The sequence below is a fragment of the Hordeum vulgare genome, chromosome 1H, assembly GCF_904849725.1.
Source record: "Hordeum vulgare subsp. vulgare chromosome 1H, MorexV3_pseudomolecules_assembly, whole genome shotgun sequence".
In the NCBI taxonomy this organism is placed as follows: domain Eukaryota; kingdom Viridiplantae; phylum Streptophyta; class Magnoliopsida; order Poales; family Poaceae; genus Hordeum; species Hordeum vulgare.
Window position 1 is genome coordinate 458,336,283 of NC_058518.1, and position 72,089 is coordinate 458,408,371.

Here is a 72,089-nt window from a genome sequence, read left to right on the forward strand (position 1 = left end):
CTTGTATTCAGTGACCGTATTGAACGTATTGTAAAGTCCAACGTCCGTATTGTGCTTCGGCCTTAACTTCAGTGCATGTTAGTGTATTTATCTCTTATTCAAGCCCACTCCTTTGTTATAGGGCAGTGCTCTACGCCGGCGGGCCGCCGGATCCGTCAGCTGCATGCGGGCTGCACCGTTAGATCTTCATGGAGCAAAATTTCTCGATGCAACAAATTTTGTCCACAATGCAGCAATTTTCGTCCACGGTTGCAATAAAAATATAGTTGTAGCAAAGAAATATCAACGTGGTCGTAACAAAAAAAAAAGTTGATGATGCGTGATAGCAAAACAAAATAAGGGTTGTAGCAAAACAATCCGGTGAACTGGGATTGCAACTCTGACGAACGTGCATGCAACTTTTATAGTGAACGGTTGCAGCAAAAAATGATACCGGTTGTAGCAAAAAAACACCGGTTGTAGCAAAAAAAATCGGTTGTAGCAAAAAATCCGACAAACTGAGGTTGCAACCAAACGTATATGCAACTTTTTTAGTGCACAAATGTAGCAAATTTGGACACCGGTTGTAGCAAATTTAAACGATCGCCATAAGGGAAAATGTTGCATGGCCATACGCGCGGGTCACGTGCGAGACGCCCGTGCAGCGAGCGACCGGCGCGTTGCTTCCGTTGGCGCGCCAAAGGGAAACGTTTCCCTTTGTCATAAGAGTAACTTCATCCGTTTGGCCCTCAGCTCATCCGATGAAAGTCTTTTGTCGTTTGCGTCGGTGTTTTTTTTTGTCGTGGGGCAAATGAGTTTTCAGCCGCGCTTTTAGGTTTGGGCTTCCATATGCCAATAAATTCAAACTTGTCTTTCCCATTGTAAAAAAACACTAGTTCAGAGATCATCATTGCTACAAGTCGGCGATGAGCATGCCACAGTTCGTCGATCAAACACATCCAATAGTTCGATGATCAAAAGGAAGGAATCATAGACATGGAACGAATCAAATGGTCGGCTCCTCTGTCACGGGATTGGTCGGGGTCGGCGTGGACGTGGGCGTAGTGGGGTTCGGGCTCGGCATCGGCGTAGTCGGGTTCTGTGTCGGCGTGGTTTCCGTGCTCGGGTTCGGCGTCATCGTTGGTGTTGCCGTCGTGGTCGAAGTCGGCATACACATCTAATTTAAGATGAGGTCGCGCTTTGGTCATACTCAGGTTCTCCCTCTTACTTGGTACGTACATACGACCCTTAAAATACAAGGTGCCATCATCACCAACAGTGAAGCAAGAGGGTTTACCTTCTGCAAGCTAACATTTAATTCTTTCGACATCATCGTCATGTAGTTGAATAGTTTTAATGCGCCTCACGAGATCTGGTTCAGCAACCAGGTTACTAAGGGAACCCTGATTAACAACACGGAGGTTCATCTTGCGGAACACTTTTGGAGGGGAAACAAGATAACCCTGAGGAACAATATGGAGGTTCAGCTTATTGAATTCTTCTTGAAGACGGACGTGAACCTTATGAACATGGAGGTGGTTGCAGTATGACTTGCAGCTCAAGGCATCAACCATTACATTAGCTTGTCAGGTGTATAAGAAATACCCAAAATGAAATCTTCTATGCGCTCCATCCATCTCTATTGACGGAGGTTCATATCCGGCTGAGTAAATAGGTACTTCGGACTTTGGTGATCGGTGAATATCTCGCAACGGTTACCAAGAAGGTAATGTCGCCACTCTTTCAGTGAATGTACTACTACGGCAAGTTTGAGGTCATGAACTGGATAGTTCTCTTCATGAGCTCACACCTGATGAAAGGCATAAGCAATCACTTTGCGCTCTTTGCATTAGGACACAACCTATTCCTTGACGAGAAGCGTCATAATATATGACGAAATCCTTTTTAGTATCCGGAGGAGCAAGTACTGGAGCAGATGTCAGTTTGTCCTTGAGCGCCCAAAAACTTTCCTGATATTTTTCTGTCCACTCATACTTAACACCTTTGTGAAGCAGATTGGTTAAGGGCTTTGCAATCTTGGAGAAGTTTTCGACAAATCAACGGCGATAGCTGACGAGTCCAAGAAAACTTCTGACTTGTTTGAAATTCTTCGGGGGAGTGCAATCAAGAATAGCTTGAACTCGTTTGGGGTTGACCGCAATACCATCCTTGGAGATCACGTGACCAAGGTGAGTCACTTCGTCCAGCCAGAATTCACACCTGGAATACTTTGCATAAATTTGATGCTCCTGAAGGTTTTCCAACACAAGACGAAGATGTTCGACATGTTCTTCTTTATTCTTGGAGTATACCAAGATATCATCCAGATAAACCACGACGAATTTGTCGAGGTAGTCCATGAAGATATAATTCATCAACCGAGAGAAAGTTGTCGGGGCATTGGTTAAGCAAAAGGACATGATGGTGTACTCGTATGATCCATATCGAGTAACGAAGGCGGTTTTTGGGATATCCTCTTCGCAAACACGGATCTGGTGGTATCCCAACATCAAGTCAAGCTTAAAGAATACTGAGGAACCAGCAAGTTGATCATACATATCATTTATTCGAGGAAGAGGATACTTGTTCTGACTAGTGGCCTGATTGATAGGACGGTAATCTTGAACCAAACGATTGTTCCATCCTTCTTCTTAACAAAGAGAGAAGGTGCTCCCTAAGCAGAGGAACTTGGACGAATGAAACCCAAGCGAAGCGAATTGTCAATTTCTTGCTTAAGCTCAAGGAGTTCACGTGGTGGCATCTTATAAGGACGCTTGACGATAGGAGTGGTACCGGGTGTCAAGTCGATGACAAACTTGACACCTCTAGCATGGGGAATCCCTGGAAGTTCTTCTAAAAAGACATCTTGAAAATTCCAGACAATTGAAACTCGAAAGACATCTTGGAAATCCCAGACAATTGGAATGTTTTCGATCCCCTCAAGAGATGACGCATTTAACGTGTTCAAGGCATATAGCCACGCTTCAGCATCTCGAACGAGATGAGCATGGTAGCTTATTATTTCATTTGAAGGATGTAGGAGATGGCCTCTTCTGCTAGGTAAGGCTCATGTAGTTTCTTTCCCTTTTTCTTCATTTCTGTTTTTGTTTTATTTTTTTTCTTTTGCCACTGTTTTAAATTCAAATGAACTTTAAAACAGAGCCAACCTTTTCTGTAAATTCTTATTTTACTCAATGGACTTTTCCAAAAGCACATAAATTATTTTCAAAATTTTGAGTTTATATTTTTATTTATAGCAATACAAACTCAATTCAAATAGAATATGATTTAAATTCATAGTACAAAAATAATCCTTTTAAATTGTCAAAAAAAATATTAATCATCCCCAAAACTCTCAAAACTTAAAATAGGGGCATTTTGGAATCATTGAATGCATTTCCACGGGGTTTGCTCTTTATTTAATTCTGAGGCTTTTAATTTCTCCCAATTCAAATTTATTTCCATTTAACATGATGCATGGATGCTCTCTAATAACTATTTACACAAAAATATTCTAGGGTTGTGACAAAGTCGCTTTGTCCTACAAGGCCTCTCTCACATCACCCACGAGGAGGGTGAGGACCTCAAAAAGTCCATAGAGTTATCCGAGTTCACCAGCTCTCCGAATGGGAGGCCCTGGCGATGCAGATGGCCTTATCGGCCACATGCGATGTCCGCATTCCCGAGACGGACGAGTGAAGGTGGAGGAGGAAGAGGAGCCAACCATGTCATTTACAGCATTGGTGGGGCAATCGTTGGCGTGCACACGAATGGTACCCTGCATGCTGGAGTTGGTGTCGGCCCCCGCCAGTTGGGTGGGCATGGAGTCGTGCTCACTGCAACAACAACCAGTGGTGCACACGTAACCGAAGCCGCCCACTGGACAAACACACGCGTCGGCGGCACTTCGTGGTCGTTCTCATGGCAGCCTCCACCCTTCACTAACCTTAGTGTGGACGACGGCGAGGGTGGGGGTTCTATTTAATTGAAGTTATTTATGTATTTTTTTAGTTCATGTTAGGGGGGTGGCAACTTAAAATAATTTAAATTTTAAAGTGTTTAAATGGGTCCGTCGCGTTGGTGTCCGTTTGACCGATCCAAATAAACAATTTGGATATGTGGTCAAGTTGGCCTAAGAACCTGCATGATATCAGTGAAGTACTTCACGATGTTCTGGCTGTCCAAAACAAAATCTTGACCGCACACACTCCTTAGGTTTCAACGGCGACCAGCGCAGCTGGTAGAACAGTGCGAGAACCCCCATCGGGCCCATCCAGAATCCAGTGTAGTTCTTGAGAACAACAACGTTCCAAAGTATAACTAAATAGTGGACACAGCTTAGAATACAAAAGTTATTCGATGGATTATACTCCCTCCATTCCTAAATATAAGACATTTTAGAGATTTTACTATAAACTACTCCCACCGTAAACTAATATAAAAGTGTTTAGATAATTATTTTAGTTATCTAAATATTTTTATATTAGTTTACAGAGAGAGTACATACTGAGCAAAATGAATGAACCTACATACTAAATTATGTTTATATACATTCATATGTACTCCCTCCGTTCCTAAATATAAGACCTTTTAGAGATTCCATATGAACTACATACGGATGTATGTAGTCATATTTTAGAATGTAGATTCACTCATTTTGCTCCGTATCTAGTCTATAGTAAAATTTCTAAAAGGTCTTATATTTAGGAACGGAGGGAGTAATTCATAGTGTAATCTTTAAAAGGTCTTATATTGAGGAACGAAAAGAGTACATTAATAGGTTCGGAAAGCAAATTCTAGTAGGAATGATGGCCTAAACTCTGGTCAATAGCATCATACTAACATTTAGATCAGGAAAAATCGCCCATGTTCCAGTGGAAAGAGTATTTTCCAGGTCATTGCATTTTGCATTAAAAAGAGCGCACCAAAACAATCCGATCAAACACATCCTCTGAACTCAGAGATGAGTAAAGCGAACCTATCGATGAAAACTAAACACTTCGGTGCAAATAACATTCTGCAGAGAAGATAAGCATCGTGTCTTGCAAGTAACAGTGCATTTGTTAGAGTGTTTCATCTAAATTGGCCATGGAATGCAGCCATCCTATTTAACTGGTGCGCCAACAACATGGTTCAAAGAGCGCGTCGACAAACAGAACACGCCAAGATTGTCCCAGAATTTCCCTAAAATGAGAGTTCATGTCTTCCAGTACCACCATCAGCTCAGTTGTCGGTCCATCGTAAGGAATCTGCAAGGCAAATGAGTAAGCAGTAAAACAGAAAAAACAGGAAAAAAAATGGATACTTTTCTCCAAAAAACATGATATATTCATACCAGAATATAACACCGTATGCCTGTTTTTGCAAATCTCAAACACAGCAAGGTTACTTCGTAAGAGATACTAGCAGGCAACATACTTCAGTTCAGTATTGATTTGGTAATAACTTATCAGGATTAGTGACTAGTAAATGAATAAGGATGATCAAGGTGGAAGGCAGGACAACTTGTAGCCTTTTCCTCATATTAGTTATGTCTGGGATATTGGGTTAAGTCAGAGGCCGATGGACTTTCCCCTCTTTTCAATAAAAAGTAGGTCAAGTCAGACCAGCCTGGTATTACGTAGTTCAGAAAATATGCATACCAAAATGAACTAGAGTTGGTGTTGCTAGAGTGCATGTTCATACCAAAATATTGGCAATAATCCAACCAAGAGCCAAAATTTTAGCTATGACGGTTACCATCCAAACATACCCTCGGAAACATGATCAAACTACTTGCTTCTTTTTTTAGAAAAGGAGGCATAGCCCCGGCCTCTGCATCGAGAGATGCATGCAGCCCTTTATTAATTAAAAAGAAACCAAATCCGGAACGAGTACAACAATGTTGAGACTAAAGAACAAAAAACTACTTGCTTCTGCAAGTAACACATTGCAAGTATAGGAGATACGCAGAATGAACACGAGAAAGGAAAATATATGACTAAACATCGAACGAAAATAAGAAGGGGTGCCCAAACAAGAAAGAATTATTTATGATGAGTTACCAAAGATAAGTTAGCTGGCTTACTTCAATTTCTCTGGTCCTTGTCAACACGAACCAGCGTGTCTGCCAAAGTCTTCCTTGTGCAATTGGTTGTCTTGGTGGAATTTGTTCCTTCAGTTATATCCATAGATACAAGAACTTAAACACAAATGTATATGTTTCTTCATCACAGCAAGAATTGGATCAGAAAATACTGCTTAGGCATTTAACATGACAGTTGCACAGATATATGTTAGACATTAAATAGAGAAGAAAATACACTAGATTCTCTACTAATACATAATTCCACCTGCGGCATTTAAGTTCAGGATAGACCACTTCTAGTCATGGCCAGTTTAGTTCTGAAACGTATGAGCCTATATGCAATGATTAAGTTTACACAACATTTAAGATATCAGACACCAAATCACCCCCTTCAGAAACTTCAATACAGATACAATTCAGGCCAACTAACAAATATATCCATGCTGTGCACAAAGGTTCCATGCACATGAATTGTAAAATATGTTCAACTAAACCACCCTGTGCACCCTAACAATTAAAGTGCAGTAAACTTCAAAGTTTCACTATCCAAATGAATCAAACATGCATGTCAAAGAAGCACATTTAGATACCTGCGCAAGGGATGTTGTACGATTGAAGCCACGCTGGTAGCATTACAGGCACAAAGCCGTAGCACGGAGATTTGATGCTGTCTGGAAAATAACTCCTCCCAATCCTTCCCCCCTCAGCCATGTCGAAGGCACCAGTAATTCGACCATCTTGGAAGTACAATATGTTGGCATTGAATGGATCAATTGCAGAAATCCACGGCATTTGGTCCGACCGTGGTGTAGACTTGTCAGGCAACACTAGGTTGAGTCTCAACTCATGCGTTAGCTTCCAGCAGGATCCCTCATCGTCGAGCGAGAAGGAGTAGAGCATAAACGGCTCCTTGGTGGTGAGTTGGACGTAGCGCAGCTTCCCCTCGCTGACACCCAAGAGACTGTACAGTTCCGGATGCACATCCATGTCAAAGTTGGGCAGCGGGCGCGGCAGCACGACGAAGCCATGCTCCGGCCGGTCACTGAATGGGTCGACAGAGAAGACGCCAAAGTAATGGTCGAGCCACCACAGCCGGTCGCCGAACGCCACCACCTTGTGCCTTGGCAGCATGGGCAGTGCGCACCAGCCCGGGGCCGCGACCGGGACGAACAGCGGCGGCTCGTCCCACTCCCCTGTCTCGGACAGAAAGCGGCGCACGACCCTCTCGCCGTCCCTTTCCCGGAGGCAGAGTTGAGCGACGACGAACCTGTCAGGCGGGCCGTGGGAGGCGTCGGACTGGGTGAGCAGGCCGAAGGGCAGGGTCGTCTTCTCCGCGTCCATGCTTGGGACCGGGACGCGGAAGACCTGGCCGCTGACGGGGTTGCAGACGAAGCGCCTGACCCCCGGTTCGTAGGCGGCGACAAAAGCGGCCACTTCGGGCAGGCTGTCGCCGAAGTCGTGGTCGTGGCCACCGCGGGGGGTGCCGGCGAAGTCGAGGAGGAGGAGGCCGTCGCAGCTCGCGGCCTGGATGCTTACGGCGGCCAAGTCCATGACGTCAGCCAAGTGGGCGGGGACGGAGAGCTGGGAAACGCAGGGCGGCTCGTGGAGGTCCAAGGACGGGCGCGCGCCCGGCGACGGCGCGCCCAGCGGCGCCATCCTGTAGGTCAGGGCCCAGGGAGGGCGCGAGGACGCAGTGCAAAGGGAGCGTCGGAGGGGCGCCGCGACGGCGACGGCGAGGCGTCGGAGCATTTTGCTTCCGGGGGTGAAGATGGTTAGATCGGGGGGGGGGGGGGGGGGGGTTGCGCAGCCTTGTCCTGGCCGTGACGCGAGAGGTCTGTGGCGCCGTGGTGGGCGGATGCAGATGGTACGGGGAAGGGAAAAGTAGGGGGGCGGTGCATATGGACTCGGTCCATGCATCTCTGACAGAAGGGTGGTCCCACGTAGCCCATGGTCTCGCAGGTAAGGCAACAAAAGAAGGTGAGTTCGAACTTCCGAGTCCAATCTTTCATGAACTCCTGTTTCAGATCGGGAAATGTTTCCCGACTAGGCCGGTCCCCTCGTTCGCCTCTCTACGTGGAAACGATTGGGGCAGGGGGGCAGATGCGTTGCGCCTCAAAGGTTGCGTTGCGTGGACCGGTTATGTTTGCATTTTTTGCTTTATTATTACACAAATCAGCATTGGAAATTTTTGCTATAATTGATGTCACGACGTGTTACAACCAGTCTTTTCGAATTGCTGCATAGGTTAGGATGATGTTGGGCAGGGCCGGTCCTGAGATTTTAGGGGCCCGGGACGAAACTAGAATACTAGGCCCTCATTTTTTTTATATAAACTTAATAATGTTGGTGCTAATAAAAATAATTAAAAATATACTTCTCTGAACGGTGTGGTCTCCTCTCGACGTGGTTGTGCGGAGGGAGGTGAGGGAGTGTTTCGAGTAAAGATGCACAAATAACAAACAGTGAGCACATACATCCAGTTAAGGTTGTGATCCATAGACAAACCTATCTGTGATTGAATGATGAGGAGGACAGTGGTATCCATCAGGGTTCAAGTTCGAAACTTACGCTTGCATTTTCCTAAACTAAGTAAATCTTAAGATGATGTGCCGGCTCAATCTTTTAAAGGTGCTCATAGAAATAGGGTGTGTGCTTGTGCATTTATAAGAATGAGTGTGTGCTCGTGTATGTAAGCAACTTTGATTGTACTCTGATAAAAAAAAGGTGTGATCCATAGAATATCAAGCCAGATTGTCTTTATTATCTAGTGAATCCAATGTGATCGGGCCTTATAGTGAAAGACAAAATAAAAAAATTACACGCGAAACTGATAGCAAGAAGTGAAATCTATGTGACATAAAATATATAATCAAAGATTCAAAAAACATATAATCAGCATAACTAGTAGAATACTATTGATTTATTTTTTGAGTCAAAACATATACTATAAATTGATAGTGTACAAAGTAGCAAAGTCAAGTGTATTCACTGGGTCTTCTCTGCTTCATTATAGCCAAATGAAAATTAACCTTTCAGACATAATTAGAGATTCAAAAAACGCATTGAAGTCATCAACTAGTTACAGGCCGTGCATGCCCCTCCTCACGCCACCACACTACGCGCGTTGGTACAACAGTTTAGCCCAACAACCACTTAACCATCGATAAGGAAAAAAGGCCCACGGCCCAGTTCGCTAAACAGAGAAAAACGGCTCGGCTTTCATCTTCCTTGTGTAGATGCAGAAAAGCTTCAGGTCTTCTAATGGTTACTCCAGCGGTTCCTCACACATACCTGGGAGTCTGGGACTGGGATGGGGGCCCCTTAGATTTCGAGGGCCCGGGGCGGCCGCCATGCTCGCCCCCCCCCCCCCCTCAGGGCCGGGCCTGGTGTTGGAAGGAGAGCGGATGGCGGACGGCGGTTGTCATGTGTTTTGCTGCATTGGTTTTTTTGCTGAAACCAGCAATTATTCTTTCTACAACCGTGTTATTTTTGTTGTAATCATGCTAGCTTTTGCTACAACCGAGGTAACAATTTACTGGAACTGACGTTTTGTTCTGTTACAAGACATAGCCGGCATCAATTGTTTGCTACAACCATGCTAGCTTTTGCTACAATCGGCACTTCATTTTGCTACAACGCACCACGGACGTCGACAGTTCGAGGACGACGACGCTGCTCGAACCCACACTTCCCTACTACAAACACCGTTTATTGCTACAATCTGCATCTCATTTCGCTACAACCACGTTAAGTTTTTGTTACAACACATCGCCGGTGTCGATTTCTTGCTACAACGACGCCCGCTTTTTGCTACAACTCATATTTTATTTTGCTACCACACATCATCAGCATCGTTATTTTGCTACAACCACGCTTTTGCTGCATTTATGACCGAATTTTGCTACAACCGCAGCTTGTTTTTGCTACCATCGATGATTTTTTGCTACATGGTTCGATCTGACGGCTCGTGCATGACCAGCGCCCAGCACTCCCCTTACAGATTTCTTCCCCACAGAACTCCAGTTTCAAAATATTGTGCACCTGGGCCATCTACGAGTTCAAAGAAGCCCATGTGCTGTACACGCTGCCTATATGCCAATTCTGCAACGCATCGGACAGTGGGCCCCGTCAGATAGAGTGACACGATGCATGCAAGATGCAACATGCCAACATATACAGGACTCATTGAGAGAATAAGTTCTCACAAAAAAAAGGACTTAAACTTCCGCGCGAAGATTCTGGAGATTTTACCAGTAGCATAGCAGTATCAGGCAATCACGACCATACAGGTGTGAGGTGTTCATACAGCAGCGTCACGCTGTCGGTCACTGTCTCGTGCCAAGTTATTTTTTAGGACCTTTACAAACCACACACATATTCGGAAGCTAGTGTTTAAAGGCAAGCTGTGGAGTTCGATAGGATCAACATCAGATAGCTAACCGTAAAATAGGACAAGGCGTTTAGTAGAGATACGTTGGCGCTGATCGACTAAGACAAGGCGTTTCCCATGTTTTTCCCGAATGGAGAAGATGGCAGTCTGCTGCCGATGAGATCACGCAGCTCAAACTCGCTAGGGAACCTCTGTTCGGCTAACTTCGAGAAAACCTGGGAAGGTGGAAGCAAGTTTCAGTCAGCAAGAAATGCATACGTGTATTACTGCTCAAGTCATGATGGTAAAGCAAGCCTTATCCATGTACCAGTTTTTCTAGGAAGAGAAACAGAACGTCATGAGAAAAAAAAACATCTCTGTGATAACACAGCAAGGCAAAAGGGTGATTTTTGTTTGTGGAAGCAATCTTTTAATATGATGAACTTGTAGTCAAAATAAGTGGGTGGAAAGGTAATTTATGTGTTAACAAAAGTGAAAGAGAAAGGGCGCACACTAGAATCACATGAATCCTAATTTATGATGGTAACATGCAGGAAAGCAATTGATGTGTTAAGAAATGAAAGAGAAGGGGGTGTCTGATATAGGAAACATACCAAATCTCCATTGCAGTAAACTTCAAAGGCACCAGAACTTTGTAGGAAAGACTGGGCAAAATTGCCAAATAGCCAAATTGTCGCCATCGTTCCAAATCTATTGGCACGTAGCGAGTAAAACAATGGAGGTGGAGTAATGCCAAGTCTGGGGAAAATCTGGTCACCAGCCATTATTGTTGCAATGGCTCCAACTTGAATAACTGGCATGATTTTGCTCAGTACCCGCTTGGGGAAGGCTGGCGGATAATTATGCAAGAAAACATTAATGCCAGGAAATGATGTTTCCAGCATGCGCTTCATGGTCATTGCATTTCCCCTGCAAAATGGAACTCAACGTTTTCAGTCTAACCTGTAGGTGCAAAGCAAAACATATACTCCCTCCGTCCCATAATATAAGACATTTTTGCAAGCTAACATAGCTTGCAAAAAAGTCTTATATTATGGGACGGGGGGAGTAATTTAGATGATATAGGATGAAATATGCTGGCATCGCATACTAACTTTAGCCCTGTGTCATTCGATGCGATTTTCAAGTAAGGTCGGGAACTCAAGATAAGGAAACAAGTTCAAGCAAAGCACAGAGATTGAATAGGTAAATAAAATATACAGTTGCTATTGTTTCTTTCTGTTAACTCAATTGCAATAAAAACAAAATAGTTAACTGATACTAGGAATTACTCAAGATTCATGTTTAGAAGTCTTAGATCCATACCACGATTTAGTAATTGCTAACTAGAGCTAGTTATTTCATATTTCACTTCACCGCATGATGTAAGGAAGAAAAGAAAAGAAAAGAAACTCTTTCCCATTTTATACTCGTCGTGTTGTAGTGGTGCTCACAACTGCAGGTCATATAATGAAGGCCAAAAGAGTGTAAAATAGCAGAGCTAGCTCAGTTGTTCCAACAATGCTCTGGTACACTGACACAGGAGTGCTAATGGAGAGCCAGCTCAGTTGTGTCAAAATTCAAGTTCAGACAGTGGTAGACACATCGTATGTTAAGAGTTGCTAGTGGTAAACGCCTTACTCTGAATGTGAATAAAGTTTATATAACCCAGCTACCCAGTGCACAGCGCAAATATTCAATATTCACTATTAGCTAAATAGGTGTCTTCCATAAAGGAAGGTCGCACATATCATGCCTGCTGTTGCTGGTGTGGCCATACGAATCCACCAACTAGGCCATCCCAGACCCTCCAAACCCTCCATGAACCTCTAAGTAACGGGGGGCCTTCCAGCATCGACACGTCATTTGCAAGAGAGTGGGCACTTACGACAGTTGAAACACGCTACAACATGTGTCTCCTCATTCCTACAACCTCGTAGTGGGGTAGCCAAGGAGTCAAGGACAGTGTAACTAGATGAAAGAAAATGTGGTAATAGGCTGATAGATAGAATTTGGGAAGGGTGGGTTGCTGTAAACGAAATGAAGCAAAAATAAAATATATAAGTGAACTGAATAAAGGGAAACAAGGGGAACATGGCACAGCAACCATCATGGCATTGTTCTCTTAAATAAAGTTGGTAAACCCTTTCTGAGTTTCCTTGGGCACACATGCCAAAGAAAATAAGCTAAAGTAAGAATGACATTTTTAGAACGTCTTAGTACTTTGTAACAGAATGACACTAGCGTAGAATTTTTGGAGTGCTATTGATGTACTTTTCAAACTCTGCAGTAGCATGGGCCCAATCTTCCTAGAAACTAAATATGATCTGTGTACCTACCATTCTAATTGTGTATTCCTAACGTTATAATTAATGAATGGCAGCATACAAAATCAGTAAGGGTGTTGGAACTTGAAAAATCGATAGTCTAAAGAACATGCTTTTTTTTGTGAAAGAAGTCTACAGAACATGCTGTCACAGCAATTTTCAAGATGTGCCATGTAGTTTACATAAAGCGTGTTTAACACCAAGGTAAAGGGGTAAGAACAATACAGCAAATCCTACCGACCTACGACTGGAGAAGATGTCGTGTCGTTCATTATCACTTGCTAGAGACAAGAGAAGCTAGAACAGGAACTGCTCGAGACGGATAGTATCCAACAATCATCAAGTTAAATCTCAGCTGACCTGAAGCTACAAACATTTTAAGCAAATGCATATGCTTACTGTCAGCTTATATTAAATGAATAATGTGTGCTCTCAACATTGCCACCCATAGCTGAACTCAACCTTCACTGTGCAAACCAGATGAAGGCAAGGATATGGCATCATGCTTACAATGTTATCATCATTAATAGTCTAGACTAAACAAAGAGTTGAAGACTAAAGTAGAACTCAAACAAGTGTGAATATCAATTTTCCTTTGGCACGTTATATGAAACAGATAGCCAGCTGGTGTGGGGCAGATTAAGAAGTGGAAGGGTCCAGCAAAATGCAGCTCATGTGGTTTGGAAGAGGAAGTGAACCACATCTTGTTTAGCCTTTTGCTTGCCGACTAAGTCTGGATCAGCACCAAAGTTGATTACGTATTTTCTTCTTTTCAAGACTCTAGCCGTGTCAGTTCTTTTGTGGGTCAGTTCTGGGCCTTTTTGTGTTAGCTGTAAAATCAGAGCTGGTCACCCCAGAACATCTTCCCTATCCCTGTACACTGTTAGCTTTATAACCAAGCCAGCGAAACCAAATAGAACAAATATGATAGTTTGGAATAAACTGTGTAATTACATGTAGGAGATTGGGGACTAGAGCATAGGTTGGGACTCAGGAGGATAACCCAGGGAGATGAGAGATTGATAAAATATAAACTCACAAGAACCATCACATTGTTGTTTACGAGTTTTCCCTTGTTTTACTTCTTGACATCAGAAAGACATACAATTATCTCCTCACCAGTAACCTACATATCGGTCTGCTCAAACCACATCCGGAATATAGTTCCTATTCCACCATTATCTATGTACTCTAGAAGCAAGATTGGGAGGCATCCCTACAACACAGTTTTGAGGTCCTCATGGCTTTCGTTGTCGAAGAGTGAAAAGGATCTCACGAGTACTCCAATACTCCATACGTCAAACTATATTCTTAAATCAGCCCTTATATAGGAGCACTTGCTTGATCCCTGAGTAATGACCAAAGGATACTAATTCGACCTCTAATTCTAATCCAATCTCTTTCATATTTAAATAAAATTCCATATTTATTCCAATAGAAGCTCTTACTTGATCCATGTACTACATAACAGTGTCTGACTTTAAATGTTCAACAAAGCAGTAACACTGTCACCAGAGCATTAACGTTTCCATTGACAATAACTGCACCAGTTCCCCACTACTAGTTTATTACAACTGTATTAAGCATTCGGCATTAACAATTGCTAGTACTCCTACTATTTAACAACCACCAATGACACTGGTCGGTTTTACTGGAGTACCAAATAAACCACCTCCTAAACCATTTTACATGGTAAATCGGTCCGTCTATTGGTGTATGGTCAACTAAGGCAAGCACACAACAATTCCAAAAACTCAGTATCCGCTATTCTACGCATATGTCCAGTTGATCCACACACGCAAACTAACAACACCAATTGAGCGAGCAAGCAAGCAACCAACCAACCACCGGTCCGCGTAGACTCACTTGTACGAGCAGGAGGCGCAGAATTGCAGCTCCACAGTCGTGCCGAATCCAGCTCCTCCGTCCAGATTGGGCTTCTGGGGTATCACCAAAACAACACGTCAGCTCTGCGGCCCAGATCGGAGCGACAGAATTCCGGGCTAGGGTCTTACGACAAGGGGAAAAGGAAATCCGGGCTAGGGTTTACGACCTACCAGTATGGCAGCGGCAGCGGGGTCCGGGTGATGGTGGTGCGGCGGGTGGGGGTGGTGGGGCGGATGCGGGTGGGGGTGATGGGGCGGATGAGGGTGGGGGTGGTGCGGGGGTTGGCCATGAGGGTGGCGGAGGTGGGGAGGCGGCGGCGCGAAGATGTGGGAGAGGTCGGAGATGAAGAGCAGCGCGGGGAGGCCGACGAGGAGGAGCTGCACGCGGTCCATCGCCATCGCTTCCTTCCGGTCACCCACTCTCCTCCGTTCCTTTTCTTTTTCGTGAGACGAAAAGAGGCGGAGCCGGTGCTGAGGACGACGGCGACGAACCACCTTTCTTCGTCACGCTGCCAGGTGGGCTCCGGCGATGCGGGCCAGTGGTGTCAGTAGAGTTCTAACATCCTGCGTGGAAAAGGCCGCGATTCTTTGGGCTTTCCTTTTTCTCTCTCTCAGGCAGGCCTCGAATCTTTGGGGGTGGCGGAGGGTGTGGGCTCGGGGGCTAGATGGATTGGATGCCGTCGGCCTTCTGGGTTTCGCTAGCCCGTGACAGCCCACGTACGTTCTATTTTTTTTTTTTTGCGGGGAATTGTTTTTCCCCCTACACGAAACGTGCTGCGTTGGGAGTTTGGGACCATCGGTCCGATCCGTCCAACTCTGCGACACTCGAGAGCTACTCGAGTTGAGCTGCAGCTCACTCTCGCCGGAAAACAAAACAGAAAAAATCTTGTGGACCTCTCTACGGAAAGAGACACCGTCATCAGCTAGTACTAAGCAGCCTTGCAGCGTAAGGGAAACGTCCCATGATGAGCAGGCAGGCAGACAGGCTGAGCTTTCTCGGGGTCAATGTCTGTCGATCAAAGTTTGGCCCGGATCGGTTTGGTAAACCACCTCTGGAATCTTGGGTTGGAAGCTCACCAAAGTCTTTACCGGCAGGGCAAGAGTTGTAGGAGTACTACTCACAAGGCTCCAGCCTCCAAGCTGTGTGTTCGCCTAACAAACTGCGGAATCGCGACAGTCAGGCTTAGGAAACCGAGCTCTCGCCTTGGTGTTTTTTACTTTACGTGATGATGATATATATAGTATGCTCGAATTGCTCCGAAGTTGTCCACGCCACAGGTTTTACGTGGGTATATAGGTAGCTAGCAGCGGTTCGACGGGTTAGCGCGCGTCACTTGAACAGCAGCAAAAATGGCGCGCGTGCCTGCCTGCCTTGTTCTCTGCCGAAACAACGTGTACGGGCGGGCATACGACGAATGCACCAGCCCGCTCCGGTCGAGCAATGACAGGCGAGGCCCGTGTTCAGCTAGCTCAGCGGTCCTCTGTAGCTCTGGTTCAAACCCGGCCCGTAGAGCTTGCAGAGGTTTTGAATGGTTGAGTGCACCAGGGCACACCACACCGCACGTAAGTTTAGAGGGCTGCTCGATGTGCGGGCCGTCCATGAGCAGCTGGGCACGTCAGGTGCAGCTCTTTCTTTCTTTCTTTTTTGGAAAAAAAGGCAAAAGCTTTGCCACGTTTCATTAATTAAGAGAGAGTTTATGCTTCTTACAAACCCTAAGGCCATCACATCGAAGACAAAGAACCTACTCTCCCGACATCAAGTTACTCAAACGTCTATCATCCGTCTTAACCCAAACACGAGCCTCTCGACGAATCCGATTAAAGATAAATCCCCTAGTCGCGAATTTGTTGTTGAAGACCCCGTGTTCCGTCTATTTCAAATCTTTCAAATGACTAACATTGCTACGGACGGTTGTTATGGTTTTTGACCATAAAATGCTTTCACCCAATCGAAGACATTGTTAATGCCCGTCCAAAGGTAGCATGAAGGTGTAGCTTAGAGCAAGTACAATGGTATAGCGAGCTGACTCAGCTCTATTGTACTTGCTCTTACGTGGTACCTGTGGTGCATGGGCGCGCGTCTCGTCGGGCCAGCATTTCGGCCGTTCCGCCGTCTCGTCTCGTCGTCCGCGCGCTCCCCGTGAAATGATTGTCGTGTTGTCTTTTTTGCTTTCGCCGATCGTGTCGCTCGCAAGGAAGGAGCACGCATGATGGCGTGCAACCGCTCGCAAAAGAGGAGGCGCGAGCCGGGGCCGGCAGGTGGCTCCATCCATGACCGTGCGTGCTCGGTGCATCCTACACGCACGCACTGAACGTCCATCGCCGAGAGAGAGGGAGAGGGAGGCTGGCATACTGAATGGGACGCGGACGCGTACTACGTGGTCTGATCTCGCCACGGTCCCCGCGGTTTTCACGAGAATTACGATTGATCCTGCATGAAATACGCGGCAAAAGAAAAAAAGGGTCCGGACGCGTGGACGTTTTATTCGGCTCGGCCAGCACGGAATCGTCCGTTTTCGGAGGAATATTGTAGGTGCAGGCGGGCAAGCCAGAACCGGCCGCGACCGCACTGCAGTGCTAGGCTTGGCGTTGGTCTTGTCACCTTTGTCTTCTTGTCCTCTTGCTGTACAATGAACCCGTTTACAGATAACATTTCATATTTGAGACGCGTACTTCTCAAGGAGGTGGGGTCAGATAAAAGCATTCATGAAGAATTCTACAGTCTCACCACCCGAAATGCCTGCTGCAGCTCGACCTACATGAAACTCAGTTTTTTTAAGGGGAAAAAATGAAAAGTCATTTATTTATTCTTGAAAAAATACACATGAACCTAACTATGTATGCTACATCTCTGCAATCTTTCATGACGAAATACATGAAAGCTAAAAAAATACATTTCTAGCAGATGCACTATTCACTATATAAAGTACATAATTTCTTTTTGTGCGGCCCATACCAAAGTGCATTTCATAATGAAATTTTACATAAATGAAGTATACAACTATATGTTCATGTCTATTTTTTCCACACTTTTTTTAAACTTCAATTTTTTTTTCAGAAAATGAACTCCAAAAGCCCACTATTGATTGATTTATTTTTGGAAATGGCAAATATGCACAATAAACACAAGGACGCAAGTCGCCGATACTTAAGTGCACCTTTCGCGGTTAGGCCCAACCAAGAAAGCAAAGTCTAGTTAATGCTTTGACAAATTCTGGTAGCAGCTGATGGACATTGAAAATCAAGATTGAAGATCCTTTGCACATGGTCATGACAAGGTGTGAATGTACAAAAATGTCTCTATTTCTAATTAGGCAGTTTGTAGCCGATGTTTACCGGTCTTTTTTCGTCTCTCCTCTCATCATCAATTGTTTTTTTGTCTCATCTCTCACCACCCTGTCCCACTGGTTTATTTCCCTCTCACCTCCCACCATCATCCCACACTTGATTTGTTCCCTTCCACTAAAAGTCAAATCAATTTGTATGATTCTCCTTCCATTTTTGTGTTCTTGCTTTGGCAGGTGTCCATTCAATTAAATCATGTAAGATAATTGAGAATTTAAAAACCGCCCATATACGTGAGATCACCTTCCTAAAATATAGACCGAATTCTTTTCTTAATAACCATTCAAAATAAATCAAATAGTTAACAATAATAAATATTAAATCCCACACATTACGACATTTATTTTCTATCATTGTCTATGTTATGGAATCACAATCACAATTTTCATAATATAATTTTTTTACATGTCTTTCCTTATCTCGCCAAATCTCTACTCCTAATCTCTCTATTCGTAATGGAGCACTTGATAGGTCGTTTCTTCGCTTCGTACCCTCCATCGTCGATCAATGGAACTAAGTCAACCATCGATCCTAGACTACACCGATTTTCTTTTCTAATTTTACTCCGTTTTTTATCGGTTACACACGTTCATCCGGTTATTTCTCAATTTTATTGCCCACGATCGCTCCCCTCCCCCTCCCCTGTCGCTCCCGAGTTTGTTGTCCATGTTCGCCGCCCCTTCCCGATGTTTTCCCTGCCTTTCCATCATGTCGTTCTCTCCCACCAAAACCAACCTAGGGTTCTAGCACCTACAACCAACCCAATTCCCGTTGCCGTCGTGCAGGACATCTACATCGGGGGTGAGTAGAAATCGATGGGGGAAGGCAAAGGTCAGGCCGATTGAAAAGGCCAGGTGCGGAATTCTGCGCAACGCTGCCATGCGGATGTAGAAGTGTAAGCGTCGGTATCTCTCGCGCGGGCGGCACTGGCGGGAGGCGGAGGTGGAATCATGGGTCGTGACGCGCAGAACGAGCGTGCGGGGTCGTCACGCAAACGGTGACGGGGTGTACTACTAGTTAATTGTAATTGTCGTGACGCTGTGGACTCTTTGTCATATTTGTGGAGCTTGCGTTTATGACTGCCTGCCTGATTCGTTTCAAACGGGTGCTGGTTAGTTAGAGATTGCTTCATGTAATGGGATGGAAGCTTGTTATCAAGTTGTATTGGGAGCCGAACCAAGTGGTCGTCGCATGGTGTGTTGTTTGCATCGCTAAGTAGTTGCTTCTAGGACAAAATCATGGAGAAACCATGTAAATTGCAATTACAGAATACATTCTTCCTCTCTTTAGCATTTGTTTGAGGAGAACGAACAAACGAGGAAGACATCATGCGGATTTCTAAAGAACTTGTCTGTCTGAAAAAATTAAAAGAACAACATTAGAGTAGAGAGGCTACAATAATACTAGAGCAGGATAAAACCTAGGAACTTAGAGGATTAGTAAATGTCATTATGGGCCAAACTTGCATATCAATTTCCCTCTTTTTTCATATCGATTTAGGTCCATCTTCTTGGTAATTTAGATGCGCGAAGGATGTCTACATCGAGCCAAAGAAGGGTGTGGATGAGGTGGTGACGGCTGCAAAGGAGGAGGAGGACGGTAGGTGGAGGCATGGAGCTCTGTAGCTATTGCTCCTCCAACCTATTTCCTCCTCTACCCAACACCCCTTCCCAATGCAAGTTGGAGAGCACGACTACTAAAACGGGTGGCACCCAGAGTGCGGCTTGGTGAGCCCTAACGGGCAGCGTCCGCAAGAAAGAACATTTTCATTTAACAAAAAAACATACATCCACATTTAGCTCTTCTGTCATTGCTTCAACTTTAGCTGGACAAATTGGTAAAATCCGGGTTTTACATAAAGAACATCTTGCCCTGCAATCCATACCTATAACATGTATGCCAGAGTTTTCGTCTTAAATTTTTGATGGCACAACCATGGAAATTAGACATCCTTTTTTCATCCTTCTTCTATGGGTATTTTTTTACTACTTCTAATTTTGTGCCAATTTCGGGTGAATCAGAAGTCCATAGGACTTTTGCCTTCTTTTTCTCATGCTATTTTTCATGTTGTTAGGCTACATATTGCATACTTAACTGATGGCATGTTTTTCTTTCAGGTTATGTGATTGATGCCATTTATTATGTAAGATATAGGCATGTTCGTTTTGTATTTCTTTTAAAAAAGTGAAATTTATTTTGCATTTAAGTTAGTTACTCATGGTGAGATATTTGAGCCTTTTCTTATATATTTGTGCTAGGGACTAAAAGCAATATCATGTTCAATACATTGCTCTCTTTGCAAATGAAATTTGACTAAAAGGACGCCATGGAGAGGGTTGAGGTTGACGGACTTTGTTATTACTCGCAATTGGAAGGTAATCCAGGAGAACTCCTAATTCCACCGAAAGCTATTAATTCAGCAATGGTAGTGAGATAGGAAACTTGTTGTTATTTGTCGGATGTCTTCATATATAGGACGACATTGAACACGACTTCGATCATTGGTTGTACTTCCTTGGTGTCTTGTGATGATTATGTAGTTATCTATATATAATCACTCTCGTGCTAGAAATTAAAACTGCGTCCGGCAAATATCACCATCGGTTTGTATTGTATATGATAAGATTCTTCTGTGAGAACACTGATGTCACCAAATAGCAAGTTAGAAAACTGTGATAAACTCTGCAATCTTTTTCTTTCATTTCCTGTCTATGACTCTATTGTTGGAAGTACTTTTCTTATTTACGAATATGGCATATCAATTTTTTTATTTATTTGGGTTATTATTATATTACTTGTGCACCTACATGGCGACCTATGTAAGAAACTTTACACTATAGTTCATGAAGTTTCGAGTGTCATCCCTGCCTTGAAGAGTACAAGATCTGGAAGTAGTCTTGGACTTCTTGTGTTGAGCTCCTTGCGCATAGGTGTTGATAAAGCCAAGAATCTACTTCGGTGTTTCTTAGAGTGTAGCAAGCTTTACTTGGTATTTTTCTTTCAGTGGAATACTTGGTATATATATCCTCCGCTCTTCAAATTGTAGGGTTAGAAGTTTTCCTTCAAACCTTCTCCAAAGATTTTCAAATAGTTATACTTCGATTCAGAGCTCACCGTGTTTTACTGTATATGCAGTTTGTTCTTAAGATTTTCTCCGAGCAGGTAAATCCTTTAGGGACACTAACTTACCGTGAACAGTTGTGTTGTTTTGTTCATGTAGTTTCCAAAATGCAGTAGCTTGTTCAATTGATGACAAAACACCTAGAATACATGAAAAATTACTACTTACCTTGTATAACAGAGTCATTGATACGAGTACGAGAGAGGGAAGATTTTGAATGGTAAGGTATGATTAGTCATGTGTAATCTTCTGGATGCATTTATTTTGTGTTTTCATTCATGCCTCTTTTCGTTATTTTGCATCATTTAACTAAAGTTTATATTATTCCTTTATCTGATTGTAGCTTCAAAGTTAGATTACAGCAGAGTTATTGATACGACATACATAATTTGTGAGTTTAGCTACTATTGCATCACATAGCAATGTTTTCTTGCCCAGACAAATATTTCATGAAAGGCCTCATGTGTTGTGAATGTGTATAGTAGCTACCGGTAGGTGGTCAAACTATACGTCTTCTTTAAAGCATGTATAAGGTGCTAGCTTATGTGCTGCAGTTGCTTTGTATCGTTGTTCTAGAAAAGTAAGTTCAATAGTTTCTGCGACATTTCATGTTTGTTCCATGTAGTAGTGCATGTGGAATTATATAGATGATTTACTTTTACCTTCAAATTTTCTTAATTTTGTTATCAAACACAAAAGCTTTGTGTCTTGAAGTGTTGATAGAAGCGAACATAATTCATGATACAAGCCTAATACTTTGAAAATATTTCTTACGGTTTGGTATTCCTATGAAAGGAGTGAGTGGATATGGCCATGGGTGGTTGAATATGTCGAAAGACTTCTGCATGTAAGGGGAGTGAGTGGAGGCATACAAATATGAGCGGCGGAGCAGCGACGCATGCTTGAACGGAAGATTCGTCACCAGCATTGAAGCAATCTATTGGCCTGATCGACCCTAGCTCGTGCATGGACACGCAGGTGGGTCATTACTAGGATGTCCAGTCTTTGGAAACACAACATGGTACAAAATTGTCCCAATTTTGTATGTAGCTGTGAGCATTGCTAATTTCTGTCAGCATGAGTGATATATGGACTATTTATATAGCTACCGTGCAGTGACCAAATTGCCTTATTAATGTAACACTCCTGAATAAATTGGTGTGTGTACCATGTCATTTGGTATGCTTTACACTAACATAATCATTTTGTCAGTGCTTGATCTATTAATAGTTAATACTAATCTGAGATAAATGTGCTTCCAAAATGTTATCTTGATAGCATCAGTGCAGTTGTTTCTCCAGTATGTATGATAAGCATATGTGTCAATTTTGGACAAATGATATATTGCTAGTTGTGTTGATTCCATATTTAAATGACCTATTGAGAATTAGGTTGGGCTTGGATTAGAGGACTGGGTTGCTGCAAATGGTTATGGTGTGAATTAGATTCATACTGAAGGTCTCTTGTTGTTGTAGGTGAGTGGGGCAGATTGTTGGCATTTGCCCCATTACGGGCAAATACATGTGATGATCTGCCCACCACAATCGAAGCCAGGAATGCGCGGCAAGATCTCTTTGGGAATGGGTGATGAGGTAGCATGGACCCCGGGGGCATTGTGGATCTAGGTGGAGTTCGCTTTAGCCGGTGAGGGACGAGCTCGAGTTTTGTAGGGGAAGGGAATCTACCTGCATTACTCAGACATAATAAATGGACTCGAATGAGTCCATTAGTCTATAATCTCATTTTGGACGACCCATATGGTGGATTGACATTCGAGCCGGTACGAAAGTGCCTCACATAGTCGTGTTTCATGGGGGTCGATGGTTGGCCATATTCACTATTTGAAAGAAGGGTACATAGGTTATACCTAGGCCTATGTGTGTTGGGTTGTAAGTCTCGGAGTGACTTGATGGGAGGGACAACGAGCACACGTCTACTCCAACACATAATAGCACTTTTGCATCATGGAGTGCATATAACATGGTTTCGCAACTCTATGCTGCTAATAAGAAGTCCTTTTATTTTAGATCATGACTTGATGAAATTTATTCCCTAATATGTGTGATAATTTAGGATGTACCCAAATCTATCTTTTTTGAATTAAAAAAAATTATACCACTTTCTTAGAAAAATGTGTTTTGAGTAAAAAATTTATCATAGGCATATTTAAAAAGTTAATCAAGTCTGTGATCAGCATGGCATGTTCATTCTATGGAACGTGACCATGTCACAATCTTGCTACAAAATTTTACCTTGTAAATAGATTGCATAGACGGATATCACCTTGAATTCTTCTCTCTTATAGTGTTTGGTATCCTTTTTTGGGGCACATATAAGTTATCTATAATCTAAGGGATGGCAATCTCGAGAATTAATTTGAAGTGGGACAAGCCACTAAATATTGTCATGCAAGATGGATGTGTGGGAAGAAATGTTATCGTATTTCTCGTTATACAAATATTTTGTTATTATCCCGTGCAATGCAGTGGCATTGAACTATAGTATAGTTTTCCAGGGCAACGGGTTTCTTATTTTCTGTGCAAAGAAGCAAGCATTTGTTTATAAAAGAGATCAAAATGAGATTCTGATAAGCCTCGTTGCTTAAAAAGTGTTTCACCTTTTTTCTCGAAAGAAGGGCACACACCTGGACCAAGTAGCGTACCATACCTACTACCTCCGTTTCAAAATATAAGACCTTTTAGGGATTTCACTAGAAGACTACATACGGAGCAAAATAAGTAAATCTATACTTTAAAATATGTCTATGTACATCCGTATGTGGTTTATAGTACAATCTCTAAAAGTTCTTATATTTAGGAACGGAGGCAGTAGTAGAAAGCTGGTGCTTTGCTATGGATTACAATGCATCATTTTAGGAAGCAATTTTGGTCTGAACTCTTAATTCAATTATGCTCCTCAATCTAATTGGTTAACCTAGTGCTTGATTTTAAATGCACTCTTTGTTATTTTGATTGTTGGTATATCATGAAGAAAAATTTGAGCTACAAAATAAAATCCACTAATTAGATATGCATGACCTTGTTATCAAAAATGATTGATATCAAATAAAATTTACTAAACGTGCATGACCTTGTATCTGGAATGATCACTAATTAGATACCCTTTCATACTTTGTATAACATGTTTGGATGAACCGTATATGCAATAGTATATGGTTGTGTGCATTATTCAATGCACAGACCGGGGTCTACCGTGCTTTTTGAAAACAAGAAAACCTAGGAATTTGTGGCGTATATGAATTGACACTTTAGATGAGCCTTTGAGCAATGCTGGTTGTTTATGACAGAACTAATTGACATCTTTTAGTCTGTTTAGAACTCTCATATGGCAATAGAAATGATATGGATGAATGGAACTATATACTACTCCATCTGTTCCATATGTAGTGCATATAGTTTTTTCACGAAGTCAAACTTCATCAACTTTGATCAGGTTTCTAGAGAAAAGTATCAACATATATAATATCAAATTCATATCACTACATAAAACACATGATATATTTTCATATTGTATTATTTTTGTGTTATTGTTGTCAATTATTTTTTAATAAACATGGTCAAACTTTGTAAAGTTTGACTTAAGAAAAATTATGTTTTGCGGGAGTCTGGACAAGAGTCACGTAGAATTATATTTAACTTTAAGAAAAAAACTATGCTTTGCGGGATTGTAGGAAGTAAAACTACTCACTTTTTCCCGCAAAGTCGAAAAAAACTTTGGGGAGGGTGGGGGGCTTTGCGCGACTCTGATACTAGCCACGTAGAACTCCGACACCCCCGACCCACCCAAAACCTCTCTTGAACCTCGTGTGCTCCACCACAACCCCGCCGCTCCTCCATGCTCACACACAACATTCACATCCTGAAATTGAAGCCCTTGACCATAGATACGTTTCGGACGCTCATCTTCTACGATCATATTCTGCATAATCGCAGAAGCCATCATCACCTTCCGCACCTTCTTGGTCCTCCAAGTCCTAGCACCGAACGATGACCCATCGAGATTGCAAAACACCAAAGCCATGCTCGACGTCCTTCCTAGCACTCTCTTGCTCTTGGGCAAATCTTTTCCTCTTCTCTTCGACGGGATCAGGGATTGTCTTCACAATAGTGGTCCATTGAGGATAGATACTATCACCTAGGTAGTATCATTAGTCATAGTTGTGGCCGTTGATGGTAACATTCACCGGTGAGCTCTTGCCTTCCGCAAGCCTTGCAAACACCGGCGAGCGTTGAAGCACGTTGATATCATTATGTGATCCGGCCATACCGAAGAAATAGTGCTAGATTGAGAGATCATCTGAGGCCATGACCTCAAGTATTACGGTGCGAGCCCCGACATGTCCCTTATACTGCCCTTGTCAAGCAGAAGGGCATTTCTTCCACTTTGAGTACATGCAGTCTATGTTGAGGATCGTAGTAATTTCAAAAAGAATCCTACTCCATGCAAGGATCTATCTATGGAGAAACCAGCAACGAGAAAGGTTGTAGAGCATCTTCATACCCTTTAAAGATCGCTAAGCAGAAGCGTTACTATGAACGTGGTTGATGGAGTCGTACTCGCAGCGATTCAGATCGCGGTGGATTCCAATCTATGCACCAAACGATGGTGCCTCCGCGTTCAACACACGTACAACCCGGTGACGTCTCCTCCTTCTTGATCCAGCAAGGAGAGAGGAGAAGTTGCGGAAGAGCTCCGACAGCACGACGGCGTGGTGACGGTGGAGCTATGTGGTTCTCCGGCAGGGCTTCGCCAAGCGTTGCGGAGGAGGAAGAAGAGAGAGGTAGGGCTGCGCCTTGGGAGAGATCAATTGTGTGTATCAAAAGGGCCAAAACCTCAAGTATATATAGGAGGAAGGAAAGGGAGGGCTGCCTTGGCCCCTCCTCCAAGGAGGAGAGGTTCGGCCGAACTAGGGGAGGAGCCCACCTCCCACAAGGGAGGTGGATCCCTTCCTTTTAAACCCCTTTTGCCTTATCTCCTTTATTCCTAGCCCCGTGGGCCTTTAGGGAAGGCCTTGGCCATCCCAATAAGGGCTGGTCCACCTCCTCTAACAGCCCATGAACTCCTTTGGTCGTCACACCCCTCCCGGGGGTCCTCCGGCACCCTCCCACACTCCCGGTACACTACCGATGAGCCCGAAACTTTTTCGGTGATCAAAACAGGACTTTCTATATATCAATCTTTACATCCGGATCATTCCGGAGCTCCTCATGACGTCTGGGTCTCATCCGGGACTCCGAACAACCTTCGGTAACCTCATACTATTCCCTTTACAACTCTAGCGTCATCGAATCTTAAGTGTGTAGACCCTACGGGTTCGGGAAACATGCAGACATGATCGAGACATCTCTCCGGCCAATAACCAACAACGGGATCTGGATATCCATGTTGGTTCCCACATGTTCCACGATGATCTCATCGGATGAACCACGATGTCAAGGATTCAATCAACCCCATATACAATTCCCTTTGTCTACCGGTATGATACTTGCCCGAGATTCGATCGTCGGTATCCCCATACCTTGTTCAATCTCATTACCGGCAAGTCTCTTTACTCGTTCCATAACACATCATCCCATGACTAACTCCTTAGTCACACTGAGCTCAATATGATGATGGATTACCGAGTGGGCCATATATACCTCTCCGTCACACGGAGTGATAAATCCGAGTCTCGATTCGTACAACCCAATAGACACTTTCGGAGATACCTGTAGTGCACCTTTATAATCACCCAGTTACGTTGTGACGTTTGATACACCCAAAGCACTCCTACGGTATCCGGGAGTTGCACAATCTCATGGTCTAAGGAAATGATACTTGACATTAAAAAAGCTTTAGCAGACAAACAACTTGCTCTAAAGCTATGCTTAGGATTGAGTCTTGTCCATCACATCATTCCCCAATGATGTGATCTCGTTATCAATGACATCCAATGTCCATGATCAGGAAACCATGATCATCTATTGATCAACGAGTTAGCCAAATAGAGGCTCACTAGGGACACATTGTGATCTATATAGTCACACATGTATTACGGTTTCCAGTCAATACAATTATAACATGAATAATAGACAATTATCATGAACTAGAAAATATAATAATAACCACTTTATTATTGCCTCTAGGACATGTTTCCAAGAGTTTATGCTACCAAACAACAGTGGGAAGCCCATGCTGGCATTCATCGCCAACAAGCACGTTGTATCTTGAGGAGTCGTCTCTCTCAAGTATTCAAGGCCAAACACAACAACCATAGCCGTGCAGAACCTGTACGTGAACTATAGGCATTAGACTCTCTCATACGGACGTACTCATCAATGAGATCAACAGACACTTTGTATGCAAGCATCTGAATGATTGCAGTGCATTTCTGATAAGATAAGAAGCCAATCTTTCTAAAGACGTCCTCTTTGCATTCAAAATAGTTATCGCAAGAGGATCGAGCGCGCGAGGGAGGGGGAGGCGCCGAATCTAGAACGGGATCGAGGTGGCGACGGTGCTAGTAGACGAGTAAGGGATCGTGGAAGAAATAGGTGCTTCCGGTAACACAACTTTTGCCGGAGGGGTGTCGGTGGTAATGATTGATAGATAGCCGGAAGCATTTACGGAGGTAGCCCATTACGGCCTACACAAACCACGCGTAACGCTTTGGGTTTAGCTTACAGGGATTTTCTCCGGAAACAAACACCTTCCAAGCGTCAACAATGTGAGCGCAGCTAACATTCCGACATTCAGGATTTTATAACCAAGCATCTGGTTCTTCAATCTTGTCCCTCTAGTTAACGCCTGGTTGCAGATTATATCCCGATTCCTTATAACACGGGCAGATGCAAATCACGCAATACCGGGGTTTAACAGACCTTTCTGACATCATCTTTCGGAATAAGCACACTGCTAGTAATAAACAACGGTCTAATCGCGCCTGGTTTTTATCTCGCCAGATTCCCCTGCCCACGGCCGGCCGTCGATCGAAACGAAACTCCGGTCGCGGAATCCGGTCAAACTGCCGACGACCGTGGGTCCCGCCACCCCCGAACTCCCCGCAGAAGCCCGACCCCGGCCTCGGGTCCACCGCCCAGCGACCCGTCGGGGCTCACCAAACCATCACATGTGGGAATGTTCCCCAGCCTCTCCGCTACGCGTCCCCCGAGCCCCGTCCCCCACGGCTCCTCCATACCGTTCTACCCGACGGACGACACAGGTCTCGTCTCTGCTACTCTCTCTAGCTAGCGCCCCCTTCTCTCTCCCTCGGCAGAGCAGCCAGTCCATTTCTCTCTCCTCCTCCCCCACCCCACCCGCGCGGCGCCCAATGCCGTACGAACCCTAGCGGGCCCACCCCCGATCTCGCGCGGCCATGGGCAACTGCTGCCGCTCGCCGGCGGCCGCGGCGCGGGAGGACGTCTCGTCGTCGCACTTCCCCGCCTCCGCCGGGAAGAAGAAGCCCCACCAGGCGAGGAACGGCGGCGGCGCGGGGGGAGGCGGGGGCGGCGCCGGCGCTGCCGGGGAGAAGAAGCGCCTCTCGGTGCTCGGGGAGGAAGGCCGCGACGTGGGCGGCGGGATCGACGACAAGTACGCGCTCGACCGGGAGCTGGGGCGCGGCGAGTTCGGGGTCACGTACCTGTGCATGGACCGGGGCTCCAAGGAGCTGCTCGCCTGCAAGTCCATCTCCAAGCGCAAGCTCCGCACGCCCGTCGACGTGGAGGACGTGCGCCGGGAGGTGGCCATCATGCGCCATCTGCCCCGGAGCGCCAGCATCGTCACGCTGCGGGAGGCCTGCGAGGACGACGGCGCCGTGCACCTCGTCATGGAGCTCTGCGAGGGCGGGGAGCTCTTCGACCGCATCGTCGCGCGGGGCCATTACACGGAGCGCGCCGCAGCCGCCGTCACGCGCACCATCGTCGAGGTCGTGCAGCTCTGCCACCACCACGGCGTCATCCACCGCGACCTCAAGCCCGAGAACTTCCTCTTCGCCAACAAGAAGGAGAACTCCCCGCTCAAGGCCATCGACTTCGGCCTCTCCATCTTCTTCAAGCCCGGTGAGGCGCCGAGATCCACCCGTGATTTGGACGAACTGGTCGCTGCACTTTTCGACCCTTTTTTTTTCCTGTCCGAGCGCGTGATCCCGTGGGTTGGTGGCCGTTTCTGGGTGGAATTCTCGCTAGTGCTCCTTACTGTAGCTGAGCGCTATTTTCGTGCTTGCGTAATGTGACTGGAACTGGAATTTGGTGGTTCCCTTTTTGTAGGACTTTATAGATGCATTCTTTCTTTCGTAATAAGTTGGTGCTATTATTAGAACATGTCAGTACTCGGTAGTATGTCTCTTTATATACTTGGCTCTTGCAGGTTGTGCTGCTAGTCCAGATATTGGAATCTTAGGTGCTAGATTGACTTTCTGGTTCATGGGGACTGCTATTTTTAGGATTTGGGAATCATCAGTGGGAGCAGACGTCACATAGCTGTCGTTTCTCTTGCAGTCCATACTAAGATACCAAGTCTCGCTATATGCTGATCCCATATTCAACCTGAGCGCAATTATTTTGGGAAATAAGGTTTAGGGAAACAATTATTGGTCATCAGGTGATTTATCATTATCTATAAGCATCTGTTAGTAGACTTATTATCATTGTGCAACTCATTGGTTATTATTTATAAGAAACCATACCGATCATGAAAGATATGCCGCAGCAGTCTTGAAACATTAGTGATAACAGTTTCACACTCCTTTATGTTGCTTCGCTCAATAGGCGCATTTGTCCATTTCGGTTCCATTCTCTTATCCTCTTGTTGAAAAGTAATCAAGTCTTGAACTACTTGAGTCATTAATGTGCTGCAATTATATGCTCGGCTTTGTACCATATTTCCCTTCTTGATTTTGTCTTATAGAACATTTCACATCACGAAGCTTGAACCTTATCGAGTTTATTGTGGAATTCTCACCCTTGCTCATGTATCACTTGGCTTTCGTGACGTCAATACAAGTACCTAGTTTTGTTTTACCATACTGATCTTGCTCACTAAGATTGGCTCCAATCGACTTTGTATGCGTGGAGCAACCAAACAGTTATAGATTGTGGACTTATATCTTGCAGTAGCTTGGTGCGTTTAACTTGCTTCACAAAAAGAGATTGGATTCTCTGTTTCTCGTAGATTTGATGGCTGTTGATTATAGGCATCCCAAATGTTTTTAGGCAACACACTTACAGGAAGAATGGAATAGATAAGCCATCTGAAAATATGTAACGTCCTTTTCCTTATGCGGTACTGTTGGATTTGTAATGCCTCTATATGTCAGGAAAGCCCTCAAATATCACTTTTCATGCGTTATTATTCGAGTCATTTGGAACTTTGATAATTTGATGGTCTACTTTGCTTTATAGCATACACCTTCAATTATTCCCTGTGAATGTCTGTGAGATATGCATTCAAACATTTGTGTTGTGCATAATATGATGCCATTATGTAATTTTTTAGGTGAGAAGTTCTCCGAAATTGTGGGAAGTCCCTACTATATGGCCCCTGAAGTCCTGAAGAGAAACTATGGACCTGAAATAGACATTTGGAGTGCTGGTGTTATCTTGTATATATTGTTATGCGGTGTTCCTCCATTTTGGGCTGGTACTTTGCATTTTCCTTGTGAGATCCTTTTATCCCTTAGCTTTAGTCTCGTGCAAACGGTCTTATGAGGCTATATATTGCAGAGACTGAACAAGGAGTGGCACAAGCTATCCTTCGTGGAAATATTGATTTTAAGAGAGAACCCTGGCCCCATGTTTCTGATAATGCTAAAGATCTAGTTCGACAGATGCTTCAGCCTGACCCAAAAATCAGGCTAACGGCAAAGCAGGTTCTTGGTAAGATGTACATAATGACAGTGATTTTCAAAACTGGCACCGCATTATGTTAGTTTCAGTATTCTCAAAGTTTAGGATATATCACGTTTGCCTTAATTCCTACTCCCTCTGTCTCAAAATGTAAGAACATTTTTGAAACTACATTTTGAGACAGTGGGAGTACTTTTTAGTGCTGCTTTAAACTTCTGCCTGTCCCCTCCCATGTTTTGTTTTCTGATTGGCAACGTGTAATCTGATAGCAAGATCACTGGACTAGTTGCCTTGTTTCAAGTGTTTTTTCATTCACATAAGTATCTATCAATCATATCCTGATGCCATGTTATGTACTCCCTCCGTTCCGAAATATAAGACCTTTTAGAGATTTGACTATAGACTACGTACGGAGTAAAATGAGTGAATCTACACTCTAAAATATGACTACATACATCCGTATGTAGTATATAGTGGAATCTCTAAAAGGTCTTATATTTAGGAACGGAGGGAGTAGTTTATTCCGGCTATGTGATAAAATCGGTTGTCTCATTGGATCTAATACTCAAATCAATCTGACGGACCTACCACCTGTAGTAAAAGTTGTGTAGGATCCAGTTTGAATCCTTGCTCTAGTAGTTGGCTAGCTATACTTTCTGGTAGTATATGTTGACCTCTTTAAGCTGGATGTAATAGAACAATGCTGAAGCCAAAAGCGAAAATAAGTAGAAATATGATGGACAAAGGTGCTGAGAGCAAATGAGGATTGGGGAAGTAGATATTAAATGTAGCTGTAAACTCGACATACTCCCTCCGTTTCTAAATATAAGTCTTTTTAGAGGTTTCACTAGGAAACTACATACGGATGTACATAGACATACTTCAAAGTGTAGATTCACTCATTTTGCTTCATATGTAATCCCTTAGTGAAATCTCTAAAAAGACTTATATTTAGGAATGGAGGGAGTACATCGTAATACAGTTGCAAGCACCAGGTGGCAGTTACATGGAGCATGTGTTAATTCGCAAAATGAAAGCAGTTTACCCAACACATTAGCAACATAAAATTATTTTTGCACTCTACCGAGTTAGAATGTGCCTAATATTTTAGCAAATTAGAAAAAGCCCAGTTTCATCATTTTATTTTTGCTGCTTCATGTTATACTGATATTTAAGCTACATGCATTCTTTCTTACAACCCTTGGATGCATATTGAATTATGAATGCCCAAGTGTCCCATATAATATCCACCAGTTATACACACATTTAATCGACTATATATTACTGTACACCTCTTTTTCTTAATTCTTTTTTCAGATAGTTTGGTATTCATATGTACTCTTCTTGGTTTCTGTTGTCACAGAGCATACATGGCTTCAAAATGCCAAGAAAGCTCCAAATGTTCCTCTCGGAGACATTGTAAAGTCAAGGCTGAAACAGTTTTCAAGGATGAACAGATTCAAAAGAAGAGCTCTAAGGGTTTGAATTCCTTTTCTCGTGAATTGGATTTTGTGTCTTCTGATACTATATTTTCTCAAGTCTATGTTGAAAATATGTTGTACTGACAAAAATTACTTGAATAGGTTATTGCTGACCACTTGTCAGCTGAAGAAGTTGAGGACATAAAGGAGATGTTCAAGGTGATGGATACTGATAATGACGGTATAGTGTCATATGAAGAATTGAAGAGCGGGATCGCAAAATTTGGTTCTCACCTTGCAGAATCTGAAGTGCAAATGTTAATAGAAGCTGTAAGTAATATAAAGGATTTCACTTACTTGCTAAAATGTTCAGTTAGCTTGACCGAGCAGCTATTTCTTATCACAGTCCACACCGAATCACATTATTTCTGCTAAAATCTTTTTGTGGTACATAGTTCTTCTGTTGTTCTATTGGCAATGCAGGAAAAATATATTGACATTTATTTGTACCAGATGGCGGAAGTATTGTAAACCTTGGTCCCTTTTTGAATTAGTATAGTTCTTGGGACCTTGAACTGCATCATGGGATAAAGGATATAACCAACTTTTACTTTCATTTCTACTAGGGCCATTTCTCTATTCGCTTCATATGTTGTTTATGACAGATAAGATCTAGAGCCTCATGGCTAACAATTATCTGAAGTTTTAATTTATACAGGTTGAACGCATAGAGATCAATGAACCTGCTAATTCTTTATCATTAGCCTTTATTTTTTGGGGGTTGCTTAGGTCCATAAGAAGAGTATAACAGGTCCATAAGAAGAGTTAACACTGTTGCATATGACGTGAGAGTCAACTTGAGTATCGAGTAGCCCAAATGGCTTAAACTTGTCTACTGTCCTCAACGTAGTATTAATGCGAACAAACTATTGAAGATTTGCATTTCTGATGTTTTGTGGTTGGATATTAGGTGGATACAAATGGTAGAGGAGCACTAGATTATGGTGAATTTTTGGCTGTCTCACTTCATTTACAAAGGATGGCAAATGATGAGCACCTTCGGCGAGCCTTCCTGTTTTTCGATAAGGATGGTGATGGTTTTATTGAGCCCGAGGAGCTTCAGGAGGCCCTGGCAGAAGATGGGGCGGTTGATATCACAGAAGTGGTGAAGGACATATTGCAAGAAGTTGACACCGACAAGGTGGAGGTTCATTTGCACTTGTGCCAAAAGGAAGGTGCAACCTTCAGACTGTATCCCTCTCGATACTTAACGCCTGCTTTGATTGTTTCTGCAGGATGGCAAAATTAGCTTCGAAGAGTTTGTAGCAATGATGAAAACAGGCACAGACTGGCGAAAGGCTTCGCGGCATTATTCGAGAGGACGTTTCAACAGCCTTAGCATAAGGCTTATCAAGGATGGATCTGTAAAGATGGGAAACGAGTGAAATCGCACAACACTTGTAGCGGGTGCTCTTACTCCGGGCACGCAAGTCCGGCCATTGGCCCCACTAAGCAGAGACCCTCTTTCCTTCTCTAATGATTATTTTGGCGGAAATTTAGATAGCCCCCACCCCCACCCCCCACCCACCTGATTGGCTTACTCGTGTAAGTAGCTTTCCCGGTATCGCCGAGTGAGGAGGGGCACGCACCGAACCGATGCACCAACAGCTGTGCGCCTGCTTTGCGGCTTGCCTCCTGTCCCGCCTGATGATATCTCCTTTTGCTGTACCTGATGCTAAGTGTTGTACAATATTTGGTTGCTTCTTCCCTCTCAGATACAGTCTGTTCGTCTCGATGGATTCTTCTGTATTGGTGGCCAAGGACTAGATACGCCTAGTAGGCCACTCACTGTTAGTGCAGCTTTGCTTTCAACTGTACCGAAACAGCATATTGCCAAAAGGAAAGGCGCCATGTAGCTAGTGCAACTTTTGTATAGTGCTGGGCAATGTGTGCCGTTTGTTCTATTTACACTACTAGCAGTGCACCAGATTGTCTGAGGGGACGCTGCTGTGTTGCCGTCTGATGCTGCAGGTCTCACGTACACGCCAAGACGGGATCAGGGTTACCCGCAGTTTGTCACGCTAGGATTTTAAGAGGAGTTCACATGGTTATCGTCTTTCGTGTACTTGAAGCCATCCAGTGTTGGTGAGTTAAGCCTCGCTGCTCCTGGGGCCAATGATCCCGAAATCATTGGACATTGTGTGTCATTTCTCCCATTTCGCTGACTAATCATGCATCCTTTACACTGAAGCTTCAGCTACCACTGTTTTCAAACGGGCAGGAAAACCGAAAGAGAAAGCGGCTTGTTTAGACAGCGCATTCGCCTTTAACATTCCAATCTAATAAAGTTTGGAGAACATATTAAAGGCCTGCTGGACCACTGGAGATGTAATACTAGGTGACAGGTTTGGCGAGCTCAAAACCATTATTCCCCGAACTTTTATCATAGTTAGAGTAGATATTTGAGCATAATAATTGAGTAGTAGTAGTCGTATTCGCGGAGGCCGGAGATCAGACCTTGCAGCCGTGTCTCAAATTTTCCTTTTTACATCCACGTAATCTCATATCCATCTCTTATTTTCATATACAAACATGTAAAATAAAATGCCTACATATTACATAGTACTATACTCTTGTCGTCATCGTCAGAGATGGCTTGAGCTGTCCCCGCCGCCTTTATCTATTACCGATGAAGCCGTCTGGCATTGCAGCTGCCTCCGAGCGGATGAAGTTTAGGATGACCAGTTGCTCGGGCCACAGATCCACGATCGTCGACGCCTCCTCCTCCCCCACATCTAGCAGAGGCGCCTCCTCCGTCGGCTCCTACTCCTCCTTCCCCCACAGCTAGCGGCGGCGCCTCCCCCACAACTAGTGGTGGCGCCTCCTCCGCCGGCTCATGCTCCTCCTCCTTTTCCACCCCTAGCTCCTCATCTTCCACCCAGCTCCTCCTTCTCTTCGTCCTCCACATCTTGGAAGTCCTCCTTCGGATCTAGAGGTAGCCTTGCCTCCCTCTGGATCCGGACCTGCTCAAGGAGCCAGAGAGGCTGCTGGATTGTGTAGTGTCGACGGCGTGGGGGCATGGCTGACGGGCTCGGGTGGCGCGACAGAAGAGAGGAGGTGGATGTGTTGGGGTTTGGGGACGCCGACCGGCTTAAATAATGGCTATGGATAAGGGCGGGGAGCCGGAGCGGCGCCACGCGATGTTTACACTGCGCCGATGGTCGAGGCGCCCGTCGGACTATCGGGTTTTCCCGACGAGCCCGCGTGAAACACGCCGTCGGGCCGACGTAGCGGGCGTGCACGGGCTCCCCATATCCGCCCTATATTTGAGATGAAAATGGGGGTGCCGGTCAGCCCGGGCGTTTGAGGCCGTTTTGAGAGGCTCGTGTAGGTTGATTTTCGTGATCAAACAGTGATCGGAGGGCTTGCTCGGGCGTTTGAGAAGTGTTTGAGGGGTCCGGTTATAGATGCTCTAAAGATGGTAAAGTAAACATGACCAAGCTTTGCTCCCCTTTTTACTACTCCTTATGTGTTGTAATGTAAGACGTTTTTTAATATTAGTGTAGTGTTAAAGAATCCATATGTCCTCCTCAAACGCGCGAAACGTCCTCCGAGTCAATGTCCGGTCAAAAAAGCTTGACCCGATAGGATTCCCATTGTCCTTCCTAAATGTCCGGAATGATCATCACCCTTCATATTCATCCTAAATTTGGGAACGATACGAGGGCTCGCGAACGCGCCCGGGCATGTTCAGATAGTCCCTCACGTAGGACGCGACCCCATTCCGGATCACATTTTCTCTTTTCTTGTTCATTTTTTCTTTCTTTTTTTCCATCAATCACGGGCATGTGACTGGACATATGAGAAAAAATATGAAAAATATATTTCCACTGACAAAAATGAGAGTTTAAAATGGACACGTCCCATAGATATTTAGAGGTCATATTTATTAAGTCCGACTGTAGATGATTTTATATGACAAACGAGTATAAATTACTGCTCTCTTCTTATTAAAGTGAACTGCTAAACCGTCTTATATTTTGATAGAGAGACGGTACTTAGTAAAGATAAAAAAGAGGCCAGTATTTACTCACGTTATCACCAAACATTGAAGAGGAGATAAACTGCTCGCCGGGATGATCACGTCTTCTTTTGTGAATCGCTTTCCCAGTGGTCCCTCAATTAAGATCACACTCAACTCGCTGTTACTGTAATAATTAAGCGTACAAACAGCACGAACGCAATCTTTTCTTTTAACGAGGTACTGATCGCCTTTTCCAATCCACTGAGCGCCTTTTCTTTTTCTTTTGCTTTTACGGGACATATTACGTTACAAAGCAAACACAATGTCCATTAAGAGCATGGTTAATAGTAATATAGTAATATAGTGGAGTGGATGTACAACCCAGCCACCGAAGTTCAAGTCCCCACGGGCGCGAATTTGGGTTCTTATTATTTCAAAAAAAAACTCGCTGTGGAGAGTTTCCCTTACAGTTTTTCTTCAAAAAAAAAAAAAATAGTATAGCCACCGGCTGACTATAAGGCATTGCCATGTCACCTATAACTCATTTTATAGCTAGCATGTACAATAGTTGGTTAGAAGAGAGTATTATTTATTTATTATAGGGTTCAAGTTTCATTTTCACAAAGTGCCTAGGAGCACGTGTTAGAGCTGGTTATTAACTAAAAGCCCGCTTACCTTCTCTCTCCTCTAACTAAGCAAAAATATACTACTTTATTCCTTATAGCCAGCTGACTCAGCTCTATTGTACTTGCTCTAATCAAGATCATTTAATTTATCAGTAGTATTTATCCAGCGTGAACACCCCATGAAGAACTGTAGCCCGTGATAATGATACATCCTGCATGATCCGCTCACATCTGATTCATGTTCGTGGATGGCGTGGATCATGTTGTACGTTGCCAACAACAACAATATGATGATGGACAATGTCCAACAAGTTGTCGTAGTCTGGATTGTAAGATATTATTGGAAGCGTCTCAATCTCCTAGACAAGGAGACCCGCCGCTTATATTGATAGATGGATTGGAGTACAAGTTAGGGAAAGAAAGAAATATGCATACATAAGGAAGGGATAGAGAAGATCTCTAACTATCCTAACATACCAAGACACCGTGGCCCATGTATGTCGCGTGATATATCTCTAACACCCTTCCTTAATCTAAACCTTTGAGATTTAGATTATGTTTAAACTCTTCAGAGGATCTCGCAGGTAAAGCCTTGGTGAAGCCGTTTGCAACTTGATCTTTGGAAGGAACAAACCGAATTTCCAACTCTTTGTTGGCCACCCTCTTTCTGACAAAGTGATACTCAATCTTAATATGTTTATTAGTTGTGACATGGAACACATGATCAGCAGAAAGATAAGTGGTGCCAAGATTGTCACACCAAAGACATGGAGTCTGTGTATGATATATCCCTAGTTCCTTGAGAATAGACTTACCACATATGATTTATGTCGTTGCATTTGCTAGTGCCCTATATTCTGCTTCAGTACTTGATCTTGATACGGTAGCTTGCTTCTTTGCACACCATGAAATCAAATTAGGTCCAAAGAAAATCGCAAAGCCACCTGTGGACCTTTTGTCATCCAGGTCTCTTGCCCAAACAGAGTCAGAAAATGCACTAACTAAAGTAGATGATGACTTGGTGAAGGTTAGACCCACACCAAGAGTATGCTTCACATATCTCAAGATACGTTTAGCAGCCGTCCAATGGACAGAAGTAGGTGCATGAAGATACCGACACACTTTATTTATAGCAAAAAGAGATATCAGTCCTAGTGAGTGTCAAATACTGAAGTGCTCCTACCAAGCTTATGTACTTAGTGCCATCCTCTTGACTTAAGGGTACACCGTTGGAGAAGGTTTACAACCCTGCAGCCCGGCCTTGCTCAAAAGATATATTGCATATTTTCTTGAGAGAGATGAAGTCCACCTTCTATGTTTCTCTTTACCTCAATACCAAGGAAATAATGAAGATCTTGTGGACCCTTTAGGGCAAATTCTGAGTGCAAATCTCTCAAAAGAGTTGTCACTGCTCACTGAAGGAGCTAGTAACAATGATATCATCAACATAAATAAGTACAAATATGATAGTAGGTAACTTATTGTAAATGAATAGTGATGTATCAAACTTGGAAGGAACAAAACCAAGCATTTGCAACTTGGAGCTCAAGCGAGAATACCATGTACTGGGAGCTTGTTTTAACCCATATAGAGATTTATCAAGTCTGCATATATGAGGCGGGTGATTGATATCATCAAACACAGGAGGCTACTGCATATATACTTCCTCTTCCAGAACACCATGAAGGAACGCATTCTGCACATCTAGTTGTCGGAGACTCCATCCTCTAGACACATCAATGGACAAAACAAGGCGAATAGTAGCAGCTTTAGCAACAAGGTTAAAAGTGTCCTCATAATCCAGGCCATACCTCTGCTTAAACCCCTTTGCAACAAGTCTGGCTTTATAGCAATCGATAGTACCATCTGATCTCCTCTTTATTCTGAACATGCATTTACAGCCAATCACATTTTTACCTGGTTGAGAAGGAACAAGATGTCAGGTGTGATTTTGTTGAAGAGCTCGAAATTCTTCATCCATGGCCTGCTTCCACTTGGGATGAGCCAAAGCATCATTGGCAATGCGTGGTTCACCTGTAGGAGTGGTGGAAACCAAGCCATATTTAGTTTTATAATTGACTGGTTGAATAACACCGGCATGCAGACGTGTACGGGGAGGCGTTGATGCAGGCACAGAGGGTTCAACAACGTTGGCGGTTGGTGAACAGGAGGCAGGGATCCCGAGCTGCCAGAGCCGCCACACACGCCAGAAGACGTCGGATCGTATGTGATGGAGATTGTTGGTGAAGCTCCACACATAGCCACAGAAGAGCCAGGACTGGAGAGCACATCATGCGTGGATCCCGCATCGGTTGCACTAGGCACGGAGGCAGAGTCACTCGGGCGACGTCGAGCGTAGACACGACCATACCGCTTGGTCGGTTGATCGCCCACACCAGGTTGTAGCAGAGCAGTCGTATCACCTGGGTCGACCGTGGAGCGTGGTGTAACAGACGGTGAGAGGTGCAGGCCAGGCGAGGCTGGAGGAGCTCGAGCAGCCTGGGTGGTCGCAGATCCCAAGGTGGAGTCGGTCCAGGCCGGCCCGGTCAGGAGCGTCGAACCCGAGGAGGATGCACCTGGTCTGCAGCAGCTCCAACAGAGACATCCATAGTGTTGTTTGAGCTCAAAGTTGGGCTGTGTTGGCCATGTTCATCGCGGATGTTCCCTGAAACAACAAACTCACAAATAGCAGGAGATATATTAGTCAAATCTTGGTTAGCACAGTCATCGTTACCCACGCGTGGAACATCGGAAAGGTGCGGAGGAAGAAGGATAATTTCTTTCCTAAGGACATCACCAACATTAGGATGGAGTTTTTCAAAAGGGAATTGAGTTTCATCGAAAACTACATCGCGGGAAATATACACGTGGCCATTGGAAACATCAAGGCATTTTACACCTTTGTGATGCGCATTATATCCAAGGGAAGACACATTGTTTTGAGCGAAACACGAGTTTGCGAGTGTTGTATGGACGAAGATTTGGCCAACAAGCGCAACCAAAGACTCGAAGGTTGGTGTAATCTGGTAAGACATGAAAAAGACGTTCAGTGGGAGTTTCATTGGATATAGTACGACTTGGCCACATGTTAATAAGATGAACTGCAGTCAAGAAAGCTTCATCCCACAATTTAAGTGGCATGGATGTCGCAGCTAGGAAAGACAGTCCTACTTCAACAATGTGACGATGTTTGTGTTCTCCAGAACCATTTTGTTGATGAGCATGTGGGAAGAATACATGGTGAGAGATACCTATCTTTTGAAAGAAAGAGTTCAGTCTCTCATATTCACCACCCCAATCTGACTGCATGGCAATAATTTTGCTATCAAATTTGCGCTCAACAAGTGCTTGAAAATTATGAAACACTTGAAACACACCAGAACGTTTCTAAGAAGGTAGATCCAAGTGTATTTGATAAAGTCATCAATAAAACACACATAATAAGTATGTCGACCAACAAAGGAGGGTGTTGGACCCCATACATGAGAAAAAATGAGTTGCAAAGGTTTTGTAGACACACTAGTGGACACTGGATAAGGCAACCGATGACTTTTAGACTTTTGACATGAATCACAAATGGTTTTAGAATTTCTCTCACCAACAACTGGAAGATTATTTTCACTAAGAATTTGATGACCAGTCGGAAATGAAGGATGACCTAAGCGATTGTTCCACTTTTCAGCAGAAAGCTTAATGGCCCCGTAGACTTGTTTATTGTACTCACAATACTGGGAAGCAATGCATAGAGGCCTTGCACGCAGACACCTCTATGAAGAATTTTCTTCGTGAAATTTTAGAAAGACATTGTTATCAAGGGCAGTGCGATGAACAGATAACAAGGTTTTGGAAGCATTGGGTACATGCAGTATGTCATTGAGCTCAAGATTTGTTTTGTGGGGTTTTGATAACTAAACGGCCAATATGACTTATCTCCATACCTGCACGATTTGCGGCGCTGTAGACTTGATCATGGCCACGATATTTATCATGCATTGTCAGCTTCTCCAATTCACCGGTGATATGATTTGTGGCGCCCGTGTCCATGTACCAATTGGTATCGACGCCGTATGAGACATCACTACAGCTGCAATTTTCTTTTTCTGGGCATTGTTGTCATCGACATAGTGACAATCACAATCCTTTGTAATGTGATTTGTTTTCTTACAGATTTGACACTTATTCTCATAACCTTCATACCCTTGGAAGGGGCGACCCCAATTGTTGTTCCCGGGGGGACGCCGATTGTTGTTGTTGTCGCCAGCGTGGTTGTTCTGATGGTAGTGGCCACCACCACCACCACCTTGATGGCCTCCTCCCTGGTTCTGTTGGAAGCCATAGCCCCCGCCAGAGTTAGGGTGAGGGTTCTGGTAGCCACCGCCACCGCCATTGCCGCTGCCAGCGCTGTGGCCATTGCCACCACCAGCGCCTTGGTCGTCGCCGTCTGGGCCAGAGCTACCACCTCCGCCGCGATCGCCGCCCTTGTGGTAGCCACCCCTGCCGCCACCACCACGACCGCGCAAGGCGGCGTTAGCGAATGAATTGAAGCCGGAGTTGCCATGAAACATCTCAACTCGCTAGTTAAAGTTGGTCACGAGAGAGAAGAGGGCGTCGATGATGATGGGCTCGGTGCGGACGTCAAGTGTGAAGATGATAGGTTGGTAGTCCATGTCGAGGCCGTCGACGATGAAGGAGATGAGCTCCCCATCCCCGAGCGGCTTGGCCGCTGCCGTGAGCTCCTCGGAGAGGGAGCACAGGTGGCCGAAGTACTCCGAGGCCGAGAGGGAACCCTTCTGAGCGTTCGAGGGTGCGACGCAGAAGTTGTTGAAGCGGGACAGCGATACCGTAGAGAACATGGTGGCCAAGGCAGTCCAGATCGCATGAGAGGTCTCAAGAGACGCGACCTTGACGAGAACCTCCTTGGACAGATTGCGCAGGAGATAATCAACAATTTGTTGATCTTGGACAAGCCAGGGGGCATAGGCAGGGTTAGAGATGACCTGATCCTTGCCATCTTTGTCTTTGACGGTGATCGTCCTCGGAGTCTCCTCAATGGTGTTGTCGATGTAGTCGTACAAACCAGGGCCCGGTATTTGGGATCGGGCTTGAGCTTTCCAGAGAACATAGTTCGTCCGAGTAAGCGGCTCGGAGTATTGTAGTGGAGGCTGGATGGGGGTGCGACGGAGGAGGTGGAAATGGCGATTAGGGGGGGGGGGGGGTGGCGGGCGAGAAAACTTGGGTGGAAGGCGGTGATGGTGAGATGGCCGGTGAGATGGAGGATACGAGCTAGATGCAATCGAAAGAGCCTGCTCTGTATACCATGTAAGATATTATGGAAGCATCTCAATTTCCTAGACAAGGAGACCCAAGGCTTATATTGATAGATGGATTGGAGTACAAGTTAGTGAAAGAAAAAGATATGCATACATAAGGAAGAGATAGAGAATATCTCTAACAATCTTAACCATACAATAGAATTCTAACATACCAAGGCACCGTGGGCCCATGTATGCCGCGTGATATATCTCTAACATAGATGGGTAGGCGAATGCGAGTAATTGGAAAATATCTCAACACACATGATGTAGGCTTACGATGATTGGTGTAGATTGAACAGTGATATTCGTCCTCCATGATGCACGCTTCGAATTCTTCTTTGTGAGAATAGACTCTACTCGTCACATCAGTTTTTGTGATGCGAGAGTACGTTCTGGTAAGCTCCGATGCATCAATGATGGTAATGACGTCCTTACATAAGGTGACAACTTAGGCAAAGCTATGTGCGTGAAAGAAGTAGACCATAGAGGTTAGAGTAGGAGGTGTGATGCTCTTGCATACATGCACAACGTTTTGCTAGACTATTGGAATTAGTTTTGCACGAGCCCCAACTGAACATAAGGTCAACTCCAGCACGTGACCCCATCCCGTCCGTCCGCGTCCGTTTGGGGCAAAATAGACCCAATGAGAAGACCCAAATGGACATACTTGTTCGTTGGAGTCTGGCCCGACCCCAAACCTCAACCAAACTTGGGACAAAAATGCTCTCGAACGGACAGAAACAGATGCTCTCGTCCGCGTGTGTCCGCCTGGTCCCACAAAACAGCAACCCATCACGAGTCCTCCATGACGCATGCAACCAGGACTGGCATTGGATGCCGCCGCGCATGCTCCATCGAGGCCATCGGGGTGGGGCGGTGATGTGGAGGAGCTAGGGGTAGAGCACGACGACAATGGTGGCGGACGAGCTGGGAGTTGTGCGCGGCAAGATGCGAGCGGGGCGAGCAGTGGGCGTAGTGCGGGCGGGTAGGGGGCACAGCGCGGGGGCGAGCAAAGTGGCGGGGCGGGAGGGCAACGGGCGCGAACACGCAATGGGCGGCGAGCGGGCGAGCAAGTCTGGCGTAACGGAGGAACACGCGACAAGGTGAAGGATGAAAACTTAGACAAACTATGTGTGCCAAAAAAGTAGAGCACAGAGGTTAGAGTAGGAGGCATGGTGCTTGATACGTCTCCAACGTATCTATAATTTTTGATGGTTTCATGTTATTATCTTGTCAAACTTTGGATGTTTTGCATGCCTTTTATGTATTTTTTGGGACTAACTTATTAACTCAGTGCCAAGTGCCAGTTCCTGTTTTTTCCATGTTTTTGACCCCTTTCAGAGGAGATTTTGAAACAGAGTCCAAACGGAAGAAAATCCCTGAAAAGATTTTTTCCGTAACGGAAGAAGATCGGGAAGCTTGAGAGCCAAGGCAGGGGGGCTCAGGGGCCCCACAAGCCCCCACCCCGCGGCCAGGGGGGAGGCCGCGGTCCACAGACTTGTGGCCCCCCTGGGCGCCCTCCGCCCTAGGGGTTGCGCCTATATATTCCCTAAAAATCTAAAAAAAAACAGGAGATCATCGAAAGTACTTTTCTACCACCGCAAGCTTCTGTCTCCGCAAAATCTCATCTGGGGCACGTTCTGGTGCCCTGCCGGAGGGGGGATTCGGACACGGAGGGCTTCTTCATCAACACCATGACCTCTCCAATGATGCGTGAGTAGTTCACCATAGACCTATGGGTCCATAGCTAGTAACTAGATGGCTTCTTCTCTCTCTTGGATCTTCAATACAAAGTTCTCCATGATCTTCATGGAGATCTATGTGATGTAATCTTCTTTTGCGGTGTGTTTTTCGAGATCCGATGAATTGTGGACTTATGATCAGATTATCTATGAATCTTATTTGAGTTTCTTCTGATCTCTCTTATGCATGATTTCATATCCTTGTAATTCTCTTCGAGTTGTGGGTTTTGTCTGGCCAACTAGATCTATGATTCTTGCAATGGGAGAAGTGCTTGGTTTTGGGTTCATACCATGTGGAGACCTCACCCAGTGACAGAAGGGGTAGCGAGGCACGCATCATGTTGTTGCCATCAAGGGTAAAAAGATGGGGTTTTCATCATTGGTTTGAGATTATCCCTCTACATCATGTCATCTTGCTTAAGGCGTTACTCTGTTCGTCATGAACTCAATACACTAGATGCATGCTGGATAGCGGTCGATGTGTGGAGTAATAGTAGTAGATGCAGAAAGTATCGGTCTACTTGTCTCGGACGTGATGCCTATATGTATGATCATTGCCTTAGATATCGTCATGACTTTGCGCGGTTCTATCAATTGCTCGACAGTAATTTGTTCACCCACCGTGATATTTGCTATTTTGAGAGAAGCCTCTAGTGAACACTATGGCCCCCGGGTCTACTCCACACCATATTTTCAGCCTTACACTTTTTACTTCGTTGCACTTTCCGCCTTCAGATATCACTTTGCAAACAATCTTGAAGGGATTGACAACCCCTTTGAAGCGTTGGGTGCAAGCTTGTTTGTGTTTGCGCAGGTACTTTGGACTTGACGAGACCCTCCTTCTGGATTGATACCTTGGTTCTCAAACTAAGGGAAATACTTACTGCTCCTGTGCTGCATCACCCTTTCCTCTTCAAGGGAAAAACCGACTCAAACAAGAGAAGTAGCAAGAAGAATTCCTAGCGCCAAGGAAGGACTTTTGTTACTGTAGCAGTGCTCTTGCATACGTGTTTGTGGTTTGCACGACCTTTTGCTAGACTAGGAATCACTTTTGCAAGTGTCAATGGGACAAATGAGGAGTTGATAATACACGACCACATCAAATCTAGAAATAATTATGAATAGTATTTTTTATGGGGTAAAGGGAGTTTTATTGCATAATCATAGACTTATAGTCGAGAGGCCACAAATTCTCAATACATGATGAAATCGAGCCTAGACACACAACAGTAGCTCACTCAGGTCGGCTATACTTTGCCAACCGATCAGTAACTCTTTTGACACCGGCTAACTTTTGAAGGAAAAAACTCCCTAGTACCTAGTAAAGCCTTGATCTCCAAGACTGTCTGACCATACGCTGAGCGAAGGAGCGCGCCATTTGTTAAACTGGACAAGGCTTAAGAGGCATCTTATTGCATCACCACCGAAAGGTTAAATTGTTGTATTGACAATGCCATGCCTTGCATGATCACATGCACTTCTGCCTCCAACGGATCATTGCAATGGAAAATGTATCGATAAGCTGCCAACAGTATCTCACCCTTCTCATTCCTGAGAACCATACCAGAGGCAGCCGAGCCATCCTCCTTAAGGAAGGAGCCATCGACCAAAAGGGCCAACTTGCCCGACGCCGGGGCCGGCCAAGGAGCCACAGTGGTATTGGCAACCTGAGTTAGCACAACAATGGTCGAAGAGGGCATCTTCCCATTCAGAATTTCTTCCATTGAGAAGCGCCCACCGAGCTTAATTGACTTATAATAGCTATCCAGGTATTCGACGACTGAGGGAGTTCGGGACTAAGGGGTCCTCGAACTGTTGGCCCATTTCCTATAGGTCGACCTAATGGGCCGTATGGTTATAGACCGGAATGCGTGACGACCTCGTGTTCAAGAAGGAATGCTCCGAAGATTGACGTGTCATCCAAGTTGAAAAGGCTAGATTGGCGTATCTGTCCCCGGTTGGAGGTCGGTTGTTGATACGTCTCCATCGTATCTACTTTTCCAAACTCTTTTGTCCTTGTTTTGGACTCTAATTTGCATGATTTGAATGGAACTAACCTGGACTGACGCTGTTTTCAGCAGAATTGCCTTGGTGTTATTTTTGTGCAGAAATCAAAGTTCTCATCCTGAAAATTTACGGGGAGCAGTTTTGGAAAATAAGAAAAATATCTGCGCCAAGTTCCACCTCAGGGGGTGGGCCAGTGGGTCACAAGCCCTGGCTCCACCACCACCCCCTGGTGGCGGTGGGCAGGCTTGTGGGGCCCACACGGCTCTGCCGCCCCCAATCTCAGGTCTATAAGCTCCCTTTCGTCCCAGAAAAAATAAAAAGAGAAGTTTTCGTCGCGTTTACGATGGAGGCGCGCCACCACCTGTTCTTCATCTGGAGGGCAGATCTGGAGTCTGTCTTGGGCTCCGGAGAGGGGAAATCGTCGCCATCGTCATCATCAACCTTCTTCCCTCTCCAATTCCATGAAGCTCTTCGTCGTTCGTGAGTAATCTATTCGTAGGATCACTGGGCGGTGATGAGTAGGATGAGATCTATCATGTAATCGAGTTAGTTTTGATGGGGATTGATCCCTAGTATCCACTATGTTCTGAGATTGATGTTGCTACTACTTTGCCATGCTTAATGCTTGTCACTAGGGCCCGAGTGCCATGATTTCAGATCTGAAATTATTATGTTGTCACCAATATATGTGTGTTTTAGATCCGATCTTGCAAGTTGTAGTTACCTACTATGTGTTATGATCCGGCAACCCCGGAGTGACAATAACCGGAACCACTCCCGGTGATGACCATAGTTTGAGGATTTCATGTGTTCACCAAGTGCTAATGCGTTGGTCCGGTTCTTTATTAAAAGGAGAACCTTAATATCCCATAGTTTCCTTTTGGACCCTGCTGCCACGGGAGGGATGGACAATAGATGTCATGCAAGTTATTTTCCCTAAGCACGTATGACGACACACGGAATGCATGCCTACATCACATTGACGAACGGGAGCTAGCGACATATCTCACCGTGTTATAGCTGTTGCATGATGAATATCATCCAAACAAATCACCGACCCATTGCCTACGAGTTTGTCCTACTGCTGTTACTTGTCTTGCCTTGCTGCTGCTACTACTTTTGCTACTGCTGTTGCTTGTCTTGCTCTGCTGCTACTGCTACTACTGTTACTACTGTTGTTCCTTGCCACTGCTATTGCTCGTTACATTGCTGCTACCTGCTACAATTTTGGTTCGCTGGTCGTTGACGGGAACTGACAACTTCCGTCAACGAGGCAACTTGGCGCCATTGATACAATCGTTAGGAATAGTCTGCCGTCAACAGATCGTTTCTGACACCGTTGTTATCATACTACTTTGCCGTTACTAATTTGCTTGCAGATACTAATCTTTCAGGTGTGGTTGAATCTGACGAATTCAGCTGCTAATACTTGAGAGTATTCTCTCACCTCCTGTCTGGCGTACCAACAAATTTGGGTTGAATACTCTACCCTCGAAAACTGCTGCGAACCCATGCGCTGGTGGGCCGTCAACAACATTCTTCTAGTTTCATTGTTGGGGAGTGCTAGTAGCATTCTTCTGGTGCCGTTGCAGGGGATGGTTTGTTGTCACAAAATCATCATTCGTCTAGCTATTGCCAGAGAGTGCCAGTCAACATTTTTCTGGCGCCGTTGCCGAGGAAGGTTTGTTGTCACAGAATCAGCATTCGTCTAGCTATTGCCAGAGAGTGCCAGTCAGCATTTTTCTGGCGCCGTTTCCGGGGAGGTATTGCTATATTCTCTGAGTCACTTGGGATTTATATCTGCTGATCACTATAAGGAATCTAAAGGATCCAAAGACCAAAGTCTTGCCCTCAACTACGAGGGGAGGTAAGGAATTGCCATCTAGCTCTGCACTTGATTCACCTTCAGTTATGAGTAAGTTTGCGACATCACCTCCTGCTAGAAATCTTGATATGTCGCCTGTGCTTGATGATGCTTGTGATACTACTGCTAGAGATGCTATGCTTGATACTATGCCTGATGATGCTATGATTGATACTACTAGAGATGCTATGCTTGATACTGCTTTGCCCGATGATGCTAGAGATGCTATTTTTCGTGATGATGCTATGCTTGATATTGCTAGAGATACTACTTTGCCTGATGTTCCACTAGGAGTGTTCCTTGATGCTCATATTGCTAGAGTTACTGCCAATGCTCGTGATGCTTCTGATAATGCCGATACTATTGAGATAGAACCTGCTTTTGCTCCTGTTAGATCTAGCTCTCCTAGATATGAATTGCCTGATATACCTGAGGGTTACGTTATGGAGGGAGAGATAGCCGAGGATTTTCTTGCGTGTAAGGATGCCTATGACGCTGAGAAATTACTTGCCAAGTGGAAGGAAAAATCTCGGGAAGCTAAGACGAAATATGACCCGAAGTTTGCCACTTCACATATCTTTATCACCAATAAGGATTATGAATTCTCTATCGACCCTGAGATAATATCTCTAGTCGAATCTGATCCTTTTCACGGTTATGAGACTGAGACGGTCATAGCCCATCTTGCCAAACTACAGAAATAGCCAACCTTTTCACTAATGAGGAGAAGATCCGCCACTACTATATCCTTAAGCTGTTTCCTTTCTCTCTAAAGGATGATGCTAAAGCCTGGTTCACCTCTCTTTCTCGTGGATGTGTGCGTAGTCCCCAGGAGATGGTCTATTACTTCTGTGAGAAATATTTCCCTGCCCATAAGAAGCAAGATGCCTTGCAGGAAATATACAACTTTGCTCAACTCCAAGAAGAGAGTCTTCCACAAGCTTGGGGGAGGCTCGTCCAGCTACAGAATTCTTTGCCTGATCACCCTCTTAAGAAGAACGAGATACTTGATATCCTCTATAACGGACTTACCGATGCCTCTAGAGACCACCTAGATAGTTGTCTCGGTTGTGTTTTTAGGGAACGAGCTGTAGAACAAGCTGAGACTCTACTGAATAACATCTTGATCAACGATAATGCTTGGACTATTCCCGAACCACCTCCTAAGACAACTCCGAAGAAAAGAGGTATTCTATTCCTCAGTCCCGAAGATATGCAAGAAGAGAAGAAATCTATGCAAGAGAAAGGCATTAGATCCGAAGATGTCAAAAATCTACCACCTATCGAAGAGATCCATGGTCTCGATAACCCGATACAGGTAGTAGAAGTGAATTCTCTGCATAGGTTTGACGAGAGTGATATTCGTTTTGATAAACCTGCTAGCCTATGCTTTGATGAATTTGACAACTTTGTTGCCAAACAACAGAGTTTCAATGATTATGTTAGCAGACATTTGGAACTAAGTACTCGTATGCTTAGCCATTTAAGTGCTTGTGTAGACAGAAATGTCAATGATCTGAAGCTTCTGAGTAAACATGCCTCTATGATTACTACTCAGGTAGAACAAGTACTGAAAGCTCAGAATGACCTGCTCAATGAATTAAATGAAAACTCTGTCAGAGTCATTACTAGAGGAGGCAAAATGACTCAGGAACCTTTGTATCCTGAAGGTCATCCTAAGAGAATTGATCAAGATTCTCATGGAATCAATGCTGATACACCTAGTCATCCTAAGGAGAAGAAGAAGGATGATAGAAACCTGCACGCCAGTTCACCAAATACTGTCACACCTGAAGAACTTAATGATATTTCTGCGTCTGATGCAGAAACACAATCTGGTGATGAACATGAACCTGGTGACAATATGGACAGTGATGTTCATAATAATGCTCAACCTAGCAATAATGAGGATGTGGAGATTGAACCGACGGTTAATCCTGATAACCCACAACCTAAGAAGTACGATAAGAATGACTTCACTGCTAGGAAGCATGGTAAAGAAAGGGAGCCATGGGTTCAGAGACCTATGCCCTTTCCTCCTAAGCCATCCAAGAAAAAGGATGATGAGGATTTTGAGCGCTTCGTTGAGATGATAAGACCCGTCTTTCTGCAGATGCGGTTAACTGATATGCTCAAGATGTCTCCGTATGCCAAGTACATGAAAGATATCGTGACTAACAGAAGATACCAGATCTTGAGATCTCCACCATGCTTGCCAATTATACTTTCAAAGGTGGAACTCCTAAGAAACTTGGTGATCCCGGAGTGCCCACTATACCTTGCTCCATTAAAGGAAACTACGTAAGAACTGCCTTATGTGACCTTGGAGCCGGTGTTAGTGTTATGCCGCTCTCTCTTTATCATAGACTTGAATTGGATAAGTTGACACCCACTGAAATTTCTCTGCAAATGGCCGACAAATCAATTGCTTTCCATATCGGCATTTGCGAGGATGTGCCTGTTGTGGTTGCTAACACCACTATCTTAACAGACTTTGTTATCTTGGATATTCCCGAGGACGATGCCATGGCTGTCATCCTTGGAAGACCCTTTTTAAACACTGCAGGGGCTGTTATAGATTGCAATAAAGGCAATGTCACTTTCCATGTCAACGGTAGTGAGCACACCGTGCACTTTCCGAAGAAACGATATCAAGTACATTGCATCAATGCTATCGAAAAGACTTCATCGATTCTCATTGGGAGCTTTGAATGCCCTATTCCTCGTGTCAAGATGAAGTATGATTTGCTTGTTGGGGAGATTCATATCCCCATTGAGGTGACTTAGTGACTATCAGAAAATTCTCCGTTCTCTCTTGTGATTCGAGAAGGTTTTGTCATAAGGACTTGATCAATCCCATTGACGGATTTCTTTCGATGACAATGAAACGGATGAATCAAAGAGTCACATACCTCCGTCTTAAGCTTTTGTTTACTTTTGCTTAGAAGAAAAATGATAGAATTAGTTTAGCTTTTCCCGTTTTCTGTTTTAGCGTCCCGGAGAAAAATACCTCGAAAATAAAAGTTCTCTGATGGTCCTGAAAATTTAGTATGATTTTTTCTGGAATTTTTGAAAATTTCTGGGCCTGAGAGCTGGCCTGGGGGCCTGACCAGTGGGCCACAAGCCCTGCCACCGCCACCTACCCCCTGGTGGCAGGGTGCAAGCTTGTGGGGCCCACAGTCACCCCTCCACTCATTCCAGCTCTCAGCCTCTTCTTCCACCTCCAGAAAAAATTGTTTCACAGCTCAAACCCGTGTTCTTGCTCATTTGGCTGTGATTTTCGATCTCCTCGCTCAAAGCACCATTCTCCGAACCGTTTTGGGGAAATTACTCCTTGGTAAGTGACTCCTCCCTTGGCCCAATTAGTTTTTGCTCTAGTGCTTTATCCTTCGCGAATTCTTGCTACCTTGGTGACCCTGTTCTTGAGCTTGAAAAGTTGATTTTAGCTGGTCCCAAGTAGGTTTAGCGCGTGATACGGTCTCTAGGCACTAGTAGGAGTAGTTGCTACAAGGTATGGTTGGTTCTCATTCACTTTTCTCTTGAACTTCAAAAATTTCAGCAAAAGGAAATTATGTTCAGGAGGAAGTTTCATGGTGGTTCCTCAAGTAAGAAGGGTCCCCGTCTTTCTTTTCGGGAGCCCGAACCTTTTCAACTAAGGGACGCACCGGTGCAAGCATGTGAATGGCCTTCCGATGAGTTTATGATCGAAGCAGGTTTCAAGGATGAGTTTGATACACTTGTCTGCAATGCCGGGTTAGAAGAATTCCTCTTAGATAAATGTGAACAGTATGCTATGCTCACTGCCTCTTTCGTGCGTAGATTTAAATTCTGAGTTGGCCATGACGCATCCATACTGTTTGATCTGTACGATAAATCCTATACCGTGGATCTGGAGGATTTCAATAGGATTTGCAAGATACCCGATGGGGGTAGTGTTAATGATCCTTCTAAGTCTTCGGTCAGAGACTTTGTCTCCAGTATAATTGTTGGAGAAACCAGAGATATCACGCAAGCCATCATACGAAGCATCCATTTCCACGGCTTGCACTACTTTGCCCTCTTCATAGGTAGGTGCATTAACGGCAAGGGTGCACATTGTCACCTTTGCGCTTCCGACCTTAGTATCCTTAAGAGCGCAGTAACAGGTGACAGGAGCTTCAATATGGGAGCTATAATAGCAAGGAGGCTGAATAAAAATGCCAGTGAGGGGAATTTCTTTGGTGGAGTTTATGCTACACGCTTAGCAAATTTTCTTGGAGTATCCATCCGTCCAGAAGACCCTCCTCTCCGTACAACCTACCTTGATCGTGTCGCTCTAACACGCTACCAGTTCCTTGAGAGAGATCATGGATCCCTCTTATACCGCTTGATATTTAACCGGCAGCGTGTTTTCCATATTACCCTTCCTACTCATGCTTTCTTAGACTTTCAGGTAAAACGAAGATACTACATAACCATAGGAGAGGCAGAGGAGTATGAGAGGGAGGCGACTGTTGCTCGACTTCGTGAGGCAGCTATTCAGGCAGTGGCTACAGCGATTTCGTATAACACCCATTATGATTTTGGGTTTCGCCAGGATCATCATTGGGAGTAGACCAAGCTAGGCCAAAAGCCTAAGCTTGGGGGAGTACGTGTTCTCACCGACTTTACATTTATGCTTATGCTTTCCTCTTGTTAGCCGGTGTTTACACTTTGCCACTGTATTATCCATGCTAGTTTATTTTCATTTTCTTGTTTTCTTGTTTTGTGTTCTTTTGAGAAAACCCAAAAAGATTTTTCTTTCTTCTTTTGCTTGTTGGGAGCTTTCCCGTGTAAATAGTTTTCTCTTTCTTTGGGTCAAGGTAGTGGTTACAATGTTTATTGGTTCTTGCATGCTTACCTGTTTAGCTTTCAAAGAGCCATATTACTTTGTCTTCTCCTTTGTGTTTGCCTGCAGATTCATCTTAGTCCAATGCGCTTATTATCGTTTTCATCGTTCGATCGTGCAAATGAAAGGCAACAATGATGATATATGATGAAGTGACTGAGACTGAAAAGCTGGTATGAACTCTATCTATTTTGTTTTTGTAAATATGACTAGCTTGTCGACCCAGATTTAGCTTTGTTGTGAGAGAACCATGTTTGCAATGACAACTTAGAGATCATAGTTTCTGATGCCATGCTTATTTAGCTGAGAGCTTATAATGGTTTGTCTTGAATGCCAACATAGATTTTGAGATGACTATGATGTAGTATGATAGGATGGTATTCTCCTTTGAATGTTTCAAGTGGCTTGACTTGGCGCATGTTCATGCATGTAGTTGAAACAAAATCAACATAGCCTCTATGATGTTCGTGTTCATGGTGATTTATATCCTGTTCATGCTTGCATTTAATGTTAGTCAAACTCATTGCATCTTGATGACTGTTGTCGCTCTCTAGTTGGTCGCTTCCCAGTCTTTTGCTAGCCTTCACTTGTACTAAGCGGAATACTGCTTGTGCATCCACTTCCATAAACCCAAAAGTTTTTCCATGAGAGTCCACCATACCTACCTATTTGCGGTATCTACCTGCCGTTCCAAGTAAATTTTCATGTGCCACTCTCTAAAGCTTCAAGAAACAATCTGTTTTGCATGCCCGAACCGCTCATGTGGTGACAGGGGGCTATTGGTATCTTCCATGCTAGGAGTGTTATCCTCGACATGTGTTTATTCACAGTCATTCACGAGAAAGGGGCCGATAATTGGAATGCCCAGTTCCACGCTTAAATCGAAAACATAACTGTAAAACAAGACTCCCCCGGGATTGATGTTAGTATGGACGGTACCCGAGGATTCGGCTAGCCGTGGAGTGTGATTGATTGGTGGTGGGGGAGTTAAAACTTTACTTTTCTGTTTGGGAACCTCCTAAGCATGAGTAGCATGGAAGATATTGAGAACTCTTGGTCATTGCGTTGACAATGAAAGCATGCCACCCAAAATTATTATCTCTGTTTTCAAAGCTTGAGCTCTGGCACCTGTGCAAATCAATGCTTCCCTCTGTGAAGGGCATGTCTATTTATTTTCCTGTTGAGTCATCCTCCTCTTATATAAGCACCAATTAGAGAGCACCTCTGTCATTTTTATGCTTTACTTTTGATTGATATTGAGTATGACTATGACTGGATCTTCGTTGCTATGAATTACAATGTTTAGTCAACCCTTGATCTTTGAAAGTGCTCTGCATTTATGTTTTGCGGTCTCAGAAAGAGCTAGCGAGATACCACCTATTCATATTGCTTCATGCTTGTTTGGATTGAAGTGTTGGTATTTGAAACTCATTATTATTTGCTCGTTAGCTGATTATGCCATTGATATTAGTTTACCGTGAGACCTTTGTGTCATTTGCTTATGTGGTTAACTTGTGATCTTGCTGAAATTCTGGTTATGAGTTAGACATAGTTGCAACAACAAGATCAAACAGAGTTTGTCAAAGTTTTTCTTTCTCTCTCAGTTCGTCAACTGAGTTGCTTGAGGACAAGCAAGGTTTTAAGCTTGGGAGAGTTGATACGTCTCCATCGTATCTACTTTTCCATACTCTTTTGCCCTTGTTTTGGACTCTAATTTGCATGATTTGAATGGAACTAACCTGGACTGATGCTGTTTTTAGTAGAATTGCCTTGGTGTTATTTTTGTGCAGAAATCAAAGTTCTCCAAACGTCCTGAAAATTTACGGGGAGCAGTTTTGGAAAATAAGAAAAATATCTACGCCAAGTTCCACCTCAGGGGTTGGGCGAGTGGGCCACAAGCCTTGGCTCCGCCACCACCCCCCTGGTGGCGGTGGGCAGTCTTGTGGGGCCCACACGGCTCTACCGCCCCCAATCTCAGGTCTATAAGATCCCTTTCGTCCTAGAAAAAATAAAAAGAGAAGTTTTTGTCGCGTTTATGATACGGAGGCGCCGCCACCACCTGTTCTTCATCTGGGGGGTATATCTGGAGTCCGTCTTGGGCTCCGGAGAGGGGAAATCGTCGCCATCATCATCATCAACCTTCTTCCCTCTCCAATTCCATGAAGCTCTTCATCGTTCGTGAATAATCTATTCGTAGGCTCGCTGGGCGGTGATGAGTAGGATGAGATCTATCATGTAATTGAGTTAGTTTTGATGGGGATTGATCCCTAGTATCCACTATGTTCTGATATTGATGTTGCTACTACTTTGCCATGCTTAATGCTTGTCACTAGGGCCCGAGTGCCATAATTTCAGATCTGAAATTATTATGTTGTCACCAATATATGTGTGTTTTAGATCCAATCTTGCAAGTTGTAGTTACCTACTATGTGCTATGATCCGGCAACCCCGGAGTGACAATAACCGGAACCACTCCCGGTGATGACCATAGTTTGAGGATTTCATGTGTTCACCAAGTGCTAATGCGTTGGTCCGGTGAAAGTGCGTTATATCGACTAGAGGGGGGTGAATAGGAGATTTTTAGAATTTCATCACTGAGGAAATTCCTTTTGAGGAAATTCCTCACTGATGACTAACTTACAGCGGAAACAGTAAAGGATCAGATGTGCAAACGTTCACAACAGCAGTATTTCAGAGTGAAGAATGTGAAAACAGATTGCACAGTAAGCAGGCACGCAAAATACAGATGATGATTAACTATCGTGAAGAATTTGGGGTTGAGGAAATTCAGAGAAAGTCTTCAGCAAATTCTTCAAACAGTCATAGTGAAAGTCATCAACACACAATACAAGAAAAGTAAAGAGTTGAGGAATTAGAACCCGTTTCTCAGTGAAGACTGTTGTTGATGACCTAGTTCCAACTGCTGTGACAGGTGTACATCTGGTTTGGAGCGGCTTGGTATTGAAACCAAAGGACACCCAGTCCCGGGACACACAGTCCCTACCGTATTCTCCTTGAGCTAAGGACACACAGTCCTCGCCCAACACTCGTGGTAAGTCTTCAGGGCAGACTTCCAAACCCTCACAAACTAGGTCACCCGGCGATCCACAATTGATTGCTGGAAAGCTCTAGACCATGACGCCTAACCGTCTGGAGGATGCACAGTCCTCAAAGGTAAAAAGCTTCAGTCCCACACAGGAACAACTTGTTCAGTGATGCTCAATCACTAGGTTTGGTTTGTGGTTTCGGTGTATGGGGTATTTCCTCACTGATGAATTTCTCTCGAAAGCTCTGAGGAATTTGGGTTGCTCTTATGACAAGTGTCAGTTTCTAACGGAGCAGCCAACCAGCTAGTGGTTGTGGGGGGTGGCTATTTATAGCCTGGGAGCATCCTGACATGATTTGACACTAATGCCCTTAAATAATATGACCGTTGGAGTGGATAATACCAGTGACTTGGCGTGGTTATCGAAACGGTCGGGACCCTCAACTGTGAGAGTCCTCATGTCACTCATATTCCTCACTTGAGGCTTTTGGTAGGATTAGGCTTGGGTTGAGAATCATGAGGAAATCCATTCCATAGTGTTACTTTGACCCCCTTTAACAGTACGGTGTTCCTATTCATCAAATGCGAAGAAAGTAAAACAGAAAACGTAAATCTTCACACTTCAATTTCTTCAGGAACCACCGGTCTTCTCAATATCAGTATCTTCATGAGGAATATCAATTTCTTCGCAGATTCCTCGCGATTCATTTCTTCAGCTTCAGACCAATTTCTTCAACTGAAGACATATATTTTTAGGGGTCGATATTATTCAAATATCTCAAACTCCTCAATGACTTATAGATCCTGTGTACACTCACAAACACATTAGATACTTAACCTATAAGTCTTCAAACCACCAAAATCACTAAGGGGCACTAGATGCACTTACAATCTCCCCCTTTTTGGTGGTTGATGACAATTAGGTTAAGTCTTCAACAGGGATAAAAAATGTGAAGTGTAAATACTCATTTGAGGAATTTGAAAACAAGATTCAGAGAGACTCCCCCTGAAGATGTGCATACCTTGATGATTTTGCTTTTATAGCAAATGCACATTGATGATTTATATCATGGAGATCTCCCCCTGAGTCTTGTAAATCATGCATACATATAACATATCATATGAGGAAAATGAAGATGCATGATGGCAAATGGTATCTGACGAATTCCAGCATGCGTGCATTAAAACTTGAGGAATAAGCATGCGAAGAAAAGCGTTCAAAAGCGTCAGAGTACTATCGGGCTTAAGTTACAACTCATTACATAAAAACTTCAGAAGAGCCAAGAGTTTGTAACTTAATATAGTTTATAAGCCCCAAAAATTTCCCGCTTGAAGACTAACTCTTGAGTTTCTACCCCTTTGTCATCAAGTGACAAAAAGGGACAAACTGAGGACTAACGCCCGTGAAGACTTCATTTCTTGGCGGTCGAGGAAGAGCCGTGATGCTTCTTGGGAGTAGTCTTCTTCCTGGGGCCGGTTGCAGTGTCAAGTTGTTCCTCATCAGATTCAGCGGTGCGGAATGAAGAAAAGGAGCTGTCTTCAAGGTCTAGCACTGGAATGGGCCTGAACTTCCTCTTGGGAGGCCACGACCATTCAAAGTCCTGCTCAAAGTTCATCTCTTCAAGCTCAGTCTGGGTCTTCAGATGTGCAAGTGTAGCCCAGGTGCGATCGAAAACCTCATGCAGATAGTGATGATTAAGCTTCACAGCGTTCTGAGTTTCAGTGAGGGTTTTCACAATGGCACCAAACTGGCGTTTGACCCATTTGTGGTGGTGATCCACCTTCTGGTGAAGACTGAGGAGGAGCTCTCTGGTGTTCAGCACGCGAGGAGGAACAAGGCTTGCTGGACGAGTCTCAGTATCGTCCCATGAAGAATATGCTTCTGGCTCTCTGAACTGGCCATCAAGGGGCCTGCAGCCTTCTTCAATCACAGATTTTCCTTTTCCTTCAATGGGCTCGAAAGTCTTCTTGTTTACCCGAATAGGAGGCATATAACCAACATGGTTTTGACAATCAGCGTGAAAGTTGATGCCTGTCCTTGTCCTGATGAATCTCATGATCCACGGGGCATATATCTTGTGATCATAGGGGCACATGGCATTGTCGGCCAAAGTCCTCAAGAAGAAATCATGGATATTAATAGGAATACTGTGAATGATGTTGAAGAGGATATTCTTCATGAGGCCTACAACATCTTCTTCATCGTCATGGCCTTTGATTGGCGCGAGCACACTGCAGAGGATTCTGTAGACAGACCGGGGTGTGTACTTGAGCTCATGGACGAGGAATGTGGTTCTTGAGGGTTTTCCCGCAGCCAAAGGCTTCATGAGGACTTCCATCATTCCATTTGGCAGCTCACGCTCACCATAAAGCTTCACTGCCCCATCTGAGGGAATTGGTACGGGCAGTTCTCTGAGGAGTTCAGAAGCAGGAGCTTTGTAGTGAGTATTTTGGGACATCCAGTCAAACACCCAAGTGTTGATGTCATCAGCGTTGCCAGATATGTGCAGAGTGGCATAGAACTGAAGAATTAGCTCGCTATTCCAGTCTGATATGTCTGAGCACATAGGGAGCAAACCTGCATCGTGCAGTACGCTGAGGATTGGTTCCATGCAAGGTATTGCTTCAAGCTCAACATGAGGAATGTGCCGGTGCTGGAATATCTTGTTGCGTCCACAGAGCACAGAGGCATAGTAGTTCATCTGGGTCCTTGTCCAAAACTTCAGATGCCTCATTTGAGGCTTGTCATAAGGATTCTCTCCGATGAAATACATGCGTTCTTCAAAGAAATCTTCTTTCTGAAACTTTGGACGCTTGGAGAATGGTTGGCGCTGAACTGGCTTAAGGTTTTGCTGAGGAATGGAGGAGGAGACAATCATGGCAGCCTCTGGGTTGAGCACACTGAATTCATTGTCTTGGGCGGGTACATTTTCTTCAGCATTTTCCTCAAGTTGAGGAATTTCATCAGCAGGTACTTCTTGCTGGGTAGATGATGCTTGCTCTGGCTGAGCTTCAGGCTGAGGAATTTCTGCTTCTTTCTCATTTTGAGGAGTGGGGTCAGCGTGTTCCTCATCTTGAGGAGTCTGCTCAGAATGTACATTTTCCTCAGCATGTTTTTCTTCAGCTGGCTTTGTGGCAGAAGCAGTTTCATCAGCTGGTGCAGCTGATGCTTGAGCAGTCTCTGTCTGAGGAATAAGAGGTTGAGGACTGTCATCAATCTGGATTTCCTCATCAGTGTGTTCCTCAGAGACGACATCCTTCATTTCCTCATCTGCCCTTGTAGCTGGGTCATCAATGACGACCATTTCATATGAAGGTGCGACATTTAGAGGCACGGGGTCCAGAGGGGCAGATTCTTCAGTTTCTTTGTGGCGCTTTGCCTCTGTCTCTTCCACTGCTGAGGAGGCTTTTCTCTTCTTTGCTTCCTTTTCAGCAGCCCTTGTTTTCTGCACGTCTGATGCAGACGGAGTTATCTTCTTCACCTTCGAAGCTTTTGGTGAAGGTGTTCTTTCTGCAGATTCTTTAGCTGGTAGTGAGGAACCAGCTGGAACAGAGTCATCAGCCTGCTTTGATGAAGCAGCTGGATCAGGAGCAGTCTCATCAGTGGTTGCAATTTCATCAGTTGCAGTTTCCGTGATGATTTCTTCAATGGCCAGTTCATCAACACGGCGCTCTTGGTGTTCTTCCTCAGCTTGAGGAGTTTCCTCCTCATCAGGAGATGCATCTGCTGGCTGCTCAACCAGGGGCTGAGGAGTTGGTGCTGGTGGTGCTTTTCTCTTGTTGTAGTCATCAACAGCACTAGTGGCTAGCTTGATGGAACTGCGCTTGATGCTTTTGCGATCTGACAACTTGTCATACTTGTCAGTCAATACTTGCAGCTCTGCCTGGGTTGACACTAGTGCATCAGGAGTCAGCTTGAGGAGATTCTGCCTGAGGAATTTCTCCTTTTTGGCCTTTGCAACCTTTGCCTGTCGGGTCTGCTGTTCTTTCCACTTGGCTTCATTTATGAAGGTGGCCACCATGTGGCTGATGCCAGGAGGAAGTTTCAAATCATCAATGGGAGTGTTTGGATCCTCATACCAGATATCAATGGCTTTGTTGGCGCAGACTGCATTTGAGGAATCTCTGAGCCTGAGGTTTCTGCAGCTGAGGAATGAGCAGCACCGGAGGCAGCAAGTGAGGATTCATTAAATTTCCTCACTGCAACTTCTGCTTGCTTCTTGAGCTTGGCCAGATGCTTTTCCTTTTCATCTGGATAGTCGTCAATGGTCTTGAGGCTTGATGGATGAGCTACTTGATGATCCTCAAGTGGGGCCCTTCTGCCAGGAGGCTTCAAAGCGAATTTCTTCGCATATTTGGGAGTCACAAACCTGTACTCCTTCCATTCCTTCGCCCATCGGCGTTCAATCTTCTGCAGCCTTATCTTTCTCTTGGCCATTGTCTCATGTTCATCAGGCGTACAATAGTCCAAGTATATGTCCTCAGGGATATCAGCAGCTGTGTTCTGCTCTAGTTTTTTCCTCCCTTCTGTTTTCTCTCTTCCTCCATTTTCTTCAGTTGAGGACTTTGCTAATGATTTTGAACTCTTGAGGATTCTGAAGAGCCTTGAAGAGTTTCTTCCAGAAACGCTGCAAATGAGTTAATGTGATGAGAACCGAGAGATTCATCAGCTGACATGTGTGTACCTGTGAACAAAGTATAGTTGCGAGGAATTTGGAGAGGTCATATGCGTTCTCAGATTTGAAGAAAATGAAAAAGTTTGACAGTTTGAGGAATATAACCAGTGGTTGAGGAATTTGCCTAAGCATATTGTTCTTGGGTTCCAGAGTTGTACAAATCCGAAAATTCGCACAATTGAGAAATCTCGTGAAAATCTTAGATGCTTAGCTAGTTCATCAATGATTGCGGTGATATGTGGTGTTTGAGGAATCATGTGCGCATCGTATCTTGAGGAAAAACAGATTTCACATAGAAGATGTAAAATTTCAGATCTAATCTGCTGTAAAAATGGGATATATTTACCCTGGAAGGTGCGTACGAAGAACACAGAAAGTAGTGTTGGAGAGGTTCTTCGTTCGAGTGTCCAATGCACCCTAACTTGGCGGCAGAGGATGTCTACGGCGGCGGCGGACGAAGATGGTCCGACTCCGGCGTGATTCTGGCGACGAAAAGGTCGAGGCAGTGAAGCTCTTCCTCACCGGCGACAAGACTACCAGCGGTGGCGCTAGGGTCCGGTGGAGTGTGCTGTGGCAGGAGAGCGATGTGGCGAAGAAGAGGATACCGAGGGGGATAAGGACATATTTTATAGCCCAAAAGTTATTGTTTGGCGCGAAAGTTTCGGACCAAATAGCCCCTGCCTCTACATCTCCGCAGGACACGTGTAGCTCCTGTACGATGCGGTGGAGATGGTGGAGATCGTGGTTATCCGATCGTGGGAAGTGGGGGTTCAGTTACTGTGCCTTTAAAGAAAACAATTTTTGAAGATTTGAGGATTTTCGTTACAAAATCATTAGCTGACAAGGATGCAGTGAGGATTTTGAACAAAGTTTCAAGCAGAACGCATATGAAGAATTGAATAGACTGGATAAGTATAGCATAGAGGGAAAGTAGGGTCCGATCACATTCACTTAGCAGAAACATCAACTTGAAGAAATAGCAATAAGTAAATGCTGTTGAGGACTAGAAATCACAGTCTACCTAGGCAAATGAAAGTCATCAAGTGTTTTTGAAGATTTTGTAATAGATCATCACAATGAAGAACAACTGTTTTGAAGAAAAATGCATTGTGAGGAAATTGATCATTTGAAGAAAATCAACTTGAGGAATTTCACATTGGGTGGTGGCGTTACCCACCATATAAGAATGTTGATTACAGACGCCGCGTACAATTGTCGTAGGGCCCTGAGAATCAATTTCTTCGTTAATTTCTTCACATTCAGAGTGACTTTCTTCATCAGTTGAAGAAAATCGTTTCATCATGTGTTGCACATCTAAGTCATCAACTTTGCATAAGTGTTAGGATGTGTGCATGTTTTTACAAAACATTTGAAGACTCTAAGATATTTAGCTCACACCGCAACTTGCAAAACCTTTTCTCATCCAAGGGCTTAGTGAAGATATCTGCCAATTGATCATCAGTCTTCACATGGTCGATGAGGATATTGCCCTTGAGGACATGGTCCCGAAGAAAATGATGACGAATCTGGATGTGCTTGGTCTTCGAGTGTTGTACTGGGTTGTATGCAATCTTGATAGCACTCTCATAGTCACAGTAGAGAGGTACATTCTTCATGTTGATGCCTTAGTCCTTGAGGGTTTGCTTCATCCATAGCAATTGAGCACAGCAAGAACCAGCAGCAATGTACTCAGCTTCGGTAGTGGAGAGTGATACACAGTTCTGCTTCCTTGAGGACCAGCAAACTAGTGATCTTCCGAGGAAATGGCATGTGCCAGATGTTGACTTGCGATCCACACGGTCACCAGCATAGTCAGAATCAGAATACCCTACGAGATGAAGATTGGAGCCCTTGGGATACCATAATCCTAGTGTTGGTGTGTGAGCTAAGTATCGAAGAATATGTTTCACAGCCTTATGGTGTGATTCCTTCGGTTTTGCTTGAAAACGTGCACACATGCAAACACTAAGCATTATATCTGGCCTAGATGCACATAGATACAATAAGGAGCCAATCATAGAACGGTATACCTGCTGATCGAAATCTTTACCATTTTCATCAGTGCCGAGGTGGCCGTTGGTAGGCATCGGAGTCTTGGCACCTTTGCATTCGTGCATGTCAAATTTCCTCAGAACATCCTTGAGGTATTTCTCTTGTGATATGAAGATTCCATTGCTTTGTTAACGAATTTGAAGGCCTAAGAAGAATTTCAGCTCCCCCATCATGGACATCTGATATTCTTCACTCATCATGTAGGCAAATTCATCACTGTATCTTTTGTTAGTACAGCCAAATATAATATCATCGACATATATTTGACACACAAATAGCTCATTATCGTAGGATTTAGTGAAAAGAGTTGGATCGAGTGAACCAGGTTTGAAGCCTTTCTTCATGAGGAATTCCTTCAATGTATCATACCATGCCCGAGGGGCTTGCTTGAGACCATACAGAGCCTTTTTGAGTCTGAAGACTTTGTCTGGATTCTTTGGATCCTCAAAATCTGGGGGCTGAGCAACATATACTTCTTCCTCAAGCTTACCATTGAGGAATGCACTTTTCACATCCATTTGATATAAGGTGATGTTATGATGATTAGCATAAGCAAGTAGTATTCGAATAGCTTCAAGTCTAGCAACAGGTGCAAAAGTTTCATCAAAATCTATTCCTTCAACCTGGGTGTAGCCTTGGGCTACAAGTCGTGCCTTGTTCCTCACCACTTGACCGTCCTCATCTTGCTTGTTTCGGAAAATCCACTTGGTGCCGATGATGTTGTGCTTGCGAGGATCTGGTCGTTTGACGAGCTCCCATACGTCATTCAGCTTGAATTGAAGAAGTTCGTCTTGCATAGCTTGGATCCACTCCGGTTCCAGAAAAGCCTCAGCAACTTTTGAGGGTTCTGTGATGGATACAAAGGAGAAATGCCCACAAAAGTTAACTAAGTGTGAAGCTTTTGAGCGAGTGAGAGGACCTGGCGCGTTGATGTCGTTGAGAATTTTGTCAAGTTCTACTTCCTTTGCTATCCTCGGATGAGCTGGTTGAGGATTTTGTCTGGGCTGAGGAAGTGGTGCTGTTGCAATTTCCTCAGGAGCATCTTCTTGGTTTTTATCAGCGATGGGAATCGTTTCTTCACCAATTTCCTCAGTTGGGACAATGTCTTCAGTAGGCTTAAGCTTTATCGCCTCCTTAGGAGACAACTTATCTGGATCAGAAGGCAATTGCTCTCTTTGCGAGCCATTAGTTTCATCGAACCGCACATCTACAGTCTCAACAACTTGTTGTGATCGTTGTTGAAGACTCTGTAAGTGTGCGAGTCCTTTCCATAACCGAGCATAAAACCTTCATGTGCCTTAGGTGCAAATTTTGAGCTATGGTGAGGATCTCTAATCCAGCATTTTGCACCGAAGACTTTGAAATAACTTACATTGGGTTTCTTGTCAGTGAGGAGTTCATATGAGGTTTTCTTGAGGAATTTGTGAAGATATACCCTGTTGATGATATGACATGCAGTGTTGATTGCTTCAGGCTAGAAACGACGAGAAGTCTGATATTCTTCAAGCATAGTTCTTGCCATTTCAACCAGAGTCCTGTTCTTCCTTTCGACGACACCATTCTGCTGAGGAGTATAAGGAGCAGACAATTCGTGAGTAATACCAAGTTCATCAAGATAATCATCAAGAGTAGTGTTTTTGAACTCGGTTCCATTATCACTGCTGATGTGTTTGATCTTGATGCCAAAGTTCGTCGAGGCCCTTGAAGAAAATCGTTTGAAGATTTCCTGCACTTCAGTTTTATACACTATGATATGCACCCAAGTATATTTGGAATAATCATCAACTATGACGAAGCCATATAAAGATGCTGCATTGGTTAGTGTGGCATAGTGAGTAGGTCCAAATAAATCCATATGAAGCAATTCGAATGGACGTGTAGTGGTCATGATGGTTTTAGAGGGATGCTTGGATGTGGTCATTTTCCCAGATTCACAAGCACCGCAGAGACGATCCTTGAGGAATTTGACTGATTCGATGCCGATGACATGCTTCTTCTTTGCAAGCGTGTGCAAATTCCTCATGCCTGCATGACCTAGTCTTCGGTGCCACAACCATCCTTCTGAGGTTTTCGCTAGTAAGCAAGTGGCTGGTTGAGGACCTGTAGAGAAATCAACAATGTACAAGTCCCCTCTTCTTACACCTTCGAAGACTTTGGATCTGTCAGATTCCATGATGACTATACATCTATATCTACCAAAGATAACAATCATATCAAGATCACAAAGCATCGAGACTGACATGAGGTTAAAACCAAGGGATTCAACAAGCATCACTTTGTCCATATGCCTATCCTTGGAAATAGCTACTTTGCCAAGTCCCAATACCTTGCTTTTACCTTTGTCAGCATATGTGATTTGCTTCAGAGGTGATGGAGTTAGTGGCATATTCATCAGTAAGCTTTTATCACCAGTCATGTGATGTGTGCAACCACTATCAAGAACCCACTCAGTATTCTTGGGTTTGTCATCCTGCAGATGAATTAGTACTTCTTACCATGTCATATGCTTCATATTTGAAGAATATGATACTAATTTCATCAGATCAGTAATTTCATCATAACAGAAATGTAAGGACGAGTGAAACATCTCTATTTCATCAATCATTAGCTTGCGTCCTATCAAGCATTTCCTCAGGTCTCCAGCAAATTCTTCAGATGATGATTTTCATCTGGAGACCTGTCCTGGAGAAGTGATTAGTTTGATTTCTTCACCACCCACATCTGAAGGGGTGGCAAAGCATTCATCATCCTGCGAGCACCATATGAGAGAGGTGGCATTGAAGCCAATGCACTTCTCTTAGCAGTAGGGGGATTAAAGTACTCATATGAATATGCAGAGAACTGGTTTGAGGATTTATGAACATAATGATTTGAGAAGTAACGTTCATATTCATATTCCTTGTAATTTCCCTGCATGTTAGACGCATAAGCACGGGTATGAGCATAGTTTTGACCAGTTGAGGACTTTGATCCTCTTGAAGACTTTGGTCCTTCTGAGGAATTTGATCTGGGGTTCAGATTCTTCAGTGGTGGTGTCATGAGGACATTCACCTGAAGATTTGCAAGACAACTTTTGGGAACCCAGATTTTCCTCAGAGGAGGGCCATTCCTGCAGTTAGTTCCAACATATCGAGCAAATACTTCACCAGATTGATTTTTGAACAGTTTATAGTTGGAATCAAATGACTCATCTGAAGAATAGGATAGTTCACATGAAAAGCCAATTAGATTAGATGGATCAAAAGGAGGCCCAGTAGCAGCAACCCATGAGGTTTTGGGATACTGCTCAGGTTTCCAATAAGATCCATCAGCATTTAGTTTCCTTTCAAAGGCAATTCCTTCTTTCCTCGGGTTCCTGTTCAAGATCTGCTTTTTGAGCACATCACAAAGGATTTGATGTCCTTTGAGGCTTTTATACATGCCTGTCGCATACAATTCCTTCAACCCTGCATTTTCATCAGTGACATTTGTGTTTTCCTCAAGTGAGGAAATAGACACAACAGGTGCAGTTGAAGAATTTGTAGCAATGGTAGCATTTGAAGATTCTGCTGAAGAATCAACAGTTTTGCGTTCAATGCATTTAAGACATGGAGGAATAAATTCAACTTGACTAGCGCTGATCTGTTGAGCTAGTAATGAATCATTTTCCATACGAAGATCATCATGAGACATCCTCAGCTTCTTAAGATCAAGTTTCCTTTGAAGAAATTCATAGGAAAGCTTCTCATGATCAGTGAGGAGTGTATCATAATGATCCTGAAGATTATCAAATCTAGACTGAAGACTTTTCATGTCATCAGTGAGGATTTGGGTAAGGTTCATTTCATCATTCAACAGATCATCACTTTTGTCTAGCAGTTTTTGAAGCTTTTCCAGAGCAGTTTGTTGTTTAGTGGCAATAATAGCAAGTTTACTGTAACTGGGTTTCTTATAATCATTAGGTTCACAGTCACTTGAATCAGAGGAGGAGGCATTATTTGATACCTTTGAACCTTTTGCCATGAAGCAATAGGTTGGAGCGATGTCATCAGCATAGTCATCAGTATGGATGGTGCAATCATTTTATTCAAGATTGAAGATTGACTTGCTGACGAAAGTGGTTGCTAGTGCAAGACTACCATGTCCTGATTCTGAGTCTTCATCAGAACCCTCTTCTTCATCACATTCCCCTGATTCTGCCTCGGAGTCCATTTCCTTGCCAATAAGTGCCCGAGCTTTTCTGAAACTAGTCTTCTTGTGCGATGAGGGCTTTGAAGATGAGGATTTTGAAGATTTCTTCTTCTTCTTCGAGTCATCAGAACTGTCATCCTTGTATTTCTTCTTCTTTGATTCCTTTCCCCAACGGGGACAATCAACAATGTAATGACCTGATTTCTTGCACTTGTGACAGGTTCGTTTCTTGTAGTCCTCAGATGCAGATTCTGATTTCCTCATGTCTCTTCTTGAAGATTTACCGAATTGGCCTCGTCGTGTAAATCTCCGGAATTTCCTCACAAGCATTGCAAGCTCCTGTCCAAATTCTTCAGGATCACAAATGCTGTCGTCTGTGTCTTCGTCTTTAGATGAGGAAATTGCTCTAGCCTTCAGTGCACATGGTCTGGAATAGCTTGGTCCATATAGATCTATCTTTTCTTCTAGGTGGAATTCATGAGTATTTAGCCTTTCTAGTATATCAGCTGGATCAAGCATCTTGTAATCTAGTCTTTCTTGAGTCATCAGAACTAAAGTATCAAATGAAGAATCCAAAGATCTCAACAGTTTCTTCACAACTTCGTGATCAGTGATGTCTCGAGCTCCCAGTGCTTGCAGTTCATTTGATATGTCAGTGAGGCGATCAAAAGTGTCTTGGCAGCTTTCATTGTCATGTCTCTTGAAGCGATTGAAGAGATTGCGAAGAATATCAACACGAGAGTCACGTTGGGTTGATACTCCTTCGTTTACCTTGCACAATCTCTCCCAGATCAGTGTTGCAGAGCCCAATGCACTTACTCTTCCAAACTGGCTAGGGCTCAGATGACCACAGATGATGTTCTTCGCTTGAGAATCGAGTTGCTTGAATTTCTTCACATCAGCCGTAGTGACACTGGCAGAGATGATGGGGACTCCATTTTCCACAATATACCAGAGATCATTATCAATAGCTTGTAAATGCATTTGCATTTTGTTCTTCCAGAAGGGAAAGTTCTTTCCTTCCTAGGTAGGACATGCTGCAGTCACCTTAAACATGCTTGCAGTCGACATAACTAAAAATCCAGGTGGTTAAGCCAAAATCACACAGAACAAGGGAGTACCTTGCTCTGATACCAATTGAAAGTGCGTTATATCGACTACAGGGGGGTGAATAGGAGATTTTTAGAATTTCATCACTGAGGAAATTCCTTTTGAGGAAATTCCTCACTGATGACTAACTTACAGCGGAAACAGTAAAGGATCAGACGTGCAAATGTTCACAACAGCAGTATTTCAGAGTGAAGAATGTGAAAACAGATTGCACAGTAAGCAGGCACGCAGAATACAGATGATGATTAACTATCGTGAAGAATTTGGGGTTGAGGAAATTCAGAGAAAGTCTTCAGCAAATTCTTCAAACAGTCACAGTGAAAGTCATCAACACACAATACAAGAAAAGTAAAGAGTTGAGGAATTAGAACCCGTTTCTCAGTGAAGACTGTTGTTGATGACCCAGTTCCAACTGCTGTGACAGTTGTACATCTGGTTTGGAGCGGCTTGGTATTGAAACCAAAGGACACCCAGTCTCGGGACACACAGTCCCTACCGTATTCTCCTTGAGCTAAGGACACACAGTCCTCGCCCAACACTCGTGGTAAGTCTTCAGGGCAGACTTCCAAACCCTCACAAACTAGGTCACCCGGCGATCCACAATTGACTGCTGGAAAGCTCTAGACCATGACGCCTAACCGTCTGGAGGATGCACAGTCCTCAAAGGTAAAAGGCTTCAGTCCCACACAGGAACAACTTCTTCAGTGATGCTCAATCACTAGGTTTGGTTTGTGGTTTCGGTGTATGGGGTATTTCCTCACTGATGAATTTCTCTCGAAAGCTCTGAGGAATTTGGGTTGCTCTTATGATAAGTGTCAGTTTCTAACGGAGCAGCCAACCAACTAGTGGTTGTGGGGGTGGCTATTTATAGCCTGGGAGCATCCCGACATGATTTGATACTAATGCCCTTAAATAATATGACCGTTGGAGTGGATAAGACCAGTGACTTGGCGTGGTTATCGAAACGGTCGGGACCCTCAACTGTGAGAGTCCTCATGTCACTCATATTCCTCACTTGAGGCTTTCGGTAGGATTAGGCTTGGGTTGAGCATCATGAGGAAATTCATTCCATAGTGTTACTTTGACCCCCTTTAACAGTACGGTGTTCCTATTCATCAAATGCGAAGAAAGTAAAATAGAAAACGTAAATCTTCACGCTTCAATTTCTTCAGAATGATTTTCTTCAGGAACCACCGGTCTTCTCAATATCAGTATCTTCATGAGGAATATCAATTTCATCGCAGATTCCTCGCGATTCATTTCTTCAGCTTCATTCCAATTTCTTCAACTGAAGACATATATTTTTAGGGGTCGATATTCTTCAAATATCTCAAACTCCTCAATGACTTATAGATCCTGTGTACACTCACAAACACATTAGATACTTAACCTATAAGTCTTCAAACCACCAAAATCACTAAGGGGCACTAGATGCACTTACATCCGGTTCTTTATTAAAAGGAGAACCTTAATATCCCATAGTTTCCTTTTGGACCCCGCTGCCACGGGAGGGATGGACAATAGATGTCATGCTAGTTCTTTTGCCTAAGCACGTATGATGACACACAGAATGCATGCCTACATCACATTGACGAACGGGAGCTAGACACATATATCTCGGTGTTATAGCTGTTGCATGATGAATATCATCCAAACAAATCACCGACCCATTGCCTACGAGTTTGTCCTACTGTTGTTACTTGTCTTGCTCTGCTGCTGCTACTACTGTTGCTACTGCTGTTACTTGTCTTGCTCTGCTGCTGCGTACCACTGTTGATGTTGGTGTTGCTTTCTCTCACCTCCTGTCTGGCGTACCAACAAATTTGGGTTGAATATTCTACCCTTGAAAACTGCTGCGAACCCACGCGCTGGTGGGCCGTCAACAACATTCTTCTAGTTTCATTGCTGGGGAGTGCTAGTAGCATTCTTCTAGTGCCGTTGCAGGGGAAGGTTTGTTGTCACAAAATCAGCATTCGTCTAGCTATTGCCAGAGAGTGCCAGTCAGTTGTATGTAACCATAGGAACCCATGGTGTCTATATAAACCATAGGGTTTCATTCGCATAGGCAAGTTGACTCATCTAGGGTTCTAGCTCATACGATCTTGAGGTAGATCAACTCTGTAATGCTCATACACATCAATATAATAAAGTAGGACGTAGAGTTTTACCTCCTCAAGAGGGCCCGAACCTGGGTAAACACTGTCCCCTTCATTAGCTGTAACCCATCGATCCAAGGTCCACATCTTCGGACCCCTTACCCGATATCTGCCGGTTTTGACACCGACAACGGTGGCAAGAACGAGGGTAGCATCCTTCCCATGGGTCATATCATTTCATATTTTCCAAATCCGTCAAATTAACATGATTAGCATATCAAGGATATCATTAGAACACTTGGACAACAAGGTAATGAACCATCCCTTCCCATCAGAAATGAGTAGGTACTCTTCTGGAATTGGCCATATTATCCGCATATTCACCCACAAGATTCTCGCATGTGTACATGCAATCAACGCATGAAAGGAATCCTCCTCCTCAACACCGCATAGCGGATAGGTCAACCTTGTCGACAAGTGTCCGTGCCTCTTACATTGCTGTGTTGCTAGTATCCCCATCCCGCATCTCCAGGCAGTAATCTACATCTTTTGAGGAACCGCAGATTTCCAAACATGATTCCATAAGGCTCGATCCCCGTCTGAACTAGTACTAGAAGCACCATTGACGAAGGTAGCATTGTGATCATATGTAGCTAACTTATATGCACTTATCACTGTAAACATACCACTCTTCTCCGGAGACCAAGACAGAAAATCACACCTCTAGCACGGTGAAGTGATACGTCTCAAACGTATCTATAATTTTTGATGGTTTCATGCTGTTATCTTGTCAACTTTGGATGTTTTATATACCTTTTATATCTTTTTTGGGACTAACTTATTAATTCAGTGCCAAGTGCCAGTTCCTGTTTTTTCTGTGTTTTTGACTCTTTTCAGATCTGATTCTGGAACGGATTCCAAACGGAATAAAATCCCCGAAATGAATTTTTCGAGAACAGAAGAAGATCGGGGGACTTGAGGGCCAAGGCAGGAAGCCCACAGGGAGCCCACAAGCCCTGTATCCGTGTCCAAGGGGGCCGCGGCTACCAGGCTTGTGCTCCCCTGCCCTAGCTCTTTGGCCTATATATTCCCTAAAATCTCAGAAAAAATAAGGGCGTCCACGAAACCACTTTTCCGCTGCCGCAAGCATCCGTTTCCGCGAGATCTCATTTGAAGTCCCTTCCCGGTGCCCTCCGGGAGGGGACTTTGGAGCTGGAGGGCTTCTACATCAACATCATTGCCTCTCCAATGACTCGTGAGTAGTCTACTTCAGACCTATGAGTCCATAGTTAGTAGCTAGATGGCTTCTTCTCTCTCTTGGATCTTCAATACAAAGTTCTCCATGATCTTCATGGAGATCTATCCGATGTAATCCTCTTTGGCGGTGTGTTTGTCGAGATCCGATGAATTGTGGATTTGTGATCAGATTATCTATGAATTATATTTGAGTCTTTGCTGATTTCTTATATGCATGATTTGATATCCTTGTAAGTCTCTCCGAGTCTTGGGTTTTGTTTCGCCAACTAGATCTATGATTCTTGCAATGGGAGAAGTGCTTGGTTTTGGGTTCATACCGTGCGGTGACCTTTCCAAGTGACAGAAGGTGCAGCAAGGCACGCATCATGTTGTTGCCATCAAGGGTAACAAGATGGGCTTTTATCATAGATTTGAGATTGTCCATCTACATCATGTCATCTTGCTTAAGGCGTTACTCTGTTCTTATGAACTCAATACACTAGATGCATGCTGGATAGCGGTCGACGTGTGGAGTAATAGTAGTAGATCCAGAAAGTATCGGTCTACTTGTTTTGGACGTGATGCCTATATGTATGATCATTGCCATAGATAACTTCATGACTTTGCGCGGTTCTATCAATTGCTCGACAGTAATTCGTTCACCCACCGTCTACTTGCTTTCATGAGAGAAGCCACTAGTGAACACTACGGCCCCCGGGTCTACTACAATTATCATCTCCGCTTTACTTTTACTTTGCTTTGTTTACTTTTTGCTTTCAGTTCTCACTTTGCAAACAATCTATAAGGGACTGACAACCCCTTCATAGCGTTGGGTGCAAGCTCTTTGTGTTTGTGCACGTACTTGTGACTTGACGTGATCCTCCTACTGGATTGATACCTT

The 72,089-nt window shown here is 44.1% G+C and overlaps 3 protein-coding genes across 3 annotated transcripts; 1 reads left to right on the forward strand and 2 right to left on the reverse strand.

The window, feature by feature from the left end:
- Positions 1 to 4,865: 4,865 nt before the first annotated feature.
- Positions 4,866 to 7,886, reverse strand: LOC123445031. The gene is made up of 3 exons (XM_045121950.1): positions 6,637 to 7,886; positions 6,047 to 6,133; positions 4,866 to 5,228 (listed from the first exon to the last, which is right to left on the reverse strand). The coding sequence occupies exons 1-2, from the start codon at positions 7,793 to 7,795 to the stop codon at positions 6,048 to 6,050; spliced, it is 1,245 nt and encodes a 414-aa protein (XP_044977885.1). The 5' UTR covers positions 7,796 to 7,886; the 3' UTR covers positions 4,866 to 5,228; position 6,047.
- Positions 7,887 to 10,269: 2,383 nt separating this feature from the next.
- LOC123445042 (selT-like protein) lies at positions 10,270 to 15,092 on the reverse strand. Its single transcript, XM_045121960.1, has 4 exons — positions 14,800 to 15,092; positions 14,609 to 14,682; positions 11,030 to 11,345; positions 10,270 to 10,651 (listed from the first exon to the last, which is right to left on the reverse strand). The coding sequence occupies exons 1-4, from the start codon at positions 15,025 to 15,027 to the stop codon at positions 10,535 to 10,537; spliced, it is 735 nt and encodes a 244-aa protein (XP_044977895.1). The 5' UTR covers positions 15,028 to 15,092; the 3' UTR covers positions 10,270 to 10,534.
- A 13,248-nt stretch (positions 15,093 to 28,340) lies between these two features.
- LOC123445050 (calcium-dependent protein kinase 16) lies at positions 28,341 to 34,292 on the forward strand. Its single transcript, XM_045121974.1, has 7 exons — positions 28,341 to 29,151; positions 30,587 to 30,730; positions 30,814 to 30,966; positions 32,300 to 32,415; positions 32,520 to 32,687; positions 33,328 to 33,558; positions 33,653 to 34,292. The coding sequence occupies exons 1-7, from the start codon at positions 28,470 to 28,472 to the stop codon at positions 33,800 to 33,802; spliced, it is 1,644 nt and encodes a 547-aa protein (XP_044977909.1). The 5' UTR covers positions 28,341 to 28,469; the 3' UTR covers positions 33,803 to 34,292.
- Positions 34,293 to 72,089: the final 37,797 nt, after the last annotated feature.

Excerpts from the sequence above, each read along its gene's own strand:
- LOC123445050 (XM_045121974.1), top strand. The coding sequence starts at position 28,470 with ATGGGCAACTGCTGCCGCTCGCCGGCGGCCGCGGCGCGGGAGGACGTC. Across the intron at positions 29,152-30,586 it reads CTCCATCTTCTTCAAGCCCG|GTGAGAAGTTCTCCGAAATT; the intron begins GTGAGGCGCCGA and ends GTAATTTTTTAG. Across the intron at positions 30,967-32,299 it reads AACGGCAAAGCAGGTTCTTG|AGCATACATGGCTTCAAAAT; the intron begins GTAAGATGTACA and ends CTGTTGTCACAG.
- LOC123445042 (XM_045121960.1), bottom strand. The coding sequence starts at position 15,027 with ATGGCGATGGACCGCGTGCAGCTCCTCCTCGTCGGCCTCCCCGCGCTG. Across the intron at positions 14,683-14,799 it reads CCGCTGCCGCTGCCATACTG|AAGCCCAATCTGGACGGAGG; the intron begins GTAGGTCGTAAA and ends GTGATACCCCAG. Across the intron at positions 10,652-11,029 it reads TTTACTGCAATGGAGATTTG|GTTTTCTCGAAGTTAGCCGA; the intron begins GTATGTTTCCTA and ends CCACCTTCCCAG.
- LOC123445031 (XM_045121950.1), bottom strand. The coding sequence starts at position 7,795 with ATGCTCCGACGCCTCGCCGTCGCCGTCGCGGCGCCCCTCCGACGCTCC. Across the intron at positions 6,134-6,636 it reads GTACAACATCCCTTGCGCAG|GAACAAATTCCACCAAGACA; the intron begins GTATCTAAATGT and ends ATATAACTGAAG.